General features: G+C 48.0%; 1 protein-coding gene across 1 annotated transcript; it reads right to left on the bottom strand.

Moving 5' to 3' along the window:
• Positions 1 to 35,703: 35,703 nt before the first annotated feature.
• On the bottom strand, positions 35,704 to 67,184 carry LOC133772341 (lupus La protein-like). Its single transcript, XM_062208838.1, is given in 4 exon segments — positions 35,704 to 35,927; positions 35,930 to 36,704; positions 62,560 to 62,641; positions 67,147 to 67,184. Coding segments are annotated over 4 exon segments (954 nt in total). The 3' UTR covers positions 35,704 to 35,868.
• Positions 67,185 to 71,890: the final 4,706 nt, after the last annotated feature.

Here is a 71,890-nt window from a genome sequence, read left to right as displayed (position 1 = left end):
AATATGGGACTTGAACGTCTTACCCACTAGGCTAAACACCTGCCTCTCTGCTTGTTAACTATTGGACCCTTGCATTGCCCCTACTGAAAAACAAACTCTGTTTGTAGATTAATTACAGGAGGTAGTGTTTGGTCCAGTAGTGTATGGTCCAGTTTTTTTTTTTTTTTTTAAGGGATAGACTCTAGAAAATTAAGTGAATATTTTGATCAAAAGTGAACAGAAGGCAAGGCAAGAATTGGATTTCCTGAATCATTGGTGACCTCTTGGTGTCCCCTCACCTGTCAATCAAGCTCTCCCACACAGAGGGCCCCATTCGCCTTGGCTCTGAGGCTTGCTGTGGGAGGGCTCTTGGGGATCCGGAGAGGTGCCCATCACAGCGGAACTGGCCAGCGAGGAGGCCCTGTGTGCACAGTGTCAGCTCTTCTCTCACAGCTCCGTCCCATCGTGCCCTCCTAGCGGCAGCCTGGCCACTCAAGTCCTGCCTCTGTCCTCAGCACATTTCTAGCCGAATCACTTCACACATTTCTCCCCGCGTCGTTGGTTTAATATTAGTTACGTTAACTCTGGACTTCTATGTTGTAGAAAAGTTCCTCTCATTCATATGTTCAAATGTTCTAAATGCACGCTTTTGTGTTTCTTAGTCTTTAATTCTATATGTTGGTTGGCATTCCCTTTCTCCATTGAAATGTTGTTGAATTTAGATTTACTTTTCAAATCCTTAGCGTTTGGTTTCACCTAGTGAGCCCACCGAATTATTTTTTCCCTTTCAAAATTCTCCCTTTCTGCTTTTATTACCACAATATCTTCTTCCTCTTTACTCCGGGTTGTTTTCTCATGTTTTTCTAATATCTTAAGCTGAATTCTTTCTAAAATGTTCTCTTTTATCAGCCACTGAAATGGAAAAAAACTTAAATCATAAAGTTTCCTAAAAGTATCACTGTGAATACATTCCACAGAGATGACTGTGGTATATTTTAACCAGCATTGTTTTCTGAATAAATTCCTTTTGTGTTCTTGATTTCCTTCCCAATTCAATTGTTGATTCAGTAAGTATTTTTAAATTTCAGAGTAGTTTATTTTTATTTGTCCTGGTGGTTACTTTATTTTTCATTCTATTTTGGCCAGAGAACACAGCGCGCATCGTTTCTGTTCTTTTTGAACTTGCTGGGATTCTGTTTGTGATCTAGCATGTGATATGTGAGACCATGTGGACAAATGCCACGGACAGATGAAAATTATACATAGTACAAGAGAGCCCTTAATTTCATCTCTAAGATATTTTCTCTCAAGGGTTGGGACAGGCTCGAGGGCACGGGAAGGGCTGAGGAGCATCCAGGAGCACGGTTCATGGGGCCACTCTGGTTGTAGGCTGAGCTGAGAGGAGACCCCTCTCACGACCTGTGAGTGCGTTGCTACAGTAGAGACAGGGCGTCATTAAGAGAATAGCTGGTGTGATCAGCTCGAGAGATGGGGAGCAGTTTAGGAAGTCTTGGTAAAGTCTCTCTAGGGACAGGCTGAGCTGGAAGTAGAAGGCTTTGGGGTTGATCCTAACAGCGATGTCAAGGACGGGTATTGTGCAGAGTGGGCTAAGCTGCTGCTTGGGCACCCACAACCCATCCTGGAGTGCCTGGGATTGAAACTGCCTCCGTTTCTTATTCAGCTTCCTGTTAATGTGCACAATGGGAATCAGATTATAGCTCAAGTGCTTGGGTTGCTATCACTCACATAGGAGACATGGATGGGATTTCTGGCTCAACTTTTGGCCTGACCCAGCCCTGGCAGTGGTGGGCATGGGAGCAGTAAGCCAGTATATGGGAGATCTCTCTTTCTCCCTCCCCCTCTCCACCCCCCCTTCTCTTGCTCAGCCTTTCAAATAAATAAACACAAATAAACTAAAAAACAGTGATGACAAAGGCCAGACATACTGCTGGTCCATTTTTGTAGGACCGTCAGAAAAGAGACGTGGCCTGTGCTATCCCATATGTTATTTTGGAACCTGGGAAAGGATAGCTTGTTGCGTCGCTCATTCAAAGAAGTAACATATGGTTTACCTTGAAGTCTGATCAAGGGAAACAAAGAACACTGTATGGGGACACCATTGTGGCACAGTGGTTAAGCTTGTGACACTGGCATCTTTTATTGGAGTGCCAGTTCCAGAACCAGCTACTCTTCTTCAGGTCCAGTTTCCTGCTAATGTGCCTGGAAAGACAGAAGATGGCCCAAGGATTTGGGCCCCTGCAACCATGCAGGAGACCCAGATGGAGTCCTGGCTCCTGACTCCAACCTAGCCCAGACCTGGCTGTTGCAGCCGCTTGGGAGGTGAGCCAGTGGAAGATCTCTGTCTCTCTCCCCATTGTTGTGCATTTCAAATAAATAAATCTTTAAGAAGAAGAAGAATATGAACACTGAAAGTCACACATTTCATTGAGGGCTATCTCCTGAGGGGTCAAATCTGGTTCTCGAGGAGGCTAAAGGGTCCTACTGTTTGCTGTGGAAAGGGAAGCCATGGGGCCAGTGCTGTGGCATAGTAGGTTAAGCCTTCGCCTGAAGTGCTGGCATCCCATATGGGCACCACTTCTATTCCTGGCTGCTCCACTTCTCATCCAGCTCCCTGCTAATGGCCTGGGAAAACAGGCGAAGCTGGCCCAGCGTCTCCCAATGGGAGACCCGGAAGAAGTTCTGGATTCCCGGTTTTGGATCAGCCCAGCTCCAGCTATTGCAGCCATTTGGGAAAGGAACCAGCAGCTGAAGGCCTCTCTGTCTCTTCCTCTCTCTGTAACTGCCTCTCAAATAAATAAGTAAATCTTAAGAGAGAGAGAGAGAGAGAGAAACTATACATATCATACATATTCAAAAAATTCATGGAAGGTACATGTCATGAGAAACTATGCATAGATTTCCATCTTCTGTACCCAACTAAATTTCTTTAATTCCATTTTCCATGAACTCTTTGAGACACAGTCTGTTTTTGCAGCAATATGGTATATATATGGCATTAAAATCACATGAGGGGGCAGGCATTGTGGCATAGCAGGTAAGGCAGCTGCCTGTGATGCCAGCATTGCATATGGGCATGGGTTTGAGTCCCAGCGGCTCCACTTCTGATCCAGCTCCCTGTTAATGCACCTGGGAAAACAGCAGAAGATGGCCCAAGTGCTTAGAACCTTGCACCCATGTGGGAGACCTAGATGAAGCTCTTGGCTCCTGGCTTCGGTCTGGACCAGCCCTAGCCATTACAGCTATTTGGGTAGTGAATCAGCAGGTGGAAGATCTATCTCTCCCTCTCTGTAACTCTGACTTTCAAATAAATTTTTAAAATCTTTTCTTTTTAAATTTATTTGACAGGTAGAGTTATAGACAGTGAGAGAGAGACAGAGAGAAATGTCTTTCTTCCATTGGTTCACCCCCCAAATGGCTGCTACGGCTAGAGCTGCGCTGATCTGAAGCCAGGAGCCAGGTGCCTCTCCCTGGTCTCCCACGCAGGTGCAGGGGCTCAAGCACTTGGACCATCCTCCACTGCCTTCCCAGGCCATAGCAGAGAGCTGGACTGGAAGAGGAGCAATCGGCACTAGAACCCAGCGCCCATATGAGATGCTGGCACCGCAGGCGGAGGATTAACCAAGTGAGCCATGGTGCCAGCCCCTGAGCCATGGTGCCGGCCCCCAATTTTTAAAATATTAAAAAGAAAAAAAAAATCACATGGTGGAACAATTAAGAAAAAGATCTACAAACACTTCTTGGGGTTGAGAAATACTGCTCTAGGATCCTCAGCTATATATATAAAAAACACAAATATCACATTAAAATATAAGGAAAATGGAATTCATTGCTATTGGAAATTTATTATATCATGAAGAGAGGCTTTATCACAAGAATGACTGAAGGGTTTGATACAAATAATAATAATAAGTAATAATAATAAATGTCATCTACATCACTGGGCTAAATAATGAAAACATGATTCCAACATGCTTAAACAGCCATTCCTCACTTTAAAAAGAACAGACGTATATTACAAAGAGCTAAGTAAAACAGCACTAGCTTTATCTTCACACAAAGCAGATGCACTGTAATTAAAAATAGGAACAAAACAGGAAGAGCTGCCGGTCCCTCCTCCACCTCAGTCACCTAAAACAGTCACCTGGCCGCCGTGACTATGAGGAGGCTTCCTCCTGCCTGCACGGTGCTCTGCAGAGTCGCCCACGGCCATTCATCTGCAGAGGCCGGAGCTCAACAGGAACCCCCCAGCAGGGACACCATCGACCGGATGCCCTTGATCTCTGACCTGGCCGCAGCCCTGGGGGAGTCAGCCAGGTTGCTCTGACAGCATCGCAGAGACTGCGTGGGTGACTGACAGACGTTCACCCCTCCGAGTTCTCTCTGCGGCTGGAAGCCCAAGGTCAGGCACTGGCAGATCCCAGGTCTTGGCGAAGGCCCTCTTCCGGGCTGCAGACTCTTCAACTCTTGTTGCGTCCTTGGAGGTCAGAAAGCAAGACAGCTCTCTGTGGACCCTTTTACGAGCTCCACCCTCACAATCTAATCATCTCCCCAGCCTCCCTCCCTCCCTCCAAAACTACTGCCCTGGGGGTTAGGACCTCAACACAATACACTTGGGAGACACATTCAGTCCATTGCACTCAGCTTTCTGGACCCTTAATTTCCTGGGAAGCTGACACTGCTCTGGGCACATTCAAACCAATCTCATTGTCCTGGCCCCTGTCTCCAGCCTTGCTTGTTCGGCGTGTCACCTAGTTCCCCCTGGAATTTTGTACCTCCTCAGCACCCTGCAGACAGAGGCCACGCTGCCCAGGCCTGGGGCTCACCACACTTCCCTCACTTGTTGTAGACTTCTCACTCTCCCTGGAACAAGAGACTACTCCTAAACACTGTTCATTCTGGCTCCTCCTCTTTTATCCTGTTTATTTGTACACACTTGTATCGCTGGTGACTTGTCAACCTTTGGGGACTTGTACTAGGTGTGGCCTTTGGTTACAAACAACAGAACCTAACTTAAGCAGGCAAGAGACTTCTACAGGGCATTGTACTAGTTTGCTAGGACTGCCAGAACCACTTCAACAACAGAAATGTTACTGTGCGGTTCTGGAGGCTCCAGGGTCAAGATGGAGGCAGGGCTGGCTCTTTTTGAGGACTGTGAAACAGAAGCTCTTTCAGGCCTCTCCCCAAGCTTCTCGTGTTTTGCTGACAATCTTTGCCTTCTTCTTCAAATGGCCTCCTCCCTGGGTACATGTCTGTCCAGGTTTCTTCTTAATTTTTTATTATTTTTTTTGACAAGTAGAGTTGTAGACAGTGAGAGAGAGAGAGAGACAGAGAGAGAGGTCTTCCTTCTGTTGGTTCACTCCCCAAATGGCTGCTACAGCTGGAGTTGCACCGATCCGAAGACAGGAGCCAGGTGTTTTCTCTTGGTCTCCCATGCGGGTGCAGGGCCCAAGCACTTGGGCCATCCTCCACTGCCTTCCCAGGCCACAGCAGAGAGCTGGCCTGGAAGAGGAGCAGCTGGGACTAGAACTGGCACCCATCTGGGATGCTGATGCCGCAGGCGGAGGATTAACCTAGTGCGCCACGGCGCCAGCCCCCAGGTTTCCCCTTTAATAAGAATAGTCAGTGGATTAGAAGCCCACCTTATTCCAGTCTGACCTCACCCTAAAACTATCTCCGCAATGGCCCTCTTTACAAATAAGGGCACACTCTGAGATGCTGGGAGACACAATTCAACCCCTAACAGGTAGCCTATCAGTCGCTCATGGGATCAGCCCAAAAGCCGGAGCCAGTCTCAGACAGGAGCCAAGGGGAGACACCTCAGCAGAGACGAAGCCTCGGGAGCAGTCAGTTTAGAACTTCCGGGCTCCCAACATCTTCCATGATCACTGCAGATGCCATTGTAGTCGGTGGCCACCGCTGCCCTACTGTTCCCAGTTCCCCAGGTATCCACCTGCTGGGGTCTCTTCTGCACTCACAATGCAAGCCCAGATTCGCTCCCACTGAGATGCAAGGGACAGGAGAAGGCAGATCTGCCTTACCTATTTCCACAGTGGGAGTTGGAGTCCTGCTTCCCTAGTACACATGGAGATTCCCTCACAGTAAGAAGTGCACCAACAGGCTGTGTAGACAAGACGGCACCTACTACAAAACTGTCTGCCACACCCTGTACACCTGTGGTGCTCAAAGTGTGGAATACCTGTGTCAGCATCCCCTGAGAACATCTTAGAAATGCAAATTCTTGGCCAGCACCGTGGCTCAATAGGCTAATCCTCCGCCTGCGGCGCCGGCACACCAGGTTCTAGTCCTGGTTGCTCCTCTTCCAATCCAGCTCTCTGCTGTGGCCCAGGAGTGCAGTGGAGGATGGCCCAAGTCCTTGGGCCCTGCACCTGCATGGGAGACCAGGAGAAGCACCTGGCTCCTGGCTTCGGAACAGCGCGGTGTGCCAGCCGCAGCAGCCATTGGGGGGTGAACCAACGGAAAAGGAGGACCTTTCTCTCTGTCTCTCTTTCTCACTGTCCACTCTGCCTATAAAAAAAAAAAAAAGAAGAAAAAGAAAAAAAAGAAAGAAATGCAAATTCTTGGGCCTACCCTAGACCTACTGAGAAACTCTAAGGGTGGGACCCAGCAAACTTTTCAATAAACACTTCAGGGGATTCCTTTCTTTTTCATTTCCTTTTTTTCACAGCTCAACTGAAGTATAATTGACACACAATAAGTTACAGTCATTTAAAGTGCACACATGGTGATGTGACTGATGTAAGTACACCCCCGTGAAACCACCTCTACCACCAAGAGAACTCAGTTTCCTTGTGCCCTTCCTAACTCTTCCCTGCTTCTCTGCTCCCAGGGTCCCCAGGCAACCGCTGGTCTATCGTTATGGATTAGCTTGCAACTTGTATAATTTCACGTGAATGGAATCATATGGTATGTATTCCTCATTGTCTTGCTTCTTTCACTTAGAATAATAAATCTGACACTCATTCATGCTGCAGTGTGTGTCATTCCTTTTTATAGTTGAATACTGTTCCATTCTGCGGAAACACACGTTTGTTTATCCCTTAGCCTGTTTGTGGATTTTTGGGTTGTTTCCAGTTTGAAGCTTCGGATCGGCGTAGCACGCCAGCCACAGCACACCAGCCGTAGCGGCCATTTGGAGGGTGAACCATCGGAAAAGGAAAACCTTTCTGTCTGTCTCTCTCTCTCACTGTCTAACTCTGCCTGCCAAAAAAAAAATTTCAAGGCTACTAAGATTTTCTACTAAATTTTCTTCTAGAAGTTTTGGCCCCTATGTTTAGGTCTACTATCTACTTAAGGTAATGTTTTAAAAACTTTATTTTGAAATAAGTTTGGATTTCTAGGAAAGCTGAAAAAATAGTACAGAGTTCACATACACCCTACATCCAGTTTTCACTGGTGTTAACTTACCATAACCATAGTACAATTATTAAAACTAGGAAATTAGCATTTATTAACTAAGTTACAGACTTATTTAAATCTCACCAGCTTTTTTCTAATGCACTTTTTCTGTTCCAGGATTCAATCCAGGATCCCACATTGCATTTATTTGTTGTATCTCCTTAGTCTCTTCTAATCTATGCCAGTTCCTCAATTTGTTTTATCTTTCATCTGAATTTTATATATGACATGAAGTAAGGATCAGGATTTGTTTTGTTGTTGTTGTTGCTTTACATATGGATATGGATATCCAATTGTTCCAACGCCATTTATTAAAAAGATCACCCTTTCCCTGGTTGAATTTCCTTGACAACTTTGCCAAAAATCAATTGGTCATTTTTATGTGAGTCTTTGTCTATATTCCATTAAGAAATCTATTTGTCTGTCTTTATATCAGCACAACATTTCTATAGCTTTACAAAGTCTAAAATCAGTTATTAGACCTCCAATTTTATTCTTTTTCAAAGTTGTTTTTGTTACTCCAGGTCTTTTGAATTTACAGGTAAATTTTAGAATCAGTTTTCAATTTCTACAAAGAACCTGCCAGGACTTTTATTGGAATTGCAGTAAAGTTGCAGATCAATCTGGGAAAAACTGACAGCATAACAATAATGAATCTTCTAATCAATAATGAGTTTCAATAATGAGTTAATACATCACTTATAGGGCCGGCACTGTGGTGCAGCAAGGTAAGCTGCCAGCATCCCATGTGAACGCTGGCTGCTCTGTTGCTGATCCAGCTCCCTGCCAATGTGCTTGGGAAAGCAGCAGAAGATGGCGCCCAGGTGCTTGGGCTCCTGTCATCCCTGGCTTCAGCCTGTCCCAGCCCAGGCTGTTGTGGCCCTTTGGGAAATTAACCAGTGGGTGGAAGATCTCTCTCTGTCTATTCCTCTCTCTATATAACTTTGCCTTTCAAATAAAATAATTTTTTAAAATACACCACTTATATAATAACAGAACTTTGCAAAGCAGCATTTATGAACCCATTTTATCAAATTGAAAATATAGCCATAAGCCATGTACCAAAGGGGCAGGTGTCTGACATGGTGGCTAAGGTGCCTCTTGGAATGCTGCAGCCCAGCCACAGTGCCTGGGTCTGAGTTCTAGATCTGCCTCCCATTCCAGCTCCTGCTAATGCACACCTTGGAAGCACTCCCCAGGAAGTGCCCATCCCCAGCTTCCACCCCTGGCTTGGGGCCCATTGTGGGTATCTGGGGAGTGGATGAACAATGGGAGCTAACACTTGCTCTGTGCCTCTTTCTCACTGCCTCTCAAATAATAAGAAAAAGAAAGTCGCACAGACTTCACAGCCGTTATGTATAGATGGCAAGATTTAGACGATTCTCCACTGCTGGCTTTCTGTCTCGTGTTTCAGGCTTCTGTGGGTGGGAGTTCTCTCTCTGTGTGCCTTTCAAATAAATACATTTTTAAAAATGCAACTCAGAAGGAAAGGAATATAAATAAATGGAAAAATAGATTTTCTTATTTATAATTTATAATACATTCACATATAAATATAATAAATCTTCTTAGGCTATAATTGGGTTTATTATAATACCAATTAGCCTTTCAAAACAAGAAACTTCCTGTTGAAATATTCACTCCATTCTCCTTCTATGAGACCCACTGATCAGAGTCAGACATGAAACACCAAGGCAGGGAGGCCTCTATGTTCAATGAAACGAACAGCCACAGCACTGAGCCAGAGCCGATGCGGGGAGCCTAGCTAAGGTGGGGGGAGAGAGGGGAGTGAAATGGGAAAGAGATGCCAGTGCCTCCCAGGACAAAGGGTCCAAAAACCTGTGGCTGGAGGCTTGGTTAATGATGTCCTGACTCCATGGAGGAGATGTGGCACAGGCTGGCCTCCAGAGACAGGGGGAGCTGGAGAGAGCAGCCTGACACCGCAGTAGCAGGGCCTATCTTGATGATCTCGCCTCCAGAAAGAGACACGTGATTATGAGCAAGAGAGGGAGGAAGTGGAGGCAGGGCCGCCAGTTGGCACCTCTGAGGCTGGAACCCTGGACTTCCTGAGTATCCAACACCAGGGGGAGAGGATTCCCAAGGAGAAGGAAGTGACTGAAAGGGTATTTAAGACAACAAAATCCTGGATTCTCGCCTACCTCCCCTCCTCCTGTACTCTTGACGCTGCTGTTTTTCAGCCAATAGTGGACCCCACTCAAAGACACGCAATTATCAAAAGGGAATTACATGAGATTTACATATAGGAACTGCAGAGGAAGGAAACACACACAAAAAGGCTAATAATATATGAACACCACAGGAGGAATTTCCAAAGGAAACAGAACATATGTTCAGGGAAATTCACCATATTTTCAAAGAAACTTCAGGTAACATTTCCTTTAGAAAGCGTCTCCAGGAAAAGACAAAAGAATTGAAAGAAGAGATTATAAAATGACAGAAGAAGACAAAAAGAAAGCAAGTAGATTCATGATTAAAATGGAAGAATAAACCATGAGATAAACCATGGTCCGTGAGAGAGATGGAAAGACTAGAAACAACAAAAATAGTGGGGGGACCCCAATGATGCAATTCAATACCTAATGGTTAGGACCTGGTGTCGTGGTGCAGTGAGTTAGGCTGCTGCCTGTGATGCCAGCATCCTGTATGAGCACTGGTTTGTGTACTGGCTGCTCCACTTCTGATTCAGCTCTGGGTTAATGTGCCTGGGAAAGTACCGGAAGATGGTCCCTGTGCTCGGGCCCTTACACTCACATGGTAGATGTGGACAGACTTAGTTCCAGGCACCTGACTTCGGCCTGACACACCCCTGGCTGTTGTGGCCACTTGGGGAGTGAACCAGCAGATGGAAGATCTCTCTCTCTCTTTTCCCCTCTCTCTCTGTAACTCTGCCTTTCAAATAAATAAATATTTTTAAAAAATACCTAATGGGGACTGTGGTATAGCAGGTGGGGCCGCCACCTGCAAAACCAGCGTCCCATATGGGTGCTAGTTCAAGTCCCAGCTGCTCCACTTCTGATACAGCTCTCTGCTATGACCTGGGAAAGCAGTAGAAGATGGCCCAAGTCCTTGGGCCCCTGCACCCGCGTGGGAGACCTGGAAGAAGCTCCTGGCTCCTGGATTTGGACTGATGCAACTCTGGCCATTGTGGCCATCTTGGGGGTGAATCAGCAGATGGAAGATCTCTCTCTCTCTCTCTCTCTCTCTCTCTCTCTCTCTTTGTGCTCTTATAAATTACTTGAATTTTTATAATGAATATAAATTATTTTGGACAAAAACAATAAAATCATTTTTCTCTCTTTTTCACCAAAAGCTTTCTTTGTAGGCATCGGAGGTGCTAGGAGCCAGGAGGTGGCTTCAACTTCAAGTGCTTGAAGGAAACTGGTCCAGGAAACTGGAGACAGGACAGGAAGGGCTTGTGACGGTCGTGGTGAGGGGGGGCGGGGAGGGTTCTCACTGCTGTGCAGCCCCTTCCCAAACTAGAGGGCCTGTTTGACTGACAATCACTGGGGCAGAAAACTTCAACTGCAGAGAAAGTAGTTGTATCTGAATACCACATGTATTAAAAGCTTTCCACAATCTGACCCAACCCCCAGAAGAAGCCAGATGGCCTCCAAGGTCAGCAAAGTGAGTCAGAGCTGACTTCTAACTTCTGAAGAAGTCCAGCGTTTGCTTTTTCGGGATATCAAGGAAGCCAGTGCTTGCAGAAACTAGCCAGGGACCTGGCTGTGCTCTTCCCAGCACCTCCCCCCCATCAAGAGAGCTGCCCTGGGGGTACCCTGAGCACATAGCCACGTGAGCAAGACCCCCGCTCCACCCTCCGCCCAGATCTGCCACAGGAAAGGCATATCTGGGCACACACTGGTGTTATTGTACTCGTATTTTATTGCTCCTCTTCTTCTATCTGCTTGTCCTCAAATGGTGGGCAGAAAATCTCTCTCTTCACTTCCCTTCCTGTATCTTGATGGGAAACCGTGGTGTGTTCTGAGAAGCCAGCCCAGCAGCAGCGGGCTGTGTGAGGTGGAGCACATCTCTACAGGGTCATGGCTTCCTGAGACTTAGTGCTGGTGCTCACGGTCCCTCTTTCTAGCTTACATCCCCACAGCAGATGGCTCAATAGGAGACGCCAGCTCTGCTGCCTTGGGCTCAGAGGCAAGCAGGGTGACAATGGCAGAGAAATCTGTAGCGGGAAGAGTCCTGGCCTGGACAAGCCCTGCCTGTGGGGTTGAGCCCTCAGGGAGTTATCTTAACCTGAATGCAGGCCAGAGGGAGTACAGCCGGGAGGACTCGCATGGGGTCCTCTTCCACAGGGCTGCGGATCCCATGCCCCAGTGCCTCCAAGGGACAGAAGCACTGGACAGCTCACCACAGTAACAAGGCCACTGGAGGCAGGAAGTGGGCCTTGGCAAGCACTGAGCATATGGAAACATCTGCCAGCGCCCCGGGGAAGCTCCTTGGAAAATGCTGTCTATACTCATGTTTTATTTTGCTTAAACCAGAACAATTAATATTAAACATACAGAAAATTATTCACGAAAACATACAAGAAGTCCTTAACTTACTTAAAATAAAATACTACTACAAGTTCTCAAGGGTCCCAGAACTACCTGTGGCAGTTTGTTCATCTCATCTTTGCTCCCCAGTATGCCCAGGATGGGGGGGCTGGTGTCCCAGCAGTCACATGTACCCCGACACGGCGGCATAGCCCACCGTGTGGGTAGCCACCTCTGGATTTCCTGCGCCTATCTTCCTACCATTTCACCTTTTGGCTCTGTGATTCCCCATCAGCCTCTGGTGCTCCATGGAGCCTGGCAAGGCGTCTTCCTCTCTGACCACTCTAGTTTGGGCACACGGCTGCTTTGCTCTCTGTTGATGCTGGCTTCACCCAAAGTTCATATCTCTAGAGTGTTACCTTTGGTAAAATTAAAGTTAGTTTATGGCCCTTTCTGTCTCTCCTGCTGTCTGTAACTCTGCCTCTCAAATAAATAAATTATTTAAAAAAAAAAACAAAGGGAGGCCGGCGCTGTGGCATAGTAGGCTGAGCCTCTGCCTGCAGCACCGGCATCCAATACAGGCACTGGTTTGTGTTGTAGCTGCTCCTCTTCCGATCCAGCTCTCTGCTATGGCCTGGGAAAGCAGTAGAAGATGGCCCAAGTCCTTGGGCCCCTGCACCCGCGTGGGAGACCAGGAAGAAGCTCCTGGCTCCTGGCTTCAGATGGGCTCAGCTCTGGCCATTGCGGCCATTTGAGGAGTGAACCAGAGGATGGAGGACCTTTCTCTCCGTCTCTCCCTCTGTCTGTAACTCTATCTTTCAAATATATAAATAAATCTTTTTTAAAAAAATTAAAATTAGTTATTATATTTGCAATGTGGTTTCACTCATTCTGTGAAAGTAGATTATGAACAAATAGCAAAATGAGAGCGTCCCTTTACCCCACCCTTTCAGCTGCCTCTTAGCTCCCCACAGGGCAGACAGAAGTCCCCGCCTCAGCCTATTTCAGTCTTGTGGGGACCACTGCGAGCCACTTCCTCGGCCTGCGTGACTCAGGCTTCCAGCACCTCCGCCCCACTCAGCTGTTCTAAGAGCACCAGGAAGCCCCTACTCGTGCTACACTTCACTGACATGCTTCAGCTGTCATTTGCCTGACAAGGGGTCTTCAGAAAGTTCATGGAAAATGCATATTATGAAAAAACTATAAACAGATTTCAAACAAGTTTTGCACCAAAATAAACTTATTTTTTACTTCCATTTCCCATGAACTTTCTGAGGTTCCCTTGTGTTTGCACGTGGAACTGGTTCTTTCTCCATCCGAAAACTCCCTGGTCTGTTGATTTCTCTCACATCATCCTCCTCCAGTTCTCACGATGTCCCCTAACATTTCCCGTCTCTCCTTCTGTACTTCTTCCTCCCTATCCACACGTTTGCAGGGATCCCTCCTCAGCCAGCAAGGACTTGGATCCTCAAATTCAACCTCCAAGGTTTCCACATCCAGACATCTCCCTGTCCACTCCCATGCTCCCAACCTCTCTAGGATGCCTTCGAACCCCCAAACCTAAATCTGCCCCCAGATGGAGCAAACACCCTCATGCCCCAAGCTGTTTCTCTTCCTGGGTTACACTGCCACGTGCAGCCCCAGTGCCCTTGGGCAGAAGTGAGAGCATCCTGGGGTGCACAGGAGGGACGTTAGTTGACTCAGAGGCGCAGTTACTGTCCTCGGTTAGAAACCATGGCCGTCAGGGCGCTGAGCAGACGCTGACACCTGGGAGGAAGTGGAGTGCTCCGTTCAAGCGTCTCTGTCCCCGTGGGGATCTGAATAACCACACTTCTCCTTTGCGTGCTATAAAGCCAGCCTGGAGCTGGGAAGAGGTGAAAACAAGGTGGGAGGGGCTTAACTGAATGCAGCGTGAGCTGGGTGGGAGTATTCTGGAAATAAAACAAAGCCAACTCAGAGAGCTCTGAATCTCAGAGCTTCAGTCTTTCAAGGACACACACTTCCTTCCTAGATTTCTAGTAATTATGGTTTCTGGAAACCCTACTAGTCGCGCTGACTCTCTCTTCCATTACAATTGAGTCACAAAAATAGAACCAGGAGAAAAGTGGGTTTGACCCCTTTGCCCTCTGGAATGTGCCAGTGGAAAGAAGCTGGGGGGCAGGGTGGCGGTGGGGAGGGCAGAGCACAGCTTTAATCGCACAGCTTCCACCTCAAGGAAAAACAACTGAAGCGAAGAATAACAACTGTTTTCAATTATTAATTGAAATTGTTTGAGAAATAATTAATTTAAATCAATTACTCAATTAGTCATCCCAAGGAAAGGAATTGGGGGAAAAGTCTTCAACCTTGGAATATTCTAGTATTTTTTTAAAGATTTATTTATTCATTTCAAAGGCAGACCTACAGAGAGAGAGAAGGAGAGACAGAGAGAGATCTATCTGCTGGTTCACTCCCTAAATGGCCACAATGGCCAAGGCTGGGCCAGGCCAACGCCAGGAGCTTCCTCCAGGTTTCCCACAGGAATACAGGGGCCCAAGGACTTGGGCCATCCTCTGCTACCTTCTCAGGTACATTAGCAGGGAGTTGGATCAGAAGTGGAGCAGCCAGGACTCAAACTGGCACCCATATGGGATACTGGCACTAAAGGCTATAGCTTAACCCTCTGTGCTGAGTATTCTAGTATTTAGAGGAGGAGTTGTTAACTGAGATCCATGAATGGGCTTTCCTAGGATATAGGATCCTCCAGAAGCTGTGAGCTACACGGTTTTGTGTCTGCAATTTTTCTAAAGAGACAGTATATATTTTCTATCAGATTCTCAAAACAGTCCATGGCCCCCCAAAAAGGGGAGAGCTAGTTGAATTAGTTATCTATTACCATGGCAACTTACCCCAAAATTTAGCAGTGGAGCACAACTCACATTTTTAAAAAGATTTGTTTATTTGTTTATTTGAAAGACTTAGAGAGAGAGAGAGAGAGAGAGAGAGAGAGAGCGCTCTTCCAAGATCTTCCATAGGTTGATTAACTCTCCAAATGGTCACAATGGCCAGGGCTGGGCCAAGCTGAAGTGAGGAGCCAGGAGCTTTTTTCAGTCTCCCATGTGGGTGGCAGGGCCCCAGGAATTGGACCATCTTCCACTGCTTTTCCCAGGTCATTAGCAGGATGCTAGATTGGGGGCAGAGCAGCCAAGCCTGGAACTAGCAACCAGGGCCACAGGTGGCAGCTTTACCCACTATACCACAATGCTGACCCCTGACTTCATGGCTTTGGTGAGAAGCAAATCTCTCTCCTCCTGTACGTCCCTCCCCCTTGCTGTATCCAATCATTTCACAGTTTGGGACTGACCCAGGGTGGGGCTTCCCAACCATCATGGACAACTTACTATACATAATTTTTCAAATGGTTCATTGGTTATTAGGGATAACAGTAGTACCTACTTTCTAGAATTTTTGTAGGGGGATTAAATGAAATGTTAGCTAAATAACTGGTTTTAAAAAAGTTCGCTGTAATAATGGGGACTCCATCCCAAATCTCAGGGTTTCCATTTCCAGTCAGTAGCACTGTACATCGATGGGTTGCAATCTTCTGAATGGTGTCAGAAGGGGTTATTTCTGGACACTTACTTTGTACAGTGGATGCTGTAGGGCAGGGAGATACAACAGAAGTTAAAAACAGACCCTGTCCACAGCAGTTTAAGATTTTGTTGAGGAGGGAAGAAAAATTTGCAGGAATCAGGGATGCACTGGAAATCCAGTGACCTCCACCCTTGTTTGGGAATATGGGAAAGCCCCTGCCTTGAGTGTAATTTTGAAAGTTAAGATTCCAGCCTGGGAAGATGAATAAAAATTTAACCAGAAAGGGATGCTGGGACTAGCACTGTTGTGTAGTAGGCTAAGCCTCTTCCTAAGGTGCCGGCCCATATGGGTCCTGGTTCAGGTCCCAACTGCTCCACTTCTGATCCAGCTCTCTGCTATGACCTGGGAAAGCAGTGGGAGTAAGCCCAAGTCCTTGGGCCCCTGCACTTGTGTAGGTGACCCAGAGGAAGCTCTTGGCTCCTGGCTTCAGATTGGCCAGCTCCAGTCGCATAGCAGGAGTAAACGAGGGAATGGAAGACCTCTCTCTCTCTCTCTCTCTCTCTCTCTCTCTCTCTCTAATTTTCAAATAAATAAATAACCCTTTTTAAAAAAAGGATGCTTAAGTTTGAAGGGGGGCCATGGAAGGTGGATCAGGGATCACACCAAGAAAAACAACAGGGAAGAGAAGGATTTATGAAGTCAAGGCTTCACAGGGAAAGGAACAGATCTAAAAAAAAGGGCACAGTGGGTTAAGCCACCATCTGCAGTGCCAGCACCTCATATGTGCTCTGGTTCAAGTCCTGGTTGTTCAAATTCTAATTCAGTTTCCTGCTAATGGCCTGGGAAAGCAGTAGAAGATGGCCCAAGTGCTTGGGCCCCGGAACTCACATGGGAGACCCAGACGAAGCTCCTGGCTTCAGATCGGCGCAGCTCTGGCCGTTGTGGCCATCTGGGGAGTAAACCAACAGATGGAACATGTTTCTTTCTCTCTCTGTAATTCTGACTCTCAAATAAATATGTCTTTAAAAGAAAAAAAGGTAAGAATCTTTGGCTTCTCTGAGAGAAGAGGTGATTTGTGCCATGGTAGCTCCTAAGAGAATGCTTTGTATACCCAGCAGTCTGTTTACCGGAAGGGAGAGAATTTGCAAATCCCCCAAGGGTGAGCTTGTGACTGTAGGGCTTCTGTAATCCAGCACAGTGTAGTCACAGACGATTCTTTTTAAAACTACAAACTGAAAAAACACCTCTGTTCAGACTTGAGATTAAACCCTTGCCGGCGAGCATCTCACAGAGCCGGTTCCCTGCCACCTGGCTTTTCTGCTCCTCCCTGTGTGGGAGGGGCTCGATGTCCTCGAGCTGCCTGCTTCTGCCCAGCTCACCCACTCAGGGTCCCCGCAGACCTCCCTCAGGGCAAGAAGAGGGTGTCCCAGGGCTGGTGTCCCAGGCCACCTGCAGTCCAGGGCATGCCAGGCAAGGCTGAGTGTGTACTCTGGGACCCTCAAGGACAACCTCTCATCTCTGAGGCCTGGCTCCTCCCTTCTCTTGTTGATAGGGACCTGTTCCTTTTCATGCAAAACTGGTGAGGGTTGGCTGCTCAGTGACTACCTTGCAATCAACTTTTTTTTTTTTTTTTTTTTGCCAGGTAGAGGTATAGACAGTGAGAGAGAGAGACAGAGAGAAAGGTCTTTCTTCTGTTGGTTCACTCCCCAAATGGCCACTACGGGCTGACGCTATGCCGATCTGAAGCCAGGAGCCAGGTGCTTCTTCCCGGTCTGCCATGCGGGTGCAGGGCCCAAGCACTTGGGCCATCCTCCACTGCCCTCCTGGGCCACAGCAGAGAGCTGGACCAGAAGAGGAGCAACCAGGACTAGAACCCAGTGCCCATATGGGATGCTGATGCTGCAGGCAGAGGTTTAACCAAGTGAGCCACGGCACCAGCCCCCTTGCAATCAACTTGTAATGAAAGCAAGTCACAGGTCAAATTCTGCTCCACAGACAAACTTCCACTAAACAAACAGCCACAAGCAGTTACACACAGAACACTCCATACAACCTGCTCTGTGGGATCCAGAAAGCCCCAGCTCCTGTCCTGTCACTGCCCGGCATGAACTGTCCACAGAGGAAACGAGCATTTCAGAGTTAGGATATCACTGTCTTTACGGTCAGCACTGGGCAACTGGATCCTCGTAAAGCAGTATCTGGGTCCTGGAAGGGTTCAGAACAAAGTGTCTGGCACCCACTCCCCCACCCCCCCACTTAGAGATGCATGCTAAAGACCTCGTGGGATTTTACCCCTGCTCAGGCAAAAGTGGACAGAGCCTTTCAAATACTTGAGCCTAGTTATATACCTTGACTATCTTCACCAGTGAGAATCCTTTTCTAATAGTCACATGCTGATTCCTATGCCACTAATTTCACCAGAGAAAAATCCATTTTGGCTATTCATTGTGCTGAATATAGATAGAGATTACTCAGGCACTGGTAGTGGCCACCTTGTCAGCCTTTTGACACCTCTGGAGAACTAAAGTTTAATTTAACTAGAAATCAGACAGCATTACACATCTCAATGCTGCAGTATTTGCAAGTAAATTCCAGAAATTAGGACATTTATTTTGTCTTTCCTAGAAAAAAATAATTATTTTGAATTACAGTGGAAAATGACCCAATACCAGAATGTCAGTCTCATCACTTTCAACTTCTGGCTGGAAAGGAGACCATTAACACGAGATCTGATGGAAATTTCTAAGATTGTGTTGGAGATTCCAAATTCCTAAAATTCAAGTAAGGGGAGATTCTTTGCTACCCGATGGAGGTGATCTTAGTACAAATAGAAGAAATTATTATCTCATCAAGCCTCAAAGGTAGTTCAGGGTGCAAGCACGTAATTCATTCTTAGTATAGTAAAGGTCATAAAGTAACAACTCACAAAAATACGTTATTGGGCCCGAACAATTGTGTGAAGTTATTGAATGTCCCCTGTAGGCACTGAATTAGTGATCTCCAGCTTAAACAAATACAGCAAACCTTGGAATCTATGTGGGATTGGGTTCTAGGACCTTTGTGAATACCAAAATCTATGGATGTTAAATTTCTTATCTAAAATGGTGTAGTATTTGCATATAACATACGCATGTCATCCTTTATACTTTAAATCATCTCTAGGTTACTTATGATACATAGTAGTATATATATGTCATGTAAACAGTCATTATGTCACATTGTTTACAACTACTGACAAGGGAAAACATTGGCATATGTTCAGAACAGTCCACATTCTTTCTTCTAGTATCTCTGCTCTGCAGATGGTTGGCTCTGCAGACACAGAGACCAACTCTGAGTGGACAGCATTCAGTAATGGGCTATTAATTAGCCTGAGTATGTCCAGGAGACACACCCCACCTTTGGGAAACCTGTTATAGAGCACTCCTTAGCCATCCTCACAAGAAATGTGATCCCAGGTGGATCACAGAACCGAAATTCTGCCCAAATGCTGCCTTTGGGACAGAATGACATTTCTGCCTCAGGGGACTCTTCATCAAAAGACAACGTGAAGTTGTAAACACAAGCCATACAAGGAGTGCTATGCAAAAGAACTGCTACAAATCAATAGAAAAAAAAAACCCAACTTACTGAAAAGGGGCAAAAAGATGGACACGCAATTCACAGAGGAAGAAGCAGGGATGACTTTTTTTTTTTTTTTTTTTTTTTTTGACAGGCAGAGTTAGTGAGAGAGAGAGACAGAGAGGAAGGTCTTCCTTTTTCTGTTGGTTCACCCCCCAAGTGGTCGCTACAGCCGGCACGCTGCACCGATCCAAAGCCAGAAGCCAGGTGCTTCCTCCTGGTCTCCCATGCGGGTGCAGGGCCCAAGCACTTGGGCCATCCTCCATTGCTTTCCCAGGCCACGCAGAGAGCTGGCCTGGAAGAGGAGCAACCGGGACAGAATCCAGTGCCCCAACCAGGACTAGAACCCGGGGTGCTGGCGCTGCAGGCGGAGGATTAGCCAAGTGAGCCACGGCGCCAGCCTGGAATGACTTTTAAACATAGGAAGATATTCAACTCCACAACAGGGAAACCACGTCCCCTCCCCTTTTTATTTTGCCTTTTTAAAATTTATATTCCATTTTCCACAAGCTTTTTTAAAAAAGGTATTTATTTATTTGTGAGGCAGAGCGATGGAGACAGAAAGAAAGACAGGCAGACAGAGCTCCTACCTACTGGTTTACTCTGCAAATACCTGCCATGGCTACGGCTGAGCCAGGCACAAGTTGGGAGTCAGGAACCCAATCCAGGTCTCCTACGTGGGAGAAAGGGACACAACTACTGGACCTGTCACCACTGTCTCCCAGGGTGCACATTAGTAGGAAGCTAAAATTGGAAGCAAAGCTGAGACTCAAACCCAGGCACTCCGATATGGGCATGCAGATGTCCTCACAGGCCTCTCAACAGGTCAAAGGCCGGTCCACTCCCCACACCGCACACCTCCACACCCAATGCCTTTAATGTAGACTTTATCAGGTCCCAGTTCCTCTAATTTAGCTTGCAGTTACTTTGTCTTCACTGTAGTGATTACAAATCAATTCCTTACTAAAGATTAACTCACTACATTAAGGGAGTTGTGTAAGGGTCAGGCCAATCTCTGCTCACATGACTCGGAACTCAGCAATCAACATCTATAGCTAACATCCTTATGCTAGATTCTATTCTCCAATGTTCTAAAGGAACTTCAAGCACTGCTCAAACAAGATAATAACGAATCTACCTATAGACCCTAGACAGGCTGCCATCACAGCCTCTGGTCCCTGACCAATCCAGAGGCCCACACATGAACTGATTACACACTAATCAACTCCAATTTTAATACATAATATTGCCCACCTTTAAACGCTTAGGAAGTTTGGGAATTGAGCAACAGCTGTCCTATTCCTTGCTCTGTGCATTGCAAAATAAACTTTTTTTCCACCCCCTGCTATCCGTGTTTGGCTTGCTAGGCATGTAGATGCAGACTTTGGGGGTTCTAGAATGACAGACATCCAGGAAATGTTTTTAATCACAATGAAGTATAACTTCCTGTCCATCATATTGGCAAAAATGTTATATTCTAACAAGGTCACCACCAATAACAACTCCATGCACCTTCAGTTGAGTTGGGACTGGCCTAGCCTCTATGAAGAGTGGTTGGGAACTCTCTGGAGAAGCTGTCTATTGAAAGCTAGAAGTTCTACTCCCGAGAATCCTAAAAACACCCTTGCAGAAATTCACAAGGAGACAGGTACACAAATAGTCACAGCAGTATTGTCTGTAAAAGCTCAACTCTGATGACAATCGAAATGCTCAACAGAATCAATGAGACATTCACACAATGGGGTCATTTACAGTTGCATGTGCATTTGAATGAGCATCAAAACATATTTACACAAAAAGCAAGCCGCATAGGAAGTCATTCTCCACGCCATCATGCGTGTAAAAGAGCATGCAGAGCAGTACCACACCTAGCTTGGAGACACGTGTATAAAAATGCAAGGTGGGGCTGGCGCTGTGGCGTAGCGGGTAAAGCTGCCGCCTGCGGTGCCTGAATCCCATATGGGCACCAGTTCTAGTCCCAGCTGCTCCTCTTCCGATCCAGCTCTCTGCTGTGGCCTGGGAAAGCAGTAGAAGACGGCCCAAGTCCTTGGGCCCCTGCACCTGCGTGGGAGACCCAGAGGAAGCTCCTGGCTCCTGGCACCTGGCTTCGGATGGGCTCAGCTCTGGCCATTGCGGCCAGTTGGGGAGTGAACCAGCGGATGGAAGACCTCTCTCTGTCTCTCTCTCTGCCTCTCCTCTGTGTAACTCTGACTTTAAAATAAATAAATAAATCTTTAAAAAAATGCAAGGTAATACTAAATATTGCATTTGGAATACTGATTACCTCCAGCAGTTTGCTGCTTTCCTTTTATGTTAGAGTTGCAGGCTGTATTAGCTTCCTATTGCTGTGTAACAATATCCATTATTTTCAAGTTCTGGTCCCTTTCTCCATCTTTCAGGCCGGCAGGCTCACGTCTTCAAGGCAGTCTGTCCTGTTTCTGTCATCACCCCGACCCTCCTGTCTCCTCTCGGGAGGAGACTTTGGATGACACTGGGCTCATCCGGGTAACCCAGGATCATCTTACCTCTCGAGACCCTTCTCGACTCACAACTGCAGAATCGCTTTTGCCATGCAAGGTAGCACTCACAGCTTTGGGGGCCTGGGACGCGGCCATTCTTCTGCCAGCCACGGAGGCAACACCTCTGCCACGCCGAGCGGAGCGGAGCCTCGGCCCGCCTTTCTCTCAGAGAACAGCTTCTCCGCCCTAGTGGAGACCAGATGGCTGCAAATGCAGGCCCCGGGCAGGGGTACACAGATGCTGGGAATCCCCAGGCCAGAGGACGGAGCTGGAATTGCTAAGAGAATGGTGCTGAACTGGAACATTTCGGCCTGAAAATTTCCTCAGAGCTACCAGACTGATGGCTTTACTGACCATGTCACGCCGCTACGTAAAACCCCTCCATGGTTTCCCCTGGCCTTTAGAATAAGGAACAACGGCCTCTAAGTGGTCCCCATTGGGGTTTCTCACTCTCTGCTCTGCTGACATCTGGTGCTGGATAACTCCTCGGTGCCAGGGCCTGTCCTGGGCACCACCAGATGACTCGCACCACCTTCCCACATACACTGTCAGAACCTCACTCTCGGCTGAGGACCTCCATCCTTGGAGGTCCCACAGGATCTGAGCCTTGGCCGTCTCCCACCTTCCACGTACTCCCCACCCTGGACTCTCTTTAACCACCCAAGGGCACCTGGCAGCTGCACGGAGCCCTCTGCTGCCCTGGGGTCCTCTTTCCCGGGCTGCTCCACTCTAGCTCTCTCTACCTGGCAAACTCTCCCTCTGCATCTCCATCTAATACCTCCCGCCCAAGCACCCTGCTAAAGATAGCTGCTGCGGGTCCACTCCTTGGCGTCACAGCTCTTGCCACCTGCCACGGCCCCTCTGCCTCCCCCAGGGGGCCGTGGCCGGGAGGGCGGGGACTGTGACTGCCTTGTCCTGTGAGAAGTAGCTCCTTGGCTGGGATCCTCTCAGGACTGGCAGGCACTGTTATCCAACCCACACACCAGACGCCCCAAACAGTAGTCAAACCCAGAAGCCAGGTAAGCCCTTGAGGAAGACCTGAGATCAATCTTGGGCTTCTTGCTGCCGTCAGCTGTGCTGGCCCAGTGCAAGGTTAAATAGTAACTTGTGGGTGTGCACGCTGACCAAGCCTTTTCCTGAGGGCACTGAGTCTGGGGTTCCCAAGGCCACACCTCAGGAATCCTTTGCCTCATGGTGGCTGTTCAATCATGCCCGCCCTGGGGGAGGGGGCAGGGCCATGACCTTGGCAAGAGCTGGCAGTCTCTTTGGGCAGCTCAGGTACAACAGGCTATTCACGGAGCAGCACTCCCTTGTGTCCTCGTGTCCACAAGCCGCAGAAACTCGGCCCCAATTTCACTAAATGGTCAACAAGTTCCCTGATTAAACCAAGACTCTGAGTCGGACTCCTCTGCCCACCACGGAGGACCGAGCTGGGCTTCGCTGGAGGCAGCCAGAGCTCTCCGGGAGGCCGCTCTTGGCATTCCCTGTGCCTCCCAGGCTCCCAGAGCAAGGCCTACGCTCTCACTGAGCCACCATTCTGGCTGGGTTTCCTGTTAGTTGACAAATACATCTCTTGTATTGTTGTTTATTTAATATATTCCCTTAAATATAGGTTCCTTTAGCCATAGTCAAAACAGCTCTCTTCTGATTGGTAAAATAATGCAAATTCAAAACAGTACAAGGAAGAGAAAAACCACCTGCAATCGTACCCCTCTGAGATAACCACCATCAACATTTTGGTGACCTTCCCTCCTCAGACCTCTTTGTTGTTTTTGATGTTTTCTTATTTATTTACTTATTTGAAAGAGTGGCAGAAGGAGGGGAGGGGGAGATCAGTGGTTCACTCCCTCAAATGCCCAAAACATTTGGGCTGGGCCAAAGCCAGGAACCAAGAATTACCTTGGGTCTCTCGCATGGGTGGCAGGGACCCGACTACTTGAGCCATCACCTGCTGCCTCCAGGGTGTGTATTAGCAGGGAGCTGGAAGAGAGCAGAGCCAGGACTGGGACTCATGCACTCCAGCATTGGATGTGGGTGTCCCGAGTAGCACATCCTGCTGGCCACACACCTGCACCCCACCCTTGCCTACATTTTTTAATTCAAATGATGTACATCCAAACAAATATGATTTTGCATACAGAAGGCAAACATTTTTTGCTGAAATAAATGAATTTAAAAGGAAAGACTCTAGTCCTATCAGTATCCTTAATAGCAAATTGTCAGAATAGAAAACAAACTCTCCCAGCACAATGAAAGCAAAGCAAGGTGATCAAATACAACATACAAATACAATACGCAGCCCCCCAAGGCTCCAGAGCCTGAGGCCCTGTCTCGGTTGGTTGCCAGAGGGGATTATCAAGTGTTGGAGGTAGTACTTGCTATGCTAGATTTTCTCCCAGATGTAATTAAAGATGGCTTAAAAGAACCATTTTCTTTACTTCCACTGTTATCCAAGTTCATGCCTACACAGTAACTTAAACTTTCTGAGGGACCTCTCATATTTTATGGAGAAAGCAATGGATACAACCCATAGGTACCAGGCCCTGAAAGGTCCACTCACGACACAGGGTAGGAAAGGCCCTGTGTGTTCCAGTCTCCTGCCCCCGCCTCTCCCACAACCTTGGAAAACTATGAAGGCTCTACCAGCCCCTTCCCAGGGTGCAAAGTCCCTGTGCCCCACTGTCAGAGGCCACCCTGGTAATCCCAGCCCTTGCCTTCTGCAGCCAGAGCTGAGAGGAGACTCCAGGGCTCCTTCTGTTCCTTCTTCACCAATGTTCTTCCATATCAGGAGTCCACATTCCTGGACAGAAGGCCCTAGTCTCTTGTGTTGGGGACTGTTGGTGGCAAGAGCTGCCTTCCCACTCTGGGCTGGGTTCCCGCAAGGGGAGAGGAGCAGCAGGGCTGGGATCGGGTGAGGCAAGGCAGGTACTGGCTCTCAGCTGCTGGCCTTGAACTTGCATGACCCTGAGAGAGCAGGTGCCTTGCTTGTCTCACTCTTGTCCTGGCCTCAGGCAGCAGAGTCACGCTTGGCTCAATACACAGTGCTGAGTCCAGTGGGTATCCATGTGGAAAAAGGGAAAACTAGATCCTTACCTTGCGATGCCATACACAAAAACACATTCATTGTGGATCAAAGGCTGCAAGGTAAAAGGAAAGCATTAAAATTTTTAGAAAATAAAGGCAAATAGCTCTATGATATGAGTGTTGAGGGTTTTTGTGTTTTTTTTTTTAAAAAAGATACCAAAGGACAACCCACAAGTGAAAATGTTGGTAAAGTACAGTTATCTATGATTACTTTTCCAAAGTTACCATAATTACCAAAATTAAATGACAAGGGAGAAACTTGGAAAATATATTATGCATTGCACCCAACTGGCAAGAGGTGAGCATCTAGGATCTATAGGGGAAAGGATTTGCTTAAAAATAGACAAGAAACTGAACAGCAAACTCATGGAAGAGGAAACATAAACATCCAGTAAGTGTCCAAAAGGGTATTTGACAGTGGAATGCAGTCCCCACCCACCTGATTGGAAAAATGTGCAGGTCTGACAGTGGCACAGGAAAGCAAGATGATGAGCTCTCTTAGCATGCTGGGAGTGGCAGTGGGAATGAGGACGGCCTCTTGGGAGGGAGGCTGTGTGTGTGTGTGTGTCTGTGTGCGTGCGTGCGTGTAGCCACCTAACTGGCTTTGGTTTCCATTTGCAATTCTTCTAAGCATGATCCAGCTCTAAACATATCTCTTTGCCTTTTTTTTTTTTAAAAAACACAATCTTATTTATTTGAAAGGCAGGGGAGACAGAGAGATCTCCCATCTATCAGTTCACTCCCCAAATGCTCAAAACATTTGCTGGGCCAGGCTGAAGCTGGGAGCCCAGAACTCCATTCAGGTCTCACATGTGGCTGTCAGAGACTCAAGCACTTGAGCCATCACCTGCCGCCTCCCAGGGTACACATTAAGGGGAAGCTGGAATGAAGAGTGGAGCCAGGATTTGAACCCAAGCAGTATGGGCTACAGGCTTCCCAAGCAGCAACTCAGCCTCTGCACCAAATGCCCACCTGGCTCTGTCCCCTCTCAAGACGCTCCAATGACTTCCTCACTGCCTAGAAGAAGCATGACCCAAACTCAAATTTTAGCCTGTCACTTCGCAACCCCAACCCTCTTTCAGAGTATATCCCCTCTGCCCTGTGTTCTTTCTGCTCTTCCTGTACAACTGACAGTCTTGACCGAGACATCTTTTCTAAATCCTTAATCACATGGAATGTTAAGTCAGGGAGAAGGCATGGGGGATGACGTCACTTAGCACCCTTACTTACAGAAGAGAACGCTGAGCCCCAGAGAGAGGCCACACAACAGGACAGTGCACCAGAGACCCCAGCTTGTCTGACTCCCAGCCAGGGCTCTTACCCATGAGCAACTCTGCCAGGGCTGCAGGGTCCCAAGCCCAGCTAGGGGGGCAGAGGGAGCCAATCCACTCAGTTCCCTTCACCTCCCTGATTGGCACTGCCAAAGAGTGACAGCCACCTTTTGTCACGAAGCAAAAACATCCCAGGATGCAGGAGCAGAGCACTCTCTGTGCTGGCAGCCCGCTGGTCCTGCCGTGCCACATCCCTGCCTGGGGATGCCCTTGTGTTCACCTTGGCAACAGGGAGCAGCCAGAGCTCTCTTTTACTGTAATTGGGTTAGCCTCATGGACTTTCCCCCTCCCAGTTGTCAGAAGAGATTACACAGAAATGTATGGCTACAGTTCAGGTGCAGGCTGGGGCTGAAGTGGGAGGAAATTTCCAAACGCCGTCGCCAGTCTCCCTGCGTACCTGCTCATGCCAGCCGCACTGCCTTCTCCCTGCAGCCGCAATCACTGCCCCCTGCCAGAGCTCAGAGGCCGCCCTGTAAGCTGCAGTCCCTGGCAGGGGCCCCGGGGAACAAACCCATGAGGGTCTGCGTTCCCCTTGCCTGTGTCCCCACACTGGAAAGGGCTTGACATTAATGAGCAAATTGAAAAACACTGTGGGAGGTCAGGAGGGGACTAAGGAAGAGAGCCGAAAGCTTTCTTCCTGCTCTTGGAACAATTTTGCAGTGCCCCCAGCCCTACAGTTTCCAGACTCCAGTGGGTAAGAAGGGAGCAGCCGTTCCCAGAGAACACACAGTGCCTATAAAAGGGGAGCTGCGTGGTTGAGGCCAGCACAGATCCAGGCCAGAGACCCCAGAGCCCAGCCCATGAGGCTTCCTACAACAGCACAGAGTGCCTGTGGAGTCTGGGCTGAGCCCCCCACGCCCACCCAGTGGCTCTCAATGCTTAGCAAGGAAACGTCACCAAAGAGCATTCAGGACCCAAGATTCTGACTCCATGGGAAAGTCTGCAAGGAGCTGAGAGTTTGCGTTCTAACGTGCTCAGGTGTGTTGGGGCTGCGGCCCCGTGCTCTCAAAGGTGAGCCAGGAGAGATGGGGGATCGAGGCGTCTCAGAGCCTGGTGCCTTCCACAGCCTTGTGTGGTGAAGGGTTAGGATCACGCAGTCTGCAAGTCCCTGTAGACACTTTCTGAGCCACAAGAATCCTAGCAACAAAAGCCCCCTCCTCCCTTCTCCCTCCGCCCTGCGAGCCAAGGCAAGGAGCACAGGCAACAGACATGAGTCATCCACCCTGGGCCTCAGCCTCCTTAATAGTGGCCGACATGCAGTATGTCCTTAGCTGGCATTCCCCACGCCCTGCCACTCCCACAAACCCAGGGGATAACTTCTCTCACTCGCCTCATGCAAGCTGAGACTCAGAGTATAGGTAACGAGACTGGAGTCACACAGCACAGCACAGAGGCCAGAAGGCACAGGTGCATCTGAGTGCCTGGCCCCAGCTCCTCCTCTCTGGAGGGGCAGCCTGGGGGCCACCTGGGGCTAGCCCTGCAGCCTTGCTGGAGATGGGTCATGTCCCAGGCTCTCTGTGCCCTCCCACTTCTGCAGTCTAGCCCAACCCACAGCTGCAGCTCCCTGCTCTGGTCTGATCCAACCCACCTGCCCTCAGCTGTTGCTCCTCACCTGTTCATTGCTGGCTTCCACCCAGGAAAAGGGTCCCTGGCCTTGTCCCTGTGCCCAAGTGCGCTTGCTCTGCCCTTTCTCTAGCCATACCCTTTTCAGTGGGGTGGAGAGTCCATGCGGGGACTCCTTGGGAGGGCTCTGAGCACCTAGGACCCTGGAGTTTCTTGCATCCTGAACCGTTCTAGGGCTTGCATGGGTTGTCTCCTGGTTCATCCCAGCAAAGGCAGCACCGCTTTCATGGGTGGCACTGAGTGTGTGCACCCCCAGACCTACATCTGAGCGTGCAGTGGGGGAAGGGCAGAACTTATGAGAGGGCTGGGGTGTCTACCGAGGTGAACGTGAGGCCCTCCGGGTTCTAGAAGAGGCACGGGTGAGAAGAAAAGTGAGCCAGTCACTAAGTGGGGACCAGAGCTGAAGGCCACTCCTCCAACAGGGCCATTACATTGACTCCCCATTACCGTGCATAAACCACCATCAACTGATTGCAAACAGCACATATTTGCTATCGTACAGTTTCTGTGGCTTAGGAACCGGGGTCCTCACAGGCTCTCAGGCTCGTGAGAAGGCCTCCTTGGGCTTTGCGGACAACCTCGCCCACCACCCCTTGGGCAGAGCTGACCTTGCTCTTGGGCGTCCTGGCAGCGGGGAGGGCTTGTGCCGGGTGCCTGCAGGTCGCGGCGCCCAGAGCCTTGGCGAAGCAGGGCTGCCTGGCCGCTGCGGCTCCTCCGGCCTCCCAGCTGCTGCGGGGACCACCTCCCAGGTTTCACAGGCGCTCAAGAGGTGGGATGCCACAGGATGTAAATACACTCGATGGGGTCCCTGAGAGCCTTGGTAGAAGCTGGCTGCCACAGCCGCACACAAGCACAGAGTGCCAAGGAGTGGGCGGAACTCTGGTCTTCAACCTGGCCTTTCCCAAGCACTGTGGAGTTACATTTATGACGTAGACAGTATTTTAGTTGACAGCTCGTGTGCTTCAGTTACAGCTTCTCTGTACGTAACTCTTTGCTAGAACCTCTGCTGCTGCTCTGCTCCCGGCCCCACCAACATTAGGACCAGGCCTGCCTCTGCGTGTGTCCTGGCTGCCATCCTAGACAGGACCTCGCGGGCAGGGACCTGTCCGCTCATTTTTTGCCCTCCACCCCTCAGCCTAACACGGTGGTTCTTGCAGTAGGCAATCGGTAGAGTCTGCCCAAGCAGCACTGGCCCCGCGGTCGGGAGCGGCCGGCTTCCTCTTGAGCCGGAAGAGAAGACCCCACGTGGCACAGGCAGGAAGTGCGGAGGGCACACGGAGCCGCCTCCTTGCAACGGAGCAGAGGCTGCCTCGAGATAAAATGGGAGCATGAGGTTTCTCTCTGGTTTTTATCTTATAAAAATAATGACTACGTTTCACATTTTTTACAAGGAAATAGAAGACCCGTGGTTCCAGCGCTGCAAGTCCCCCCACTGTATGCATATTTTTAAAATTTCCTTCATTAGGAAATGTTTTCTGTGCCCAGCTTTTTAAAAATTTATGTGGTTTGGGAGCTTTTAAAAACTGAAAGAGATCATACTGTGCATTCAACTATGTAACTACCTTTTCAGGGTACTGAGTGTTTTTTCCAGATTAAAGAGGCAGAATTTTAAAAATCTTTTTTTCTAATTTTGAATAAATTGGAGGCAGAGCTGGGACTCAAACTGAAACCCAGGCACTTCCATGTGGGATGCAGGCATCCCAAGTGGCGACTTAACCCAGAGGCCAAACACCCAGCCCAAGGGTAGAAATTTTTTTTTTTTTTTTTGACAGGCAGAGTGGATAGTGAGAGAGAGAGACAGAGAGAAAGGTCTTCCTTTTTGCCGTTGGCTCACCGTCCAATGGCTGCTACGGCCGGCACATCGTGCTGATGTGAAGCCAGGAGCCAGGCGCTTCTCCCGGTCTCCCATGCGAGTGCAATGCCCAAGGACCTGGGCCATCCTCCACTGCACTCCCGGGCCATAGCAGAGAGCTGGCCTGGAAGAGGGGCAACTGGGATAGAATCCGGCGCCCCAACTGGGACTAGAACCCAGTGTGCCGGCGCTGCAAGGCGGAGGATTAGCCTGTTAAGCCACAGCGCCGGCCAGAAATGTTTTTTTAAAGATTTGTTTTTATTTATTTGGAAGGTAGAGTGAGAGAGAGGTAGAGTGAGAGAGAGAGAGAAAGGTTCATCCCCAGATGGCCACAGTGGCCAGGGCTGGGCCAGGCCGGAGCCAGGAGCCAGGAGTGTCTTCCAGGTCTCCCACCTGAGTGCAGGGACCCAAGCACTTGGGCCATCTTCCACTGCTTTCCCATGCACGTTAGCAGAGACCTGGATCCAAATTGAAGCAGCTGGGACTTGAATCAGTGCTCATATGGGATGCTAGCATTGCAGGCGGTGACTTAACCCATTATGCCACAATGCCAACCCTGAGGTAGAAATGTTAAATAGATAATAGATTTACAGGGTCAAGAGTACACAGTGGGTAAGTGCTTAGGGGCTGGCACTGCGGCACAGAGGGTTAAGCTGCCTTTTGCAGCAGCAATATGCCATACGGGTGCTAGTTCAAGTCCCAGCTGCTCCACTTCCAATCCAGCTCCCTGCTAAGGTGCCTGGGAAAGCAGCAGAGGATGGCCCAGGTCTTTGGGACCCTGCCACCTATGTGGGAGACCTAGATGAAGCTCCTGGGTTTGGCCTGGCCCACCCCTGGCTATTGTAACCATCTGGGGAATGAACCAGTGGATGGAAGATATCTCTTAATTTCTTCTGTTTCTTCCCCTCTCTTTATAACACTGACTTTCAAATAAATATATCTTTAAAAATATATCTTAAAAATATCTACCTACCTCTCTATGCCTGCACAGCATATTGGAGTACCTTGGGTTCAAGTCCCGGCTTTTCCTGATTTCAGCTTTCTGCTGATGGGCACTCTGGGTGTAGCAGGTAATGGCTCACGTGCATGAGTCCCTGCCAGCTATGGAACAGATGGAGATTCCCCAGCTCTCCGCTTCAGCCTGGCCCAGTCCTGGCTGGTGCAGGCACTGGGGGAGTGAATCAGTGAATGGCAGCTCTATATTGCTCTCCCTCTCAATATTTTATTTTATTTTTTGAGAGTACACAGTGGAATCTATGGCAATGCACCAGATCTTGTCTCATCTCAGAAGTTAAGCAGGATTGTTAGGCCTGGTTAGTACTTGGATGAGAGTGCATGGTGGAAAATCTCCTGGCCACTCCCCAGGCCATGTGCCTGGCAGCAGCCACTGTTGACACTTCCTTCTGTGTCCTTCCTGAGCTGGTTTATGTATACACTAGCAAGTGTATAAATATTTCCTTGTTCTTTACCATTTTCTACATAGTGCTGGTGTACTATACACCCTAGTCTGCCTTCAGTCTATCTTGGAGATGGTTCTATATCTGTACATTTCAGTGGCTCTCAAGTTTGGCTAAACTTTTGTCGGGGTCTCAAGCCCTAGGCTGGCCCCTGACCAGCAGGGGCCACTACAGGCACTCCCCAACAAGGCGAACGGGAGAGGTAAGGTCAACAGGTAATGAACATACCACAAGCACCCGTGAGTTCTGTCGAAGCAGGAACCGCTTTATTGAAGAAGTGTGCAGGCTTATAAAGCTTACGAAAGACATGCGCAGTAGGGGAGCCAATCAGAGAAAAGGTCATGCAGGCATGGGTGGACCATGCACAGGAGCACATTAAGTAAAGTATAGGGATCATGCACTGTCCACGTGTCCGGAACTAAAGCGGACCAATCCCTGCCCATGGTCTGATCTTACCTAGCTTAACCAACTTAACCACAGCAGCTGCAGACACGCCCCTCGAACATCCGCCAGGCGCCATATTGTAATGGAGATTTTAGGCAATGCCCAACAAACCTTAGAATTACCTAAATAACTTTAAAAAAAAAAAATCCTGAATGCCCAAGCCACAGACCCATTAGAGTTTCTAGAGGTGAACTTCTTCAGGTGCAAACTTGCCTACCACTGTTACAGAAAGAGATTTCTCAGAAGGGAAGAAGAAAGAGGAGCAGTAACAATCCCATCATTGCTTGCCATGGAAAATGAGGGTGACCCATTATCCTGGTTTTCCAGGGACCACAGGGCTCTCTTGGGCTTGGGACTTTTGACACTGAAGCCAGAAAGTCCCAGGGAAATTGGAAAGAACAACTCACCCCCCAACACATAGAAAATTGATAGACATGTCTAAAGAGAGGGAGCACTGTCGTCACCACCATGGACTAAGTCTTATTTAATTACTAAGACTGCAGAAAGAAACTGTACTTCAGTGGGAACCTGCAACCTTCTGTAGCACATCCCTATCAGATTCCATCAGATTCTAGCCCTGCTCATTGTCTTTGAGCTATTTTGCATTTCTTTGTAAATGGTAGGTAACTGATAGATACTCAAACACTGTATTATCTGGTAGAGTTTCCTTTGACTTTCCTTCCCCTTGTGGAAAAACCAGTTTGCCTCTGTATGTAATGCAATCTCTTTATTCCACTTAAATGTGTGTGCCTTTTACTTTCTCCTTTGAACTAGTAATAACACCTGCCTTGTTCCCTTGCTAATTAAGGAGTAAAATGAAATCTTTAACACATATTCATGTTCATTCTTGTAGCTATACAACAGTCATGCCTTTACCATTTTCTGAATATTATTTTTTAAACAAGGCAATAAACTACTAGAACAAAAATACAAACCTATCGGGGCCGGTGCTGTGGCGTAGCAGGTAAAGCCACTGCCTGCAGTGCCAGCATCCCGTATGGGCGCTGGTTCAAGACCCGGCTGCTCTATATCTGATCCAGCTCTCTGCTAAGGCCTGGGAAAGCAGAAGATGGCCCAAATCCTTGGGCCCCTGCACCCACATGGGAGACCCGGAGGAAGCTCCTGGCTCCTGGCTTTGGATGGACTCAGCTCCGGTTGTTGCGGCCAATTGGGGAATGAACCAGTAGATGGAAGACCTCTCTCTCTGCCTCTCCTTCTCTCTTCATAAATCTTTAAAAAATTACAAACCTTTCAAATCATCACTAAAAACACAGAAACAGCAGCAAAAAGACAACAAAAACAAAGCTGTCACATCAGTAAGTAGATCAAAACCATCTTTTAATAGCCATTTTCATATCAAATCACAAAGTAAAATCTAGCCATAAAACAAAAGAATTAAGAAAGATTGAAAACAGGCTAGCATTGTAGTGCAGTGAGTTAAGCTGCCTCTTGTGATGCCATCGTCCTCAAGCTGAGTACATTTGAGTTTGGCTACTTGACTTCCAATCCAGTTCCCTGCTAATGAGCCTGGGAAAGCAGCAGAGGATGGCCCAAGTGCCTGTGCTCCTCTTATCCATGTGGGAGATGTGGATGGAGTTCTGTGCTCCTGGCTTTGACCTGGTCCAACCCTAGTCATTGTGAGTCAACAGATGGAAGATCTCGCTTTTTCTGTCTCTACCCCTCTCTCTCTCACTCGAAGGAAGGAATGAGGATGCTAGAGTAAATGCTTGCCCCACAAAAATTATATTCTATATCTGTATCAAGTAGCATATGTTAATAAACAAAAACTAGAGGAAATACAAAGGGTAATACACCAGTAATGGAGATCATTTTACCTTTCTTTTTGGCCATTGTCATAAGGTAAAACTAAATAAGACAGTTTTAAAAATAGAGATGCTTTATATGTATGTCTCAAATTTATCATCTGAAAAATAAATGTACTTATTTTCTTGTATCTATGTGACATTTTCAAAATTAAATGACTCTACAGTAACTAGGTTATAAAAACTTCAAGAAATTCTAAAATATAGTTTTTCCATAAGTTCTTTTTTCCCTTTTCTTTTTTTAAGATTTTTATTTATTTATTTGACAGGTAGAGTTACAGGCAGTGAAAGGAAGGAGAGACAGAGAAAGGTCTTCCATCCACTGTTTCACTCCCCAAGTGGCTTCAATGGCCAGAGCTGGGCCAATGTGAAGCCGGGAGCCAGAATCCTCTTCTTGGTCTCCCATGTGGGTGCAGGGGCCCAAGTGCTTGGGCCATCTTCTACTGTTTCCCCAGGCCATAGCAGAGAGCTGGATTGGAAGTGGAACAGCCAGGACTAGAATCAGCACCCATATGGGATGCTGGCATAGCAGGCAGAAGATTAACCTACTGTGCCACAGCGCTGGCCCCTCTTTTTTTCTTAAAGATTTATTTTATTTATTTGAAAATCAGAGTGACAGAGAGAGAGAGAGAGAGAGATCATCCATCTGCTGGTTCACTCCACAAATGACTACAGGCTATGGTTGGTCCAGACCGAAGCCAGGAGCCCAGAACTCCACCTGGCTCTCCCACATGGGAAGCAGGGGCCCAAGCACTTGGGCCAACTTCACTGCCTTCCCAGATGCACTAGTTGGGAGCTGGATTGCAAGTGGAGCAGCCAGGACTAGAACCAGGGCTCCAAAATGGGATGTTGGCATCAGAAGCAACAGCCTAACCTCCGGGCTGTAACCCTGGTCTTTCAACAAATTTTTGCTGAAATTTTCAATAAATTTCGAAAGGAAGAGATAGCATTCTCTAACCACAATGTAGTAAAATTAGAAGGTAAGAGCAAATCAGAAAATAAAAGACTTTATCACTTGGACATTTATAACTCTCCCCTACTTACCATTTGACTCAGTCAGAAAGAGAAGAAAGCATAGAATAAGATATAAATGCAGGGAACCAGAATATGCCACCCCAAAACACGCCACCCTGATAGAAGGCTCACTTAGAATTGAAGGCAAATGAGAAACAGGAGACACGGAGGACTCTGCTGTCCTCCGACCTGACCAGAGTAGAGGAAATTTCCACTGTCAAACGTCTGCTCTCCTGGACCAGGAATGGAAGAGCAAAGGGAGCATTAGCACCAGATGGAGCCCAAATAAGTCCGCATAAACAGTTCTCATTTCCCATTACTTTCTCCTATACATTTCTTGCCACCTCCCCACATTTCACCCCTCTAAAAACCCAAACCTTGGGGCCAGCGTTGTGGCACAGGGTGGTAAAGCCGCGGCCTGTGGCTCCGGCATCCCATAGGGGCACAGGTTCACATCCCAGCTGCTTCACTTCCAATTCAGCTCCCTGCTCATGGTATGGGAAAATCAGAGGAAGGTGGCTCAAGTGTTTGGGCCCCTGCACCCATGTGGGAGATTCAGAAGTTCCTGGCTTCAGCCTGGCCCAGCCCTAGCCATTGCAGTTGGAAGTGATCCAGCAGTTGAAAGATCTGTCTCTTCCTCTCTCTCTCTGTAGCTCTGATTTTAAGACAAAGAAAGAAACCCTTAACAAATAAAATAGAAATAAAGAAATAAATAATAAACTAAACCTCCTTTGCTTCTAACTACTTCTCTACAATTTATTGCCCCTTATTAAAATGATATTTATACCTTCAAGTCTAGTTATCTCTTTGGATTTTTCACTTTTTTTAAAGATTTATTTTATTTTATTTGAAAGGCAGAGTGACAGGGGGAGAGAGAGAGAGAGATTTTCCATTCACTCCCCAAGTGGCCACAACGGCTGGAGGTGGGCCAGACTGAAGCCAAGAGCCAGGAGCTTCCTCCAGGTCTCCTTGAGGGGCCCAAGCACTTGGGTCATTCTCTGCTGCTTTCCCAGGCACACTAACAGAGAACTGGATTGGAAGAGGAGTAGCTGGGAATTGAACCGAAGCCCATATGGGCCGCCAGCGCTGCAGGTGGCTGCTTTACCTGCTACATCACAGCACTGGCCCCTGGATTTTTCACCTTTTTGTGAAGCCACCATGTGTGTAAAAATATGAACATTGGTAATACCTATATGGGGTCAGCACTGTGGTGTAGTGGGTAAAGCTGCCGTCTGTGGCACTGGCATCTCATTTGGGCACTGATTTGAGGCCCGGCTGCACCACTTCTTTTTTTTTTTTTTTTTTTTTTGCTTTTTTTATATAGTATATATTTTATTAATTTCACATAATACAAAGGCAATTTTCTGGAAAAATCTTCCTTTTGATATTTGAATCGTCTGGAATAACAAAAAGAACTACACATAAAAAAAAAAACACCCTCATTTTTGAGTAACAAAAAAAAGACGAGTTAAACAAAAATTTTTTCCTTTCTTACAGGTGGATATTGAAGTGGACCTAGTTCGGTTCTCTTTTTAAAAGCTTCCAGAGACAAAGCAGCTTACAAGCTAATTAAGAAGAATAAAAAATTCTGTTTACTGAACTATTGGTCTCCGGCACCATTTTCTGTTTTCTGTTGTTTTGATGCAGGTTCTTCTTTGTTTCTTCTCTTGCTCTTTTCACTGGACCAGCTGCACCATTTTCATTGCGTTCATCATCACTATCAAATTTTGTTTTCTTCCCTTGAAACTCTACTTTTCCTTTAGCAGGCGCAGGTGGAGCAGCTTTATTTGCCTTTCCTTTCCCTTTAAATCTGCGACCTTTTGACTTCCATTTGTTTAATGATTCTTGTTGATCTTCTATGATTTTTTTCAATGCTGTTTTTTCCACCTCTCCTTCTAGTATTTCCCAAGTCACTTCTTTGTTCCTTAATTGTAGGTTACCATTATTTGCATCTTTGGCTTTATCTAGTGCTTCCTTGGCCTTTTCTTTAAATAGAATTATTCCCTCTTTTGCTCCTCTGACAAAGTCTATCCATTTTATTTCACCATGGTTTGAGAAAAGGATGTGCAAATCTTCTCTACAGGTCTGATCATCTAAGTCACCCGAAAATTTCAGCAAGCATCCAATCTTTTCTTCTAGAGATTTCATTTCAGCATCTTCTGCTAACTTTTGTTTTTCTTCTTGTTCTTGTTTAGCTCTTAATTTAGCTTCCACTTTATTTTGCTTTCTTTCTTCATTTTTTTTTGCAAAATAATCTTCCTTGAAAAGTATCAGCAGGTCTGTGTCTTTGTACTTCTGGCCAGGGGTCTCTACAAACTTCTTAGCAGATTCAATACTATCAAACACAACAAATATTGATCCCTTAAATGCTTTGTGCAGTGTTCTTCTCATCTGAATATTTAGCACTTGGCCTTTATCTTCTGATGCAGCTCTTTGCTAATGTGCCTGGGAAAGCAGAGGAGAATGGCCCAAGTCCTTGGGCCCCTGCACCCACGTGGGACACCTGGAAGAAGCTCCTGGCTCCTGGCTTCAGATCAGCCCAGCTCTAGAGTTGCAGCCATTTGGGGAGTGAACCAGTGGATGGAAAATCTCTCTCTCTCTTTCTGTCCCTCTCTCTCTGTAACTCTTTCAAATAAATAGATAAATCTTTAAAAAAAATAAACAAAAAATACCTCTATGTCTTTCCTCCTATTAGTTTTTTGTCAATTTAATTCACAGGCTCCAAGCAGCAAACTTGAGAGAACCAAGGAAAAGCCTTTTTCCTTTATATATATTTTATATATTTACATTAAATATTTATATATTATATAATATCTATGTTTGTTTATATGTATAAATATATATATTTTTTCTTTTCCCTTTATACATACACACACACACACAGAGTTAGTGAAAACTGTATGTCTCAGAACCCATAGTATATAGCCAAAACAGTCCTCAGAGAAATATATATATATACAAAAATACTTCTTAATAAAATGAAAAATTAAATTAATGAATTAAGCATAACAGGAGTGGTAGGGGAGGAGAAGATTATTCTTAAGGAAAGCAAGAATAGATTAATAAAGGAGAAATAAATGAGTTAGCAAACATAAAACTGGCCTTAATAAAAAACCCATGAGCTAGTTCTGTGAAAAAGTCAAGAAAGAAAAGAAAGGACCATGAAAAAGAGAAACAACATTCCCCAAAGAAACCTGAATGAAGAATATAATTCATAGGAAGGAACATACAAAGGGTCCTTACATCTACACAAGGATGCCAAACTTTATTCACAAAAGGAGATATGCAAATTAAAACTATAATAAATGAGCACATGAAAAGATGCCATCAGGGAAATGACACTTGGAGTCACAAAGTGAGGAGCAGGCATTCAGCCTACTGGTTAAGGCACCAGTCAGAAGCCTGTGTCCCACATCAGGGTACGTGGGTTTGAGTCCCAGCTCCGGCTCCTGACTCCAGCCAACCCTGGGAGTCAGAGATGATGGCTCAAGTAGTTGGGTTCCTGCCACCCATGTGGGAAACCTGGATTGAGTTCCTGGCTCCTGGTTTCAACCCTAGCCATTGTGGGAATTTGCAGAGTGGACCAGCAGATGGGAGTGCACACATGCTGTCTTTCTCTCCCTCTCTCCCTCTCTCTCTCTCTCTGAAGTGTATAATTAAAAAAAAATCCACAACAGACTCCAAGCCAACTAAGGACAGCAAATCCAGTGACTCACCTCTGTGTGCTAACTCTCCCCCTCCCGCTCTCACATGTGGCTTTTAGAGGGTGGCAACAGGAGCAGCAACAGGACACTGGGACATGGACACTGACAGGATCTCTGTGGAAGACCAGGTGCAGAAGGTGAGGGGTGGTGGCACCGCTGGTGGGGACCACTGGGCAGGCAAGGACAAGGACCTCAAGGATGACAGTGATGTTGAATGAGGGCAAAAAACAGAAACAACAGGAACAAAACAGCAGAGGAGATAAAAGAGAAAAAAATGGCTACTGAAGAAAAAGTCGGAAGATACTAAGAGAGATTACGAGGACCTGAGACACCTAATGTGCTGACACCAGAGGAACAATGAGCAGATGCACAGAGGCTACAGAAATCACAGGCAGAGTCGGAGCCTGAACTTGCAGAAGAAACTTTCACTGTTAACAATGCAGTGTAAGGAGTGGGTGCTTAAGGAGCTGATGTCACAGAGTTTGGAAAGTTACTAGCAATAAATTATCCAATGTAAAAAGCCACTGTAAGAATCAGTGTTGGAGCACAGTCACCTCTTGCTGGCGTCCCATATGGGAGAGTCAGCTGGAGTCCTGGCTATTCCACTTCTGATCCAGCTCTCTACTAATATTGCCTGGCAAGGAAGTGGAAGAAGGCCCAAGTGACTGGGCCCCTGGCATCCACATGGGAGACCCAGAATGGAGTTCCTGGCTCCTGGCTTCAGCCTGGCCCAACCCCAGCTGGTGTGGTCATTTGGGCACAGAACCCAAAAATGGAAGATCTCGATCTCGATCTTAATTTCTCTCTCTCTCCCCCCCACCCTCCACTCTGCCTTTCAAATAAATAAATCTATTTTAAAAATTAGAACCAGTCCCAAAGGCCCCCATATTGGGTGACTTTATTTATATTAAATGTCCAGAAGAGGTGAATCTACAGAGGCAGAGAGTAGATTAATGGTCACCTAGACCTGGGCAGTGGGAAATGAATGGCTACTTATGGCCATGGGGTTTGGTTTCTCAGTGTTCTAAAACTGATAATAATGATGCTTGCATAACTTTGTGACTTCACCAAAATCCACTAAACCGTATACTTTAAATGAGTTCATTTTATGGTGTGTGAGTTATATCACAAGCTGTTATTTTAAAAAACCAAAAGTATACTAAAGTATTGCTTTTCTAATGGTTAAGAAATCCCTGAAAGGTTAAGTGCAGAGAACAGCCTCACCTTGATACACCCGAGATAAGAGCTACCTCTACCCTTCCTCAATGACTCTCTTGTTTCATAAAACCATACATCTGTTTCCTCTTCTTTGACAGCTTCCTCTTTGTGAACATTGTCCCCATGCACTAGCCTGAATAAAATGACTTCCTTCACTGTCTTCTGAGTTTGAACTTCAAGGAGAATCAGACATAGGGCACTCTGCCAGGATCGGTTCGCTTTTGTGAACTACAGAAGTAATGGAGGTAGCTGTGGTTTTACCTTGGAATTGTGGCTCTGAGCAAACCGGTGTTAAGAGTCTGAGTTATGATCATGTACAAAGCACATCACAGCTTAGTCTGGTACCGTATATCTGCTTTGTGAGTCAGGATATGCTTTGCAAGTTGTGGTTTCTGCTCCAAATCTCAGCACTTAGACTAGTACCTGGTCCATGATAGGTGTTCAATAAATATTTGTTGAATGAATATGTAAAAAGTCAATATTTTGTTGGCAGCAGAGCAAAAATAGTACAACTTCCTTGTTGGTTACAGTTTGGCAAACTCTATTTTAAAAAACCACAAGTACATATACCTAGCAATTCCACTTCTGGAAACTAATTCTACAGAAAACTTGCTCATGTGCAAAGGGCCACTTGATAAGGTTAGGTTATTCACTGCAATATTGTCTGCAATCAACAAGCCCAAATCTCCATCAGTAGGAGACTGCTCAACTAAACTACGGTACACACAGACAATGGATTAAGCCACAGACACGAAAAGAATGAGAAAGCTCTCCCGGTACAGAATGTCTCTGAGCCACAGTCTCTCAGTTCCTGCTACAACGGCTGCTCCCTCTGCTTTGTAACACCAGGTACATGAAGGTCTTCAGAAAGTTTGTGGGAGATGCATATAATATAAAAACTCGTCTGGATTTCAAAACATATTTGCACCAAAATAAACTTATTTTTTAACTCCATTTTCCCATGAACTTCTGGAAGCATCCTCCTGAACATGGCTTACTCCTCACTGCCTTCAGGCCTAAGAAGTCTTTCCTTGACCATTATAGGGGAAATTTTTATTTTCCTTCAGTCCTCGGAGGTGCTTGGTTAGAACAACCTATGTAACAAAAGAGATTCACAAGAGAGAAACGCACAAGTTTATTAACACGTGTAGTTCACGTGCACGTGGACAATATCCAGAGGATGGGCTTCCAGCCTACGGATTGTCTCCAGAGAACAGTCCATCAGTAGACTGGTGACGACACAAAGGGAAAGGATTTTGAGTCTCGAGGGGCTGCAACTTGCAGAAAGCAAATAGAGAGCAGGTGCAGGCTGGTTAGGAAGCCTCTTCCGGGAGTTCCTCGGGCCCCACCCCCAGACCAAGGGTCCAGACTTGTCTTCAGGGCTTAACTTTTGCCCTAGATGGCAGAAGAGGCTAGAGCAGGATATCTTTTGCTTTTGTAAATCTGTGTCCAGCTTTTAGGCAAATAGAGGAAGGGCAGAAAGACTTCCTTCATCTGCTTCTTTGTGATTGCCTTCAGCTCAACAATTTGTATTTTGGGTAGCGATTTTGGTCTCACACCACCTGATGTAAAATAGCAACAACCCACAGGGCTACCTTCGCCACCCACACAGGCTCCCATTCCCTGTCCCCTTACCCTGCTCTCCACAACACTTCCCACTTCTCCAATATACTTACTGGTTTAGTTGCCACAAAAATATAAGGGAAGGGAAGAAATGTATCTGTTTTGTTCACTACTGAATTTTTTTTTCACTACTGAATTCTTAATGACTATAGAGTGCCTTAAAATATAGCAGCTACTCAGTAAATAAGTATTGAACAAATAGGGGTGAGCATTTGGTAATAAATAGGTGTGATTAAGCCTCAGCTACCCATTGGGACACCTGCATCCTATATCAGAGTGCATGGGTTCAAGTCCCAGCTCCACCCTCAATTCCAACATCCTGTTAATGCCTGCACCCTGAGAGGCAGCAAGTGATGGCTCAAGTAGTTGGGTCCTTGCAACCATGTGGAAGCCCTGAATGCAGTTCCTGGCTCCTGGCTTCTAGCCTGGCTCAGCCCTGGGTATTGTGAGCATTCAAGGAGGGAACTAGCAGATGTGAACTTGCTCTCTCTTACTGACCTCTTTCTGTCTGTCTGTCTCTCAGTTACTCTCTTTCAAGTAAATAAAATAAAAGCTTTTTAAAGATTTATTTAGTAAAGGAAACTATTAGGAGACAAAAAGTAAGATGCTGGGCAGTGGCTTTTAGTAAGCCTCTGTGCATGTGTTTTGAAGGGAGAGATTGACTATCCATGTACAAGGGTCCGCGTGCACGGGATCCCTTCAAAAGGTTTCATGAGAAACAGGCCATGTGCTTGCCTGGTGCGCTTGGTGAACTTGGTGGTTGGGAGAACAGAGTAGAGGGAGGTTTTTCACTATGTTCTCGTTGAAGAGCATTAACTCTCCAAAACATTCATACTGAAAAGAAAAAAGGAACACTCTCACATCATTCCCCGCTTAGAGCGCCATAATATGCTGAGGAGTGGACGTGCTGGGAGTCACTTCATCGGTCCTCTAATAATGGACAACTGAGCTATTTCCAAACTTCTGCTATTACACAGCAGGCAGCCTGGATCTCCACACACACACACACACACACACACACCGCCCCAGGGCGCCATGGCCAAAGGGAGGTCCTTTCTCAGCCCCTTAACTTTGGTTAGAGCACTTGCAGAATGCAGCCGGCACCCGCAGGGAAGCCGAGGCAGAGCTGTGTTCGGTGGCTAGGAGTGCAGCAGTCTCAGGAAGCAGAGGGGCCCGGGAGAGGAACAATTTCCGTGGCTTCATTTGACATGTTGACATCCTCCCTGATAAACTCGCCCACTTCCTGAGCTGGTAGATGTTTTCTGATTTACCAGAACTGAGCTGTCTTACCGTGGAAGGGGGAAGCAGCAAAACGACGCGCTTCTGCCACAACGTGGAGACAGCTCAGAGCTCCGAACCCACACGATGGGCAACCGCCCAACGGGCACTGAGTGCCCTGGTTCTGCCACTAAGGAGCCATGAGACTCCTCCTCCACGGAAAGCACCCGTGCCCAGCTGTCAAACACTACCTTGGGTGACTTGGGGCAGCAGTTGGGAGGCAGCTGATCCGCCCTGGCTGCCGCTTTGTGGTGGCTCCGGTAGGTACAGAGGGCATTGTGCTGAGAGAGCAAAGCAAACAGAAAAGCAGCTGCCTTCGTTTCCAGAAGTGACGCCAACAGCCTGCACCTACCTGGGCTGATAGGCCAGCAGAGGGCCAGGCGCCTCCAGCGGGGGAGGGGCAGGGGCATGCGTCTCGCAGGTGGCTCTCAGGACCCAGCATCTGCTGCAGTGTGACTCAGGGAGCCCTCGGCTCCCTCCCGCCTCTCTCCGACCTGGGCCCAGAGCCTCCCAGGAGCCCGTCCCTTCTAAAGAATCTGACGTCACGGGCTTCCTGGAATGCTCCACCTGTTCTCCTAACCTGAGAACAGGTTCTTGGGGAGAAAGAGTTTGATTGACACCACTTCACCACCCCTAAGGGTAGTGCCGAGTGCAGCTGGAGACCACGCAGCTGGAGGCCACGCGCACTGGGATAGTTGGATCTGTAACTAGATCCTCATTTAGCAGAAAAATAGGAAACTGCACTCAACCTGCTCGTGGTAAATTTGATGAGAACAATTTTCTCGCTCGTGTTACAGTTTTCATCAGTAATCAAAACTTCATTTAAAATGAATCTGTGACGTCCTCTGCTCACAGATTTCGTGAGACCTGCTCAACAGCACATTGCTCACTTTCCGTGTTTCCAGTGTTTGAAGAGCAGACTGCCTTTCTGAATGCTTTCCCTTCTTGAAATTTTTCTCAGGAGAGTTTCAATGTCATTTTAAAAAAGATAGATTTATTTATTTATTTATTTGAAAGGCAGAGTGATGGAGAGATCAATCAATCTTCCATCCGCTGGTTCACTCCCCAGATGGCCACAAAAGCCAGGACTGGGCCAGGCCGAAGCCAGGAGCCAGGAGGCTCCTCCAGGTCTCCCACCTGGATTCAGGGAACCAAGCACTGGGCCATGCTCCACTGCTTTCCTAGGCGCATTGGGAGAGAGTTGGATCAGAAGTGGAACAGGAGGGACTCAAACCAGCGCCTATATGGCATGCTGGTGCTGCAGGCCATGGCTTTAACCCTCTGAGCCACAGCGCCAGCCCCTGTCATATTTTCTAAGTCAGTCCAACTTGTGTTTATTCTCAATGATCAAAGAGTTTACCAAATAAAGTTGTTTTCCTTTTAAGGCTTTTAAAATAATTAATATTGCACAACAAAATCCAAAATTTAATCAGTAAATGTAAAATTTTAAAACAAGTTATTTAAATAAAGCTGAATTTTTTATTTACTTTTTACTTTTTTGACTTTTCAATTTTTATTCAACATTATTATAATATTAAAACTTCACAACTCTGTAATCTTAATGCTTACCCAATAAGCAAAGACTCTGTATCATGCTTCTTACAAATGTAAGAAAAATATGAATTATTCAAACGTGGCCAAATGTTCCTCAGACTCCGTGGTGTATTGTTACGAAGTGGTCCCCAGCACCTCTCACGTCCCTGGGACCAGCTCCTTTGCAATACAGCTTCGGCCACACCTCCCACGGAGAGAAAGTCTATTTCATCCCCTTGGTACTCTTTCAGGCTTCATTTGCTTGATACAAGGAGTCAGAAGCAACACCATGCAATCACAAAGGCCAGGCCTTCCCAAGCCTTAACAGTTTCACTTTTGCTGTCATGGAATACCTCCACGTTCCATGAAAAAACCCGGTACAACCTAGAGGACGAGAGGCCACTCAGTGGAGAACTGAGGCACCCCGGTCAATAGCTGGCATAGCTGGCAAACCTGTGACCGAAGCCATCCTGGCCCTCCAGTCCCGCTGACCTGCTGGCTGACTGCAGCTGCATAAGGGACCCCAAAGCAGATCAGCAGAGACACTGCCCAGCTGAGCCCAGCCCAATTTATAAATGAGCAAATAAACTGTTGTCTTAAGACACCAAGTTCCAGTATGGTTTGTTATGCAGCAATAGACAAGTGACACAGACGCTATGGGCAATACTGCTGAATGTTCTGCTAATTCGTGAATGCTTGAATCACAAATTAGAACAAAATAGAGGCCCCTGGCACTATAGAGAAACAGTATTTGGTTATACCAGCACACGCTGAATCTACAATCCATGAAAGGAACTAACGTACATTCTTTCTCACACTGAAGCACTCTGTCCTCAGGGTCAGCAGGGGCACAACTCACAAACCTTCCCAGCCTCTAGGCTCAGCAACCCCTTGTTCTGAGGATGGAAGAAGGCAATCTGGGGACTCGGGGTGCTGGTCGTGCACGATCATGCTCACAGCTGCAGATGGCACTGGGTAAATGAAGCCTCCCAGAAAACAAAAAGCTCTCAATGTTGTCTTTAATAAGTGTATTTTTTTGTGGTATTTGTGACATGGCAGGCCCTCTAATGCAAAGAAGTCTGGGATAGCAGTCTCCTCATGTGACCAAAGGTCAATATTCCCCTGATTTCAGTTTGGGGAAATGATTGATGCCTTGAAGTTGGGGATTTGCCTATGAGTTCTGACTAAGGGAAGGCAGTCGTGGCTATTATAACTTAAAATAGGTCCACCTGTTGATAGGCCCATCCAGCTTTAGAGAAAATGTTCTAGGGCAATAAAAGGGCCAATATTTAAGGGTTACTTTGACAAAATGCTTATTGTGAATATTGTTTAAGGAAAGAAAAAAGGAAACAACTTAAACATCACAAACAGGAGACGGCTAAATGAATTGTGGTCCACCCATATTAGCCACTGTTATGCAATGCTGAAAAAGGTTGTTAGGTTTATGTCTATTGACTTGGGGAGATGTATTCATTCTTTCACTCATTAAATATTTACCAGGCATCAGGCATGAAGCTGGCACCGCTCTAAGTGCTGGGCTGCAGCAGGGAACAAGCCAAGGTTCATTGCTCATGGAATTCACATCTTAGTGCAAGAGGACAGGCCATAAACAAACAAATAAGTTTACAGTAGGCCAGATGGTGCAAAGTGTGATGAAGAATAATGAAGGTGGGTACGGGACAGAGTCCGGAAGGAAGTCAGGAAAGGAACTCAGGGCTTTCAGGGAAGGGCAGTGTAGGCAAACGAGACAGCAGGTGCCAAAGCCCCGATTAGGGAGTGTGCTGGAGTGATCTAGTGCCATCACGGAGGCCAGGTGGCGGGGGACCGGGTTGTATGGGCAGAGAGAAGAGTGCAGGAATGGGTGTGTGTGCACAAGTGTGTGTGTGTGCAGATCCTACACGGCCTTGCAGCTACTGCTGAAGACTTTGTTTTTCCTCTGAGCGGTCTGGGAAGCCCCAGAGGGCTCTCAGCTGAGCAGCAGTGTACAGAGCGAAGAGGGAGGGTGAGGGTGGGAGGAGAGGCTGTGGCAGTCACCTGGGTGAGGGAGGGGCAGGAGGGCAGATGCTGCCCAGGGTGAGTGGTCCAAGGCCAGCTAGATTTCGAAGGAGGGGACTTGCAGGATGGAATTGGGCATGGGGTACAAGCTAGGAGCCAGATAGCCACTAAGCAGCGTCAATGAAAAACGAGTTTCAGAGCAATCTGAGGACAACATGATCCCACTTCTGCTCAAATAAACATCCAATAAGCCGCCCTCTCATTGTACTTGGTTCTGTGCAGGAGGTTCTGTGCGTGTATTAGCAGCCTAGGGCTGCCATAACAAAATACCGCAGACTGGGTGGCTTAAACAAATGGAAATTTATTTGCTCAGTTCTGGAGGCCAGAAGGCCAAGATCAAGATGCTGTCAGGGCTGGTTTCCGAGGAGGCCTTTCCTCCTGGCCTGCCGACAGCTGCCTCCCCCATGTCCTCACATGGCCTCCTCTTTGTGCTCAGAGGGGAGGCGGAGGGGGCCCTCTCCTGCGTCTCTTCTTCTTCCTGTTAGGACAGCAGTCCTGTGGGAGTTAGGCCCCACCTTTAGAGCCCCCCCAACCTTTATTACACTGCCTTATAGGCCCCAACTCCAAATGCAGTGGAGGGTGGGGGTGAGGTGGCTCCAGCTTCAGCACATGAATGGGGGGGGGGGGGCTATAATTCAGCCCAAACAATGAGAAGGCAGGAAGCTGTAAAGATGCACAGCATTAGCATTGCTCACCCCAGGGACCACTGGCCGAGCTGACCTGGTGAGGGTGCTGTGTTGCGTTTTGTCCCTTAAAGTGGCTTCAGTGGTTACAATGAACACAGGTCCACTAACATTGTTTTTTGACAAGGCACTTAGTAAGGAAAGATTTTAAGCAGGGTGGGGGGCACGTTGGCTCTGAATTCACTCTCACAATATTTTTAAGGCCCTATTCCTGGCTCTCTCATGGCCTTGGCAGAGAAGTAGGGATGTTCAGGGAACTTGGCATTTGGTGAGGAGTTAAAGGGGCCCAAGAGAAAGGAAGGGGCAGGACTCTGCTTCGGAATCAGGCGTGGGGCCTCCATGAGAGAGCCCCTCCCCAGCGCTGGCAGGTGATCTGCCAGAGAGAGGGACCTGTGGCTGCTGTGAGGTCAGTGAACGTCCTGCCCTCCGCCCGCCGGGAGCACTGACATGCCCAGGAGGCTATAAGGGCAGACCAGGCTGGTGGCCCCGCCCAGGGTCTCACTCAACCTACAAATCCCAGCGCCTGAACCCCCACCTCTATTGATTCGTTTCTGGGGGTCTCTGGGAAAGTTCTCACCCATCCTCTCTCACAGAGCCCACAGAGGAGGAAATTCATCACAGGAAGCTGCTGCCACCCCTCTCGGCAGAGCAGAGCTGGGCTGCAGCTGTGACCCCGGCTGGCACCTTCTCCCTCCCACTGACCCTGTGTGGCCCTCTCGAGCTCTGGCAGGAGGCGTAGGTCTCCCTTGCTGGCCCACTCAAAAGGGAGAGGGCTGTGCCGGTCACTCCTCGAGTTCCTACCCAACACCACTGTGCATCAACCAGCACCCAAGGGGACCGATTTCCCACTCTGCCACTCCACGACCTTGGCTTTGACCTCCAGGTTGATTTGTATCACAGGTCTGAATGGCTCCCTCCTAGAGATGTGGTGAACACTGAGGGGAGCCGACAGTTTGCCTGCTGCTTCCTCTGTGGGACAAGGAGAGACGTGCCCTGCGCATGCGCTCCATCAGCGGCAGCAGCATCGACCTGGGTGACAGACCCGGCTATGCGCTCAGCACCTAGTGCACACTCCACACCCGGGATCCCAGGGGTGAGAGAAGAGAAGACCGTGCTGCTGGGGGTGGGGTGGGGTGGGGTGGAGCTGTAATCAAGGCCCAGGTTTCCCCTCCTGAGGCCCTGGGCTCTTCCACCCACCCCATGTCCCCAAGGGCTGCTGAGAACCCACGTGACTCATCTGCGCGCAGTCAGCCCGAGCAGCACAGCACACCGGGCAAACACAAGGGACCAGTGTCTCTGTCGGTTCACCCCCTCACCCAGCCCTTCTGCAAAGAGTTGAGGTTCCACAGAGAAGCTGCCTCAGCCTCTCTCTGGGAGTAGAGGCCTCTTGGAGAAGCCTTGAGAACCAGGGCTTCTAGAAAGCTCCCAGCAAAATCCCAGAGACCACAGGTCCCCCGAGGTCTGGCCCTGGTTTCCTCTTCCAACTCTCTGCCTCCCACTCTCCCTGTTCCTCCTGCTCCAGAGAGAGAGCTGTTCCAACGCCAGGGCCTCTGTCACACCTCACTCCAATGGCGTACCCTCTTTCCACTCAGAGTGTGGAGCTGCCTCCTGTACCCTATAAGGAGCCCAAATGGATCCAGAATACACCACTGTATATTTTTCCTTATACCCCTTATCTGCCTGGAAGATGAAAGAATCCAGCTGGGGGTTTCCCACCCAGAGAAATGACTCCTGTCTCAGAGAGGAGTTCCACGGAGCAAGGAATCACCCACCGAGACCTCCTTGCACAACTAACCTAGCTCCCATCTCTTCTTCCTGAGGGCCATCTCTTTCCTAAAAGGCATCTGTGGTCCCATAAGCCCCTGCTCCTTCCCCTAGTAAGAGAGTACATAAGCCCCAAAGTCGAGCCACCTCTCTGAATCAGGTTTTTCTGTGAACTCCTGTGCATGTGAATAAAATCCTGTCTTTCATCAGTTTATCCACAGCCCCCAGGCCCTACACATAAGAGGACAGAGGCCCAGTTTTCCCTGACTGCTGCCACCTTCTCCCAGGGACCCTGCTTGACCGTTCTATCTGAATTGGACGTCTGCCCCTTTTTTGGTTTCCCATGGGATTTATCAGAACTTAACTGCGACCCCGTCTGCTTGCTGGTTTTAGTCAGTCTGCCTTCCACCCGCCTCTTTCACCACTGAACCCCAAAGGCCAGCATGGTGTTTGGATGAACACTCAGTGGATGAAAGGCCTCTATATTTATTGCTGAGTCCACAGCTTGGCTCAGTTCACTCTCACTGAGGAGCAGCTACGTGCCATGGTGGTGCTCAGTGCTGGCTACATATGAAGACCCACATACAGGAAAACCAACCCCTCTGCCAGGCCCTAGGAAAAGCAATTAGGAGGACATCACTCCTCCTTCTAGAACTTTCCTGACAAGCGAAACCAGGAAACATGTGAAGGGGAGTGTGTAAACAAACACAAGTCCAAGTGCAGTTATTTAGTATACAAACAAAGCAGAGGTTCTTACACTGTTCTCCCAGCTTTTGTTTGGGTAATAATTCACATCATCCTGCTCATTCCAGAGGTGGGTGGATAATAGCCAGTTAGATGGAGCTCAGATTTCTGCTTCGTTTAGACAACTGGGCCTCAGGAGAGCCCAGCCCCTGGACAGGCAGTCTCCCAGCCTCAGGCATACAGAGCAAAGAGGTACTGAAGTTAACTCTCCCACCACCTCCCACCCCCAGAGTAATCAAACAAGAGGAAGAGGATACTAACACAATCTCAATGCACTGGAATCCAGGAGAACCAGAATGAACAGGCCAGCCCTCATATTCTCTGAGAATATCCTCAGCTCTTCAGATTTCAAGTCCACAGTTCCAAAAGCCCTCCCTCCTGACCAAAGCCTCAAGTCCCGGGCCGCCTGGCTCATGGTTTTCTGCCCCGGGTCGGGTGTGCACACCCGGTACAGTCACCGGGTGCCGGTCAAGTTTCCATGACTATACCAAAATAACTGAGAGTCTTCACTGAGGCCCCTCGCGACAGAAGGCACCACAGTGGCAGCAGGGCACACAGGAGTGAGAAATTACATTACAGGGCAGGAAGCCAAAGAGCAACCTGGGATGAGGCTCACTCTTGTAACCGTTCCCTCTTGTGAGAACTGAATCAAGTCCCTCAAGAGCTAAGTTAATCCTTTCAAGAACAATGCCCCCAGTGACCTAATGACCTCCCATTAAGCCCCACTTTTTTAAAAAGTAATTTTGAGATGGTTACTAGAGTCAGTTTGGCACATCTGGTCTTAGTCTTTTGATCCAAATCCAAACAGCACAAACCAAGTCAAAGTTACTTTAGGTTAGAATTTATGGCCACTTATTCCTTTTTATGAATTTCTATAGAATACACTGTTTTTTTATGTTACTAGTCTAGAACTGCAAATGTGGGTTTGTCCTGAGTACATCTTCAGATAACTTTGTAATAAGGAGATGGTTTTGTGCATGTTCTTGGAAATACTTGTGTACGTACAGAAAGGAGCAGTGATTATTTTTCTACAAAGTAATCGATGATTTCTAATTTTCTAATGTGCCTTGGAAGTGTGCCAAATGATGAAAAGAAATAGTAAACTTTATGATTTTTGAGTGAAAAAAGTAATTATTTTATTTATTTAAAGGCAGCAAGAGACAGAGACGGGCATCTAGACAGGGCTCTCATCTGTTGGTTCACTCACCAAATGCTGGTGAGCCATCTTCACTGCCTCCCAGGCTGCACATTAACAGGAAACTGGCATCAGGAGTAGAGCCGGGACTTGAACCCAGGTACTCTGATATAGGATGCAATTGTCCCAACCAGTATTTTAAGCAGTGGACCAAACACTTGCCGAAGGCCTCAATTCTTAAAGGTCCCGTCATTGCCACACTGAGAAACAAGCTTCCAAACCAAAGCACTTGGGAGACAAAACACATCCCGGGGCCAGCGCTGTGGCGTAGCAGGTAAAGCCACCGCCTGCAGTGCTGGGATTCCATATGGGTGTCAGTTCGAGTCCTGGCTGCTCCACTTCCAATCCAGCTCTCTGCTGTGGCCTGGGAAAGCAGTAGAAAATGGCCCAAGTCCTTGGGCCTCTGCACCCATGTGGGAGACTGGGAAGAAGCTCCTTACTCCTTTGGATTGGTGCAGCTCTGACCATTGTGGCCAACTGGGGAGTGAATCAGTGGATGGAAGACCTCTCTCTCTCTCTCTCCTCTCTCTCTGTGTAACTTTGACTTTCAAATAAATAAATAAATCTAAAAACAAAACAAAAAATTCAACAATAGCAGCCCCTGTGGTGGAAGGAGATGATTCTTGAAGAGACCTGAGCAGGCAGAGAGAGCAACCTCACGAGTTTGTCTGGGATGGAGGGATTTCATACAAAGTATGATTTTCAGGGCTAAAATCTGGAATGTACCAGGCAAACCTGAATAAGTTGGTCACCAGTGTGGCCAATATCACATTTATTTCATGCCTACATTTCATAATTCTATGTAACACATTTCTTCACATTTTAACATCATTGAAATCAGGATGTGCTTTCTTTTTCAAAACTTCCTTTTATTGCAATTCAAACATCTGAAAACCAGAACATCTAATTATCTGTCCTAATTATTATGCTCTAGACAAAACATCCAATGTTTTCTTTACATTCCTTTCCCACAAGTCACTGTGCATAGTTCTTGGTGCTGGGTTTCATCGCACTGCCTTCTAAACCACATGGGAATATTTGAAATTTACTGGTGCTTCTCTAGGTCAAACAAAAAAGACAAAAAGAACTAAAATATATTGGAAGTCATTCAAATACATTCAAATTACAGATAAATTACTGGTACCAAGGTAGGAAGAGAAAGACAATTACAACTAATATCATAGGTTACCAAATTATTGGTATACAAGTCTATCTTAGCATAGAATAGTGTTTTACTGTATAAAATTACTAGCAAGAACAGTAAGATAGGGATTATGCCTAAGTTGACTCTTTGTCATAATCCATTCCTGACAGATCTGTCCATGATGTAGGCAGTAACTGCAGCAACATCTGGATGGCTCACTTCTTAATTCACTCTGAACTCCATTAGGATAACTCTCTCTGAATTCTTTTCTAAGCTATCTATATATTAGGAGGTTGTCTCAGCTTGTCGCTCTCTGCTCAGGTAGCAATTCCCTGGGGCCAGTGCTGGGGTGTAGCAGGTAAAGCCATCGCCTGCAGTGCTGGCATCCCATATGGGCACCGGTTTGAGTCCCAGCTGCTCCACTTCCAATCCACTCTCTGCTATGGCCCAGGAAAACAGTAAAAGATGGCCCAGGTGCTTGGTCCCCTGCACCCACATGGGAAATCCAGAAGAAGCTCCTGGATTGGATGGGCACAGCTCTGGCTGTTTTGGCCAACTGGGGACTGAACCAGTGATGGAAGACCTCTCTCAGCTTCTCCTTTTCGCTCTGTATAACTCTGTCTTTCAAATATATAAATAAGGGGGCTGGCACTGTGGCGCAGCAGGTTAAAGCCCTGGCCTAAAGCGCCGGCATCCCATATGGGCGCTGGTTCTAGTCCCGCTGCTCCTCTTCTGATCCAGCTCTCTGCTAATGGCCTGGGAAAACAATGAAAGATGGCCCAAGTCCTTGGGCCCCTGCACCCGCATGGGAGACCTGGAAGAAGCTCCTAGCTCCTGACTTTGGATCGGCACAGCTCCAGCTGTTGCGGCCATCTGGGGAGTGAATCAGCGGATGGAAGACCTCTCTTTCTGTCTCTACTTCTATAACTCTTTCAAATAAATAAATCTTTAAAAAAAACAAATAATTAAATAAATCTTAAAAAAAAAAAGATAACAAAGCCCTTGCCCCCTCCTCTTTCGGGGCCTCTAGAATACCATCTTCACAACTCCATCAGATTGTTGAGGCAAATCTTCTGGTCCGGGGGAAAGGAATTTGGCAGAAGTGTTGAGGATCAACTAACTAAGGTCCTTTGTTACCATTTTTGAATCCTCAGAATTGTCTTCTGTGGAAATTCAAAAAGATTCTGCGGTCACGGTTGGGTTACGCTTTTCTGGTGGGTCCATAGCAGTCTGGTCACACCTCTCAGGTGTCTGAAGCTCAGGTAAAGGAGTGCTGGAATCTCCAGTTACCCCAAGGTAGGCTGAAAAGAACTAAACAGCCCAGAAAGACACAGAAAATGCAGCCCCAACACCGAGAGGTGAAATGAACCAACCTCAGGTTGTGCCTTAAGATCGGTGGTGTTCTGGCATGGCTGTCGGCCAGCACTGAAGCTGAGCTCTCCCAGACACCATGCACATTTGCCACTCATTTCTGCATCGTTACCAACCTGAGACTATCTCAAGTTAATTTTCTGCTTGACTTTTACATTCTTTATTTATTTGAAAGACAGAGAGGCAAATGGCTACATACAGCAAACCCACAGAGACAGATCTCCCATCTACTGGTTCACTCCCCAAACTCCTGCTCTAGGGATTAGAGGTCTTATAAAAAAAAAAAAAAATTCCCACAGAGCTTTCTTGCCCCTCTACCTTGTGAGCGCACAGCAAGAAGGTGCCGTTCATGAACCAGGAAGCCAGACATCAACTCGCTAAAGCCTTGATCTTGGCCTTCCTGGCCTCCAGAACTGTGAGAAAGAAATGTCTGCTGTTTAAAAGCCACCCCCTTGTGGTATTTCGCTGTAGTATCCTGAGCTAAGACTCTAGGTTAAGCCTCTCTACCCCCAGCACAGGGAAGGGCCCGGGCCCTCCTGCCGCACTCAGAGGCAACACTCAAACACAAGGCCAGCCTTAGGAAGACCGAGGCCGTGCAGGAGCCTCTTGCCATGGGGCCTCCTCAGCTCTGCCAGTCCACCTGGGCTTTGGGGAGGAGAGGGAGGACAGGTGTGCCAACTCCAGGCTGGCAAAGGGGAAGAATTCGGAGATTCTGTGAGTACTAAGAATCCAGTGTACACACAGAGAGCTCATTTTGTCTTGTTTAACCTAAACCACCCAAGTTGAGAGTGTCAATAAAGAGGGCTATCTGGTTTTGGTAAAAAATATACTCGATTTGGATTCACAGAGCTGCATCCAACTCTTCCCTTCCCAGCTGAGTGACTGGACATGCTGCTTGAACATTTTACTGCATTCCCCATGTGGGGCAGCAAGAACCTCCCTCCACCCACACAGGGCTTTGGCTGGGCTACAAATCGACATAAGGCAGAGTAACAGGTAAAAACCACTGAAGTTACCAGGTGCACACAGGAGTCCCATAGTTATGAGACCAGAAAGAGGGACAATGGTTGAAGCTCATGCAGCATCCTGAGCTTGGGGATCCTGGAGGCGGCCGAGACACATTGTCCGAGGCTGAGGGGAAGACATGTATGGTGAAGACAGGTTGCCTCACTATGCAGATGGAAAGTCTCTCGCCTAACAAAAGTTCTCTCTGAGCGGCTCTGAGTAGAACAGGTGACACTCTGGATGCAGTGTCACCCCTCAGACTCCTGGGGAGTGGCCTCAAATGAAGGAAGAGGCATCTTCAGGCAGCGAGGAGAGGCGCAGAGAGCCTCTGCCACACCTGCTGTCCCCACGCGCAGTCAGCGCCAGGCAATCCGCACCCAGCGCATTATGTTTTGAGATGGCATTTCCTGAACTCCATCATCCGGCTGTAAAAAGGGAGTTTTTATCCCCGTTTTAGGGCTGTATATGGATTAAATGGGATAACGGGTGCTTTAAAACATGCTTTGTAGGCATTAAAGCATTACACAAACGCTTCCAGGCCTGAGAGGGAAGATGAGGGTGGATTCTGTTGAGTGCAGAGCTTTCCAGAGTGCAGGTTGTGAGCCATCAGCGGTCATTTAAAGACTGTAGTAGGTATGAGAGAGGGGGAAAAATCTTTTCCTTCTGCTTTTCTAGGCTTTTACCAGGGCCCCTAATACAAAAGAAAGATTCATAAGAGAAAAGCCCAAGTTGATCCATATGCAGAGCTCACATATGCATGGCAGGTCTCAGGGAAGAGTAATGAGACAAACAGCTACGACTGAGGTTGGCTAAGAAGCTCCAGCTACACAAAGGAAGGTGTGGGAAAGGCGAGCTGTGCAAGGTGAGCGGAGCAGCACAGCAAGCCAGGGTAAGGTCTGAGTCTCCGTGAGGCAGTCATTCTTCTCTGCCCAGTACCGAGTAGAGACACACAAATGGAGATTTGCTTTGTAAATGAAAACTCCCCTTAGAAAACGTCACTTCTGCTTTCAAAGCTTCTCTTGAGCTTGCTATTTCTCAAGTAATTACTCAAAATAATCCTTGAGGCTGGCATTGTGGCTTAGCGGGTAAAGCCACTGCCTGCAACACAGGCAAAGCCAGCATCCCACACGGGCGTCAGTTCAAGTCCCAGCGATTCTTCTTCTGAACTAGCTCACTGCTAATGCACCTGGGAAGGCAGCAGAAGATGGCCCAAATGCTTGGGCCCTTGAACCCACATGGGAGACCTAGAAAAAGTCCTGGCTTTGTGGTCTGGCCTAGCCCTGGGGAGTGAACCAGTGGATGAAAGACCTCTCTATCTCTTCCTCTCTCACTCTGACTTTCAAATAAATAAAATAAACCTTAAAAGAAAATCCTTAAGCTTAATAGGCATATTTTGGGGTGGCATATTATGGTCTCCTACAGTCATATTCTAGGGTGGCACATTATTCCAAACTATATCCCTCATAATATGTCACAGGCAAAATGCAGCTACGCCAAAATTTTGTATAAGATTACCTTCAGGCTATGTATATATGGTGTATATGAAACGTAAATTAATTTTGCATTTAGATTTGAGTTCCATACCCAGGATGCCTCATTACATATGTGCCAATACATTTCAAAAACAAACAAAAATTCAAAACTAATAACACGTTGGTATCCCACATGTCAGATAACAGATATTCTACTCATACTAAGTACTAAATGGAACTCTCCTCTCCTACATTGTAAAGTGCTTACACGGATTTCAGGTTTTTGATGGAGTTGATTAAACATCTTAGCCTGGTTCTCTCCAGGCAGCCTTCCTTCAAGAATGATTGGCAGGTCCCTGTCAGGAGCAAACCATCCTGGAGAGGGTGGGCAATGTGTAGCAGCTGCGAGAGGGAACCGAAGGATCCAGAAGCTGGAGGTTGTACAGAGTGAGAAGAGATCACAGACCATGAGCACAGGTGCACACCCAGGAATCCTTGGCAACATTTGGGAGGGGACAGGACTTCCTCTGACCTCAGAGCATGTCACTTTCTTTGAATACTTTAATAAAGGATAATTCTAGAAGGCTGGGAATGTGGGTCACTACGTGAAAGTTATGCAGCTCAAGCATAGGTGAGAATTTGGAAGACACAGAGCGATAGCATTTTTTTTTAAAGTTTTATTTATTTATTTGAGGTCAGAGTTACACAGAGAGAGGAGAGGCAGAGGCAGAGGCAGTGAGAAAGAGAGACAGACAGACAGAGAAGTCTTCCATCCACTAGTTCACTCCTCAGTTGGCTGCAACAAATGCAGCTATGCTGATCCAAAGCCAGGAGGCCAGGAGCTTCTTCCAGGTCTCCCACGTGGGTGTGGGGGCCCAAGGCCTTAGGTCTTCTTCTACTGCTTTCCTAGGCCTTAGCAGAGAGCTGGATAAGAAGTGGGGCAGCTGGGTCTCCAACCGGTGCCCATATGGGATGCTGGAGCTACAGGCCAGGGTTTACCCACTACGCCACAGCACCAGCCCCAGAACTATAGCATTAAACAAGACTCACCCAGACTATGGGTCCTCATCACCACTACTGTGGTCATTACCACCATCTCCTATAACAGGACAAAGGTTGATGATCCTTGGCCAGTGCCACGGCTCAATAGGCTAATCCTCCACCTGCGGCCCTGGCACACCGGGTTCCAGTCCCAGTCGGGGCGCCAGATTCTGTCCTGGTTGCTCCTCTTCCAGTCCAGCTCTCTGCTGTGGCCCAGGAGTGCAGTGGAGGATAGCCCAAGTCCTTGGGCCCTGCACCTGTGGTCACTATGGGAGACCAGGAGAAGCACCTGGCTCCTGGCTTCGGATCAGTGCAGTGCGCCGGCCACAGCGCGCCGGCCGCAGCGGCCATTGGAGGGTGAACCAATGGTAAAGGAAGACCTTTCTCTCTGTCTCTCTCTCTCACTGTCCACTCTGCCTGTCAAAAAAAAGGTTCAGGACCCTTGAAGATGTCCAAATTCTAATCTTCAGAACCTGTGAATATGTTATGGTTCATGGCACAAGGGAATTAATGCTGGAGGTGGAACTAAGATTGCTGGTGCTGGTGCTCTGGTATAGCAGGTAAAGCCACCCATGGGAATCTCATATGGGTACAAGTTTGAGTCCTGGCTATTCCACTTCCTATCTAGTTCCTGCTTATGGCCTAGGAAAAGTAGCAGAAGATGGCCCAAATGCTTGGCCCCTGAACCCATATGGGAGACCTGAATTAAGCTCCTGACCTCTGGTTTCAGCCTGGCCCAGCCCTGGCCATTGCTGCCATCTGGGGAGTAAACCAGTGGATAGAAGATCGCTCTCTATCTCTCTCCCCCGTCTCTCTCTGTAACTCAACTAAATAAGTCTTTAAAAAAAAAAAAGAATTGGGGCTGGTTGCTGCCTGCAGCTGCCCCACTTCCAATCTAAGTCCTTGCTAATGTGTCTGGGAAAGCAGCAGAAGATGGCCCAAGTGCTTGGGCCCCTGCACCCACGTTGGAGACCCAGATGAAGTTCCTGGCTCCTTGCTTCAGTCTGGCCAGGCCCAGACATTGCAATCATTTGGGGGAGTGAACCAGCAAATGGAAGACTTCTCTTTCTCTGCCTCTGACTCTCCTTCTCTGTAACTCTGCCTCTCAAATAAATAAATCAGTCTTAAAAAGGGGGGGGGGGGGTGTGGGGGGTGTGGCACTGTGGCTCACTTGGCTAATCCTCCGCTTTCGGCGCCAGCATCCCATATGGGTGCCAGGTTCTAGTCCCAGCTGCTCCTCTTCCAGTCCAGCTCTCTGCTATGCCCCGGGAAGGCAGTGAAGGATGGCCCAAGTGCTTGGGTACCTGCACCCGCATGGGAGACCAGGAGAAACACCTGGCTCCTGCCTTCGGATCAGCGTAGCTCCAGCCTTAGCAGCCATTTGGGGGGTAAACTAACAGAAGGAAAACCTTTCTCTCTGTTTCTCTCTCTCTCTCACTGTCTAACTCTGTCAAATAAATAAAAATTAAAAAAAAAAAAGATTTGAGGTTGCTAATCAGTTACTTTAAAGTACTCAATGACCTGGTGACCCAAGTAGGCCCAGTGGATTCACAAAGGTCCTTACTGAGGAAGAGTGAGGCAGAGGAGTGAGGGTCAGAGTGACCTGAAGTTGAGAGAGATTCAACCAGCCCTGGCTGGCTTTGCAGATGGGAGTGGCCATCAGGCAAGGAAGGCAACAGCCTTTGGAAGATGTAAGGTAAGAAAAGTGACCCTCCCCCAGAGCCCCCAGAGGGACACAGTCCTGCTCACACCTTGCTTGTAGTCCAGGGAGATTCCCACCTCCGGAACTTGTAGATAATCAAATGTATTGCAGCAGAAATGGACCACTCATACAACGAGGTGGCTTGGGACTGGCAGGCCATGCTAGCACTGTTGTCAGCTTATGGTGTTTCCTGGTGTGGGCTGCCCGACTCTTCTGAGCCTCAGGCCCCTCATGACTAAATTCAGGGTAATAATTCCTGCCCCAGCCCAAGGAGGAAGCAATGAGTCAACTGGGGTAGACGGCTATTGAAATACCAATCAGTAATCACAAGAACAAAAGGCTGATGGTGTGGTTGTGTAGCTCCATCAGAATTGTGGTGGGCTTAGCTTCACGGGGAAGCTAGCAGCGGGAGACTTGGGCCCACAGTGACTCAGCAAGCCCCAGAGGAGTGAGCAGCGGACAGGAGCTGGCGGTGTTGGGAAACCCAGGCAGGGCATGAGTCAGCCGAGCTGTGGACGCGATGAGAGCGGGCTTTCCCCAGACTTCCTTTGCAGAAGGGGAACCCCCGACATCTGGATTTGGCACAGGGGTCCCTGAGTTCCCTGCAGGCCACACCCACTCACTGAAGGCACTCCAGGCTCGGCTGGGCTGAACTCAGACACGGTCTCATAGGAAACATTATTTAATAACAGTGGCCTGTGGGGCCACTAGTCCTCCCAAGAGCCCACATTGGTGCTTATCCTTGACAGAGGCCTGCATATGTTCTAGAAATGGGGGTACAAGCAGTAAGGGGTGGGATCTGCATGTGTGCTCAGATCTGCCTGGCCCCAAAGGATCCTGTATCTTGTGTACCCAGCTGGAAGGGAGCTCAGTGATCAACAAATCCCTCCCCTCATTTACAAATGAAGAAAATAAGTGACTCATCCAATCCTACACAGCAAGTTACAGCCAAGGAGGGTTACAACTCAATTTGACTCTCAGTCTATGATTCCTATTAACATTTAGCAGTTACACACTTTGGAAAGCTAATACTGATGGTGGATCCTTCTTCCCCCAAAATCTACAGCATCAATGTTGCCTCCAGTTTTGGGGTGAGTCTCTGAATGCCTCTATGTCTGGACCTCAGGTTAAGAGCTCACGTTGTGCCCTCTGCCCAACTTGAGTGCAGAATTATGCATGCAGTGGAAACCAGAGAGTGCCTAGATATTACTCAGCCTTGCAACAAAGAGGATGTGTTTCTTCTGCCAGACACAACCCTATCTCTTGCCCACCTCTAATTTTTATATCAACTTTGAAAGATGATTCACCTATTACACAATTCACCCATTTAAAGTGCAAAACTTGATGGTTTTGTAAACTCAGAGTTGCATTATCATCATCACTATCAATTTTAGAACACTTTCATTCCCCAAGAAAACCCACACCCATCAGCAATCATGCCCCATTTCCCCTCAGCACCTCCTACCCCCAGTCCTAGGCCACCACTGACCTCTGCCTCTGTGGGTTCACCTGTTCTTGCCATTCCATCTTGATAAGGGAAACGTCATCCTCTATGACTGGCTCCTGTCATTCAGCAAAAATTTTTCAAGATTTATCCATATTGTAGCATATGTCAACACTTAGTTTCTTTTTATTGTCAACACATCTTTACTTTTGTTGTTTAAAAACCAAGCAAATAGCCTGCAAAAATGTGTCAGGACATACCAATGAAACTGGCTGGATCATGCTGGGCTTTGTCCAGGACAGGACACATCCCAGAGGGGCCCCAGGAGACATCCTGTCATGCTCCCTATACCTCATGGCTGCTCAGCCCTAGAGCTCAGGTTCTGGGGAGGAAGGAGAGTGGGATGGAATCTGAGGAAATACCAGTGGGCTCTTCCTTATGTGTGAGACCCTTAGGAGAGACACACACACATGCGCTCTCTACTTGGACTCAAACTCCCCTATAATCGCCTCCCCAGCTAACCTTAGCTCTTAGTCACTCCTGCATGGGCTACAGCTCCCCTGTGCCTGCCCTCATCCTGCACAAGTTCCTTCCATATTTGTTCTGTCCCTTCCTGCTCCAGGGGGCCCATGCGCCCCTTCTCCTCCCCTGATTGTGCCTCCGGGAACCACCTCAAGAGAAGCCCCCTCACCCATCCCCTGGCACTGCAGGATGTTGTGGAGGTTGGCTGGGAACTCCATAGAGCTTTTCTAATGGATAAACTGGGGATAGCTCCTTGGGAGGCACTGACCATGGATCAGCCTGCGTTTTCAAACTTCCTTGCAGGTAGTCTTGGCCCACGGCGCTGCTGTAACAAAATACCTGAGACCCATAATCTGTGAACAGTGGAGACTTCTTTCTCACAGTTCTGGAGGCTGGGAAGCACAAGATGGAGGTGCCACAAGTTCAGGGTCCCTGTTCCTGCTTCCAAGACGGTGCCTTGTGCAGCATCCTCTGGAGGGAACGAATGTGTGCCCAGCGCAGTGCATGAGAGCAAACCCCTCCCTCAAGCCTTTGATAAGGGTTCTAGCCCCACCCACAAGAGCACTGCCCTCTGAGACTTGATCACATCATAAAGGCCCCACCTCTTAATACTGTCACACCCGTCCTTACGTTTCAACTCATGACATAGGCAGGCTTTCAGGGGGTCGGCAGAGCATCCTGTACGAAGCCAGGAACCAGGAGCTTCTCCCACACAGGTGCAGGGGCCCAAGGACTTGGGCCATCTTCTACTGTTTTCTCAAGCCATAACAGAGTTGGATCGGAAGTGGGGAAGCCAGAACTCGAACTGGCACCCAAATGAGATACCAGCGCTGCAGACTCGGGCTTTAACCAACTGCACCACCACAGCACCAGCCCCTCCACAAAATTTTTAAAGTACCGTCATATATCTGGTTAGAGTGCCTACTTTTAAATCTTACAGGCACATGCACAGAGGTGGAATTGCTGGATCATATGTTCTATGTTTAATTTTTAAGGAATTGTCATACTATATTCCATAGGAGCTATATCACTTTACATTTTTTAAGAATATTTATTTCATTTACTTGAAAGGCAGAGTTACAGAAGGGGAGAGACAGAGACAGAGAAGTCCTCCACTGCTGGTTCACTCCCAAAATGGCCGCAATGGCTGAAGCTGGACCAGTCCAAAGCCAGGAGCCAGGAGCCTCCCCCAGGACCCTCACATGGGCCATCCTCCGCTGCTTTCCGAGGGAGCTGGATTGGAAGTAGAGCAGCCAGTACTTGGCCCAACCCACTACACCACAACGTTGACCCCCATTTTACATTTTTAATAACAATTTCCCAAAGCCAGTGCTATGACACTGTGGGTAAGCCACTGCCAGCAGTGTCAGCCTCCCATATGGGCATGGGTTCGAGTCCCAGCTACTCCACTTCCAATTTGACTCCCTGCTAATGGCCTGGGAAAGCATCAGAAGACAGCCTGTGTGCTTGGTCCCCTGCACCTGTGTGGGAGACCCAGAGGAAGCTGGAACCTGTTTGGAAGCGGAGCAGCCGGGATGTGAACTGGTGCCCATATGGGATGCTGGCATTGCAGGCCACAGCTTTTTATCCGCTATGCCACAGCAAACACTGACCCTGTCTAGCTTTTCTAGTTATACTCAATGAGAAATTGGTTCCAACAAGCTCTTCTACAATTATTGCTCTCTCTACACTTCAGGAAAATGAGAACAATGCTATAACTTGTATCACGGGCTTGCCAAATAAACATACAGGGTCATCTATGTGCGGCACCCACTTGTGCTTTGCCAAATACCCATTTCAGTTTTGCTCCCTTCTGAGCACCTGTATTAGGACTGCATTTCTTGATGTCCTTGTGGCTGGAAAGAGCCATGTGACCATTTCTAACCAAGGATTTTCTTTGGCTGATAAGTTTTGAACAGGAGCAACTTGCGTCATGTTAAGGTCAAAAGTTTAATGGCTGAGCGAACACGACATCGCCATGGTCACCAGCAATGTTTGGACAGTGGCTCCTCCCTGAGCTCGGGTCTCAGAGTGTGGAGGCCAAAAGCAGGCAAACTGAGCCCCTAACACATTCTCAGTGAACATGGACTGTGAGAAAGGAGCCTAAGCACTCAGCATGACCCAGGTGGCCTGATTGACGGAACACAGGGACGGGCTTCGGAAGTTCCATGACAGATACAGAGGCTTGTTTTAGCCCTAACGGTCCCTGCAGCTGTCTCTGATGCTACCCCAGGGCCACGTGCATTCTCAGTGGATGACTGCTCTTCAATGCCCAGACTGCCATGGGAATGTTCAAGGGGTCCTTCAGCACAGTCCCCAGAGGATAACTAAAGGGGAGAGGTTTGGGTGACCTGTGAGGATGGCAGCCACTAACAAGGCATCCTTTGCTTTGAAGATTTGGGTGATCTCATAAACATTGCCCAGAAAGGAGTTCTGGACAGCTGCGCTACCTGATTTCTTCCCTGTAAACTCTACCTGGCCACTGGTGATGCGGTCAGCAGCCGGGCGAAGATTAAAAGAGGCCACCCTAGAGGTAGCCATTGAAATGCTACGCCAGAGAACCCCACCACCATCACAAGCACAGAATGGGACAGCAGACAGACCTGGGCTTTGGAAGGACTTCACCACACCACGTAGTAGCAGTGTAATCCTGGGCACGTGACGTGACCTGACCTGTGACACCTGGATTTCTCACAGCGAGTGAGATTTCCATCACAGCGAGTCTGCAAAGATGTCCTCCACCCACCAGTAAACCTTGTCTCCCATTACCCACTCGTGTATGTTCCCTCTCACATTGAACTTGATCACACATAATGACTGATGGGATACAGCAGCAATGATGCTGGTGATCACTCGGTCCTCGGGAACAGTAGCTCTGCGGAGGCCAAGAGTCACATACGAAGTCCACTCTCCTGACGTTACGCCGAAGCCCGGGGAGGTAGGGGTAGGGGGGACTGGAGACAGAGACACTCAGGCAGCCTCCAGCTCCGTGAGTGCAGACGCCTCCTTAGCTATCCAGCGTTGTAGACAGCAACTGCAGGAGCCACCTGCTGGAGCCACGTCTGAGAATCCACGAGAGAACCGCTCACCTGAACCCAGTAATCGACAGACTCCTAATGAATAACCACAAATAGTTGTTTTAACCACCGATGTTTTGAGGGTTATTTGTTAGACAATACCAGATAACTAGAACAGTATCTAAGAAACAGTAATATTAATGCCAAGCTTGTGTGATTGGGCAAGAATGTAGAAAATGTCAACACAATGCTTTTAAACTCTATAGTTGCAATTTGTAATAAAATGCTATTTGCATAAATGTAACCATATGATGTTTTTTTCAAAAATATTATTTATTTGAAAGGCAGAATCACAGAGAAAGAGAAAGAGAGACAGAGAGAGAATCTTTCATCTGCTGATTCACTCCCCAAATAGCCACAATGGCTAAACCTGGGCCAGACTGAAGTAATGAGCCAGGAGCTGCTTCTGGGTCTCCCACATGGGTGGCAGGGGCCCAAGCACTTGGGCCATCTTCTGTGCTTTCCCAGGCACTTCAGCAGGGAGCTGGATCAGAAGTGGAGCAACTGGGACACAAACCAGCATCTAAATGGGATGCTGGTGTTGCAGGCAATGGCTTTACCTTCTACCCCACAGCACCAGTCCATGATTTTTTTAAATAGAAAACTGCATCCACAGTGAGGTCTTTATTGTGACACAAGAGGAAGAAGCTAGAAACAAGAACAGCTGGGTAAAAACAGGTGAAGCCGGTCTGAGGCACCTGACAGATCTCCACAGCTTCAGGCCTGTGTTCCTTGCATATCAGTAACAAGGGCAAAGTGACAAGAACAATCGATGATGGTGTGAGAAGGGCCTTCCTGAAATACAGAAAGAACGACCTTTCCTGGGACAGGAACGTGGCAGTATCAACTTGCTTGTGACGGTTCCAACGTCTGCCTGTCGGCACAGCACTCTAAGTGTTAACCAGTGTTAGTCAATGTACAGTTCACTCTGTGTGGGGTGGGGGAAGTACTAGACCTGTCCAGAGAATGCAGCTCTGATGCACGCACAACCTTACAGCAATCGCCATAGTCGCCATGGACATGAAAACGGCCATCCGGAATATATTCAGCTGAATAAAGGAGACAACCGAGCTAAGAGGTATATAAGGAAATGCGCCTCTTTGTTGGGGCTCAGGCTTTCGGATATGAATCTAACTGGACCCCATGCCGGCATGGATAAAGCTGCTTCTTACTAAAAGCCTAAGTGTCTCATCTTTCTGTTCAAGCTTCCTGCAACAATGGGGTGTAGTGGGGTAAAGCCAGCACATGTGGCGCCAGCATCCCATATGAGTGCTGGTTTGTGTCCCAGCTGCTCCACTTCCCATTCAGCTCCCTGCTAATGCACCTGGGAAAGCAGCAGATGGCCCAGTGTCTGGGGCCCTGCCGCCCATGTGGGAGACCTGGAAGAAGCTCCTGGCTCCTGCTTCAGCCTGGCCCAGACCCGGTCGTCAAGGGCATCTGGGGAGTGAACCAGCAGATGGAAGATCTCTCTCTCTGTGTAACTCTGACTTCTGAAAAATACAAAAAAAAAAAAAAAAGAAAGAAAGAAAGAAAGGAAGGAAGAAAGAAGGAAGAGCAAACTGATGCAATATTTACTTTCTGCGTTTGTTGTAAAATATGGTCACTTAAGCTTAAGTTTTGTTCCCTGTATTAATGAACATAAGCCTTTGCATTCTAATTGAATCTTTTGCCTCTGTGTAACTGAAAAACGGCAATGAGAAATAACCCAGTGGTAGGTTCTGAAATGGCTCAAGTTCAGCAAGGTCTCCGCCTCCACAGGGCTGCTCCAGATAAGGTTTGAGTTTTCAAATGTCAAGGAGACTGCTCGCTCAGGAGCTCCCAAATTAAAATTCATATATTTTCCCAGGGGTAAATTGTGCTCTAAGTTTGTAAAGTTCCATGAGTAGCAGCTGCTTCTCCCAGGAATTAGGCTACAAAAAAAGAACTGCTTCTACCCGTTACCTAACAGTGTAAGAGTTTAAATGTAGGTGTGGAAAGACTTGAAGGAAGGCTGGGAAGTTGCAGGGAGTTTGTAGCCCAGCCTGGGAGGTGGATGAGGGGCTCTGGCAGAGCAGAACCCCCTCCCCCCAATACCACCCCAGGCCCTCTTCCTGCCTCTCCCCCTGCACACTCTCCCACATATATTCCTTATTAAAGTGATTTTGAGCATAAAATTTAACCAGCAAACTTCTGCAGAGGACAAGGGATCACCATCGTTTTAAATAAAGACTTCGCTGAGACTTGGGAGATCTTTGAACAGAGGACAAAGCCTGAAACCAGGCGGATTTCCAGGTCAGGGAACAGGCAGGAGGGGACGTCTTCAGGCGGGGTGGTTCGGTGTCTGAATCGGAGCAGCCACACCGTGGCCAGGAAGGGCGAGTCTTACTTCTCACTGTCCCGACTCGTACACTGCTGGTTACGGTCATCAAGTCCGTTAAGGAAGCTTTTCTTTCGTCTGTGATTTCATTTTTGTTTTGCATGCAACATCTGATAATAAAGGACAGTTTCCATTCTCCCACCACAGTTGTGAATCCAAATGCGCAGGGCAGGTTCCCAGCTGTTCTATGGTTCTCAGACACTGAGGTATGTACAGGCCGATGGCTTTCGTGTCTCCGCCTCTCCCTGTTCCGGGAGTTTTGCATTGATCCAGTTGTTGCCTGGACTTGGAGCCCCCCAGCCCTTTGGTGGTCCTGTCTGAGAGATGCTAATATTCCTCTACCCCACCGACATCAATCTCAGCTGCACGTAACTTGCTTCAGCCAATGAAATGTGAGGCATACAATAAGGCCACTCTGACACCAAAGTTACAGTCACTCTGCCTTCCCAACAAATCAATTTTTACAAGCATCCTCAGTTTTCTGAAGCTTGGAAGAGCTCTGTGCGGAGAGGGCATCCCTCCACACTCTTGCCCTTTGCCCTCATGCACAAGATTATTGTTTGTTGTCTGATGTTTGGCTCGCAGTAGGATCTGAGAGCATTCTTGATTTCCTAGTCCAACTTCAGGCTGACGCTGAGCCTTGAGGGTGAGGCCTTCCCAGAGTCTCTATCAAGACTCTCTCCAGGTCTCCTCGTGGATGACAGAGACCCAGTCACTCAGGCCTGCACGTGTTGCCCCCTCACAGGGTGTTTGTGAGCAGAAAGCGGGAATTAGGAGTGGAGCTGGGACTCAAAACCCAGGTACGACTACATGGGATGGGGGTTACCAACGTGACACGTTAACCACCAAGCCAAATGCTCACCTCCTGCGTTTTATTTGACTGTATTTTCCTAAACCAATCTTATAGTAAGCAATCACTATTTGATTAACAAAACAACGTTTTGTAAATGAAAGTCAAATAACGCCTGAGAACTCCTTCTTTAGGCCCAGGAAGAAAACAGCACTGGCCTGAGTTATATGTACCATCACACCACGAAGTAGCGGGGTCCTGCTGTCCCGGGGCCCAGGCCTCTGGTCCCGGCCTCCATGTAGGTGCAGGAAGGCTCTTCTCTGGACACTCCTTTCAGGGCCACCACGGTCCCCAGCCTGGTGAGAGCCAGACGTGGCCTGTGCTCCTTGGCTCCCATTCTGTGTGCCCCCCCCCCCCCCCGCCGTAGCTGCCCCCTGATGAGAAGCCTGCTTTTCCTGGCACTGCCTCTGCGAACCACCAAAACCTTAGTACAAAACAAGCCAGTGGGCCGGCGCCGCGGCTCACTAGGCTAATCCTCCGCCTTGCGGCGCCGGCACACCGGGTTCTAGTCCCAGTCGGGGCACCGATCCTGTCCCGGTTGCCCCTCTTCCAGGCCAGCTCTCTGCTGTGGCCAGGGAGTGCAGTGGAGGATGGCCCAAGTGCTTGGGCCCTGCACCCCATGGGAGACCAGGAGAAGCACCTGGCTCCTGCCATCGGATCAGCGCGGTGTGCCGGCCGCAGCGCGCTACCGCGGCAGCCATTGGAGGGTGAACCAACGGCAAAGGAAGACCTTTCTCTCTGTCTCTCTCTCTCTCACTGTCCACTCTGCCTGTCAAAAAAAAAAAAAAAAAAACAAGCCAGTGGGTGTGAGAGCACTGCAGAGGGAGTCATGGGTCTTACTCCCAGATCTGCCTCTAAGCTTGAGACCTGAGACAGGTCCCTGAGCCACTGCACCTCACTTTCCTCATCTGTCAAATAAAGATAATCACAACCAACCACAGAGCTTGTTCAAAGGGACCAGATGTGATGATGTTACACAGGACTCTGCACACTGTAAAGAACCTTCATTATTCATCTTGGTAAACTACTTAGGCTTGGCAGTAGAATGAGGCAGGGGATGGGGGGAAACATGACCCCACGTCACTTTCAAAACTCACATTTTGGGGCAAAGCTTGGCGATAACAATCTCGTTCATGCCTTTGTTTTTTAGCTACCCCATCCTTACCCACAGTGAAACCTCAGGGTGTGGGTGTGGCTGCACTGCACCTGCAGACTGCCCCAAGATCACAATGCTCAGGGGGCCTCCTTCCTTCCTTCCCCCTTCTCCTCTGGCCATGTGGGCTTGTGTGTTGGGTCAAGTGGACTCGATGGAGGACATATGGGTGTTTTTTTGCTGGCTGAACACTAACCCTGTCACTGAAAAGGAGGGGCCCTTAATGACCATGACTGCCAAGGCCCATGCTGTTTGACCAGGCTCACTGCTCCCTCAAGCAGGAGGTTTGCTCCCCTCCCAAGCCACAGAAGCAGAGCCCCCTCTGTAGCTTCCCAACCAAATGGGGACTCCCAAGGGGCAAGGCCCAAGTCGCAGGGGAGGCCCAGCCAGATTGCCCCAGGCCAGGGAGAGAGCTGGCACCACTGGCTGATAAGCGACAGAACACATGTTGAATGGCACTTCCCTTGTTTTCCCCTTTGTATCACAGAACCTGACCACTGATACTTCCTTTTTTCTTTTTTTAGCCTGGCTTTCTTGATCTTAATCTATTAGTTTCAACCATATATATATATATATATATATATATATATATATATATATATATAAATACATCCGTGAACACACCCCTCAGCCCAACATCTAAAATATTAATAGGGGAAAGTGTTTGGCCTGGCATTTAAGATATCAATTAAAACACTTATGTCCCACATTACAGGGCCAGAGTTTCTGTCCCAGCTCTGGCTCCTGACTCCAGCTTCCTGCTAGGACACACCCTGGGAGGCAGTGGTGACGGCTCGAGTAGTTGTGTCCCTGTTGACCACGTGGGAGACCTGAGCGGAGTTCCTGCTCTGAACCCAGCCTCAGCAGGTGCAGGTATCTGGGGAGTAAAACAGCAGACGGGAAGCTCTCTGTTTCAGACTCACTCTCTCCCTGTGCCTCTCAAACAAATAAACAAACAGGGACTCAAGATGTATGTAAATAAACAAATATTAACAGTAACTCACATTGACCCGTGTGCTTCCCCCCCACTCCTTTGCTTTCATTCTGTATTTATAATTTCCTTCCTTTCATGAAGTAGTTTAATTGGAGCCAGTGTTGTGGTGCAGTAGGTTAAGCCGCTGACTGCAATGCTGGTGTCACATATCAAAGTGCCAGTTAGAGTCCAGGCTGCTCCAACTTCTGCTCCAACTCCCAACTAATGCGCCTGTGAAAGCAGTGGATAATGGACCAAGTACTTGGACCCCTGCCACCCACATGGGAGACCTAGATGGAGTTCTAGGCTCCTGGCTTCAGCCTGGCCAAGCCCCTGCCACTTTGGCTATTTGGGAAGTGAACCAACAGATGGAAGATTCTTTCTCTCTCTGTTTCTCCCTCTCTCTGTCACTCTGCCTTTCAAATAAATAACATTTTTTTAAAAGTTGTTTTAATTAATGCTACATCAATGTTTAATTGATATTAAATAATATTTAATTAATGAAAGGTTTAATGTTTGGGTTTTTTTTAAAGATCTATTTACTTATTTGAAAGTCAGAGTTACACATAGAGAGAAGGAGAGGCAGAGAGCGAGGTCTCTGTCCACTGGTTCACTCCCCAGTTGGCCTCAACGGCTGGAGCTGGGCCAATCTGAATCTAGGAGCTAGGTGCTTCTTCTTGGTCTCCCATGGGGGTGCAGGGGCCCAAGGACTTGGGCCATCTTCTACTGCTTTCCCGGGCCATAGCAGAGAGCTGGATTGGAAGTGGAGCAGCTGGGACTTGAACTGGCGGCCATATGGATGCCAGACTGCAGGAGATGGCTTTATCCTCTATGCCACAGTGCCTGCCTCCAATATTCAGGGTTCTTTTTAAGATTTTATTTATTTATTTGAGAGGTAGAGTTACATACAGTGAGAGGGAGAGACAGAGAGAAAGGTCTTCCATTTGTTGGTTCACTCTCCAAATGGCCACAACAGCTAGAGCTGCACCGATCCGAAGCCAGGAGTCAGGTGCTTCTTTCAGGTCTCCCACATGGGTGCAGGGGCCCAAGGACTTGGCCCATCTTCTACTGCTTTCCTAGGCCACAGTAGAGTGCTGGATTGGAAGAGGAGCAGCCAGGACTAGAACTGGTGCCCATATGGGATGCTGGTGCCATAAGTGGAGGATTAACCTACTGTGCCATGGTACCAGCCCCTAATATTCAGTTTGTAAATTTTTAGATAAGGTGTTATCATATCTGTAGTCTTGTGAACCTGGTTTTATCACTTAGCATTTATAAAATTCTGTTCTAAGCCACTGTGTTGCAGTTCTTCATTTTTGTCATCATATACAACTCCACTGTGTGAATGCATCAGTTTACCTACCCTTTTACCTATCAGTGGGCATTCAGGATATCTCCAGGTTTGTTTCTGCTGATAGATACAGAACTGCTAAGAATACTAGTATAGGAGATTACTTCACAAAGTTCACGGAAAAATGGAATTAGAAGAGAAGCTTATTTTGTTGCAAAAACATTTTTGAAAATCATGCATAGCTTTCTCATAATACACATTTCCATGGACTTTTGGAAGGCCCCTCCTATGTGCACCTGATGCACCTGCTGGGCTATGGAGAATGGGAGTATTCAGTTTTATAACACAGTTAATACAGCCACATTTGCCAATCTCTTCTGTTTTTGGTTGGTGCTTTTTTTGCACCTCATTGAAGAAATTCTTCCCTTCCTTAGTGCAAGTCATCTATCCTTCATCCCAGATAAACACACATGCAGGGACACACACTTTCACTCTGTCTTTAGTTCAGAGTTGACTTGTGTGTGTGTGTGTGTGTGTGTGTGGTGTAGATGGGCATCCAGTTTCATTCTTATCCACACAGATATTTTTCCCAGCTTCCGGTTACTACACAGCTCCTCTTTTCTTCACTCATCTCACAGAGGTCTCAAAATTTTAATCATATGTTTTATGCTGCTTCTCTTAATAGACAAAAAAATTTTACTCATAAAACATTCTGTTGGCACATTATTTTTGAAACACTCTGGCAACATAATCTATTGAAAAGTGGTCACTTGTGGAGCACGTGTGCATGTCCTACTCCTTGGCCTTCCCCTGCAGCACTGGGCAAGCTTCTGATTGGCCCATTACTCTGCAGTGCAGAGGCTGGAGCCACAAGGGAGGTCCTGCTGGTGGTTAGCAGAACTGCTCAGTTCCCTGCTTCCTCTGGATCAGAATCACTCACACATTCAAAGGTCTGCTGGGGCTGGGCAATGTCCATATAAGGCCTGCAAAATCATTCGGTCTGGACCTTCCACAGGACCCGAAATTCAGTACATCTATAGCACGCTGATTTTTCAGTTGAAAATTGTGAATGGCCTGCAAATGATGCTATAAATATCCACATGGCCCTTGGCAGAAAAAAGGTTTCCCACTCCTAAGGGGAACATGCCCAGGAGTGCTAGACTGGGCATGGGCTAGGTAGGAATCAGTCTGAGCAACAGGGCACTGTTATAGTTAGGGTTGAATTGTGCCCCATCCCCCAATATATCCTAGCCTCCCGAGCTGTGATCTTATTCAGGGTCTTTGCAAATGTGATCAAGTTAGATGAGGTCAGGTAGGCCTAATCCAATGACTGGCGTCCTTACAAAGGGAAATTTGGAAGTGCAGCAGTGGTGCTATGAGCCAGCAAATGCCAAGGATTTCCAGCAACCGAGGAGGGAGCTTCCCTTAGAGCCGTCAGAGGCACAGGCCTCACCAACACTTTCGCTGCTGGCTTCTGACCTCCAGAACTGAGGAGATAAACAGCTGTTTTAAGTCTGGGGAACTTTGTTGTTGTTGTTTTAAAAGCTTTATTTGAAAGACAGAATTGTAGAAACAGAGAGATCTTCTATCCGTTGGATCACCCCATAAATAGCCACAGTGGTCAGGACTGTGCCAGGCCGAAGCCAGGAGCCAGGAGCTTTTTCCAGGTCTCCCACACAAGTGGCAAAGGCCCAGGCACTTGAGCCATCCTCTGCTGCTTTCCCAGGCCAGAGCAGGTAGCTGGATTGGAAGTGGAGCAGCCAGGACTAGAACCAGCTCCCATATGGGATGCAGGCGTCACAGGCTGTGGCTTAACCTGCTACAAGCACAGCACCAGCTCCTGTGGTACCTTTCTTAGAGCAGTCCTAAGAAACTAGGACAGTACAGTTAGCAATGGGCTAGAAATGACTGGCAAGCTCCTGGCCTTCCCCCACAAGCGTGCAGGCTCCACTCTCCTCCCTGTGCCTGAGTCGTGCTGCCCAAGGCAAGGAGCCTGCTCTGCCAGCCATTCTGGAGATAAAAACCAGGACAGGATAGAGAGCTGGGAGTTGAGAGCTAGGCCGGGACACCTCAGTGCCTAGGAGTACTGTGTGGGAAGAGGGGGAAAAAATGAGGCGGGAATCGAAATTCCTGCTCGAACTCTGCCTTCACTTACAGGGGGCAAGAAACACGTGGGAGAAACTCGAGTTCTTTCAGAGCCACTTTGGGGGCCACGGTCTTTGGACCTGATGGGAGCTGCAGCTCTGAAATGAGCTGTGTGGACCCAGGTTCTGTGCCCGTTCCGCCCCTCATGGCTGGGCCATGCTCTCTGCCCCTGGGGCCCCTGCCACATGCTTGGGAGGTGTTTCCCTTTCTGATTCTCACAGCAGCCCGCAGAGGAGAGGGCGTCTTTAGATGACAAGACTGAAGCTTACCAGTGAGCCT

Source organism: Lepus europaeus, chromosome 13 (genome assembly GCF_033115175.1).
Source record: "Lepus europaeus isolate LE1 chromosome 13, mLepTim1.pri, whole genome shotgun sequence".
NCBI classification, from domain to species: domain Eukaryota; kingdom Metazoa; phylum Chordata; class Mammalia; order Lagomorpha; family Leporidae; genus Lepus; species Lepus europaeus.
Note: the sequence above shows the minus strand (reverse complement) of the source record. Positions and strands in the feature narration are given on the sequence as shown.